The sequence below is a fragment of the Pinus tabuliformis genome, chromosome 6 (assembly GCF_031772625.1).
Source record: "Pinus tabuliformis cultivar Carrire ecotype Pingquan chromosome 6, CPIR1, whole genome shotgun sequence".
Lineage (NCBI taxonomy): Eukaryota > Viridiplantae > Streptophyta > Pinopsida > Pinales > Pinaceae > Pinus > Pinus tabuliformis.
In genome coordinates this window covers 1698589543-1698661631 of record NC_142292.1, presented here as the reverse complement: position 1 = coordinate 1698661631, position 72089 = coordinate 1698589543, and the positions used below count along the sequence as shown (strand labels likewise).

The 72089-nt window shown below is 38.9% G+C and overlaps 1 protein-coding gene across 1 annotated transcript; it reads left to right on the top strand.

Annotated features, from left to right (window-relative positions):
* Window positions 1-31414: 31414 nt before the first annotated feature.
* LOC149265520 (T-complex protein 1 subunit epsilon-like) lies at window positions 31415-41827 on the top strand. The gene is made up of 3 exons (XM_089429505.1): window positions 31415-31494; window positions 31585-31785; window positions 41661-41827. The coding sequence occupies exons 2-3, from the start codon at window positions 31587-31589 to the stop codon at window positions 41714-41716; spliced, it is 255 nt and encodes an 84-aa protein (XP_089285631.1). The 5' UTR covers window positions 31415-31494; window positions 31585-31586; the 3' UTR covers window positions 41717-41827.
* Window positions 41828-72089: the final 30262 nt, after the last annotated feature.

Here is a 72089-nt window from a genome sequence, read left to right as displayed (position 1 = left end):
GCCTTCGAGAAATTCAAATCTTTCAAAGCCTTGGTTGAAAACGAATCAGATCACAAAATCAAATGCCTCAGGTCTGATAGAGGTGGAGAGTTTACCTCAAATGAATTTTTCGATTTTTGTGAAGAACATGGAATAAGAAGGGAATTCTCTACTGCAAGGACTCCTCAGCAAAATGGAGTAGTGGAAAGGATGAACAGAACGGTTCAACAAATGGCTCGTGCTATGATGGATGAGTCTGGAACTCCCGCAACTTTCTGGGGTGAAGCTGCATTTGCTGCAGTTACTATTCTCAACAAGACAAACATCCGGGTGAACAACACTCAAACTCCTCATGAGCTCTGGTATGGTAAGACTCCTACGGTAAAATATTTCAAAATTTTTGGAAGCAAATGCTATATCAAAAAGACTGATGAAAATCTTGGCAAGTTTGAACCTAGAGCAGATGAAGGCATTCTCCTTGGATACTCTCCCCACAGCAAAGCATACAAGTGTTACAATAAAAGACTTGGAAGAATTGTTGACAGCATTGATGTAGTGGTTGATGAAGAAGGAAACATTCCTAGGCAAGTAAATTCCGAAAATTTTGAAGATGATGAGGACCATCCTTCAACATCAAATCAGACTTATGATGAAGAAGAAGCTCAAGAGGCACCAGAAGAACAGATAAGGATAGAAGAGAAGACTCCATCCAGATACGTTCAAAAGAATCATCCAGAAACTCAAATTCTGGGGCAGAAAGAGGCAGGTATACAAACAAGAAGAACAATTTCAGAAGCTTCAAGCTATTTGGCATTGCTCTCCTCCACTGAACCACAAAATGTAAGAGAGGCATGCAAAGATGAATGCTGGGTCAAGGCAATGGATGAAGAGCTTGAGCAGATCGAAAAGAATAACACTTGGGAGTTGGTTCCTAGACCAAAAGATAAGAATGTCATAGGGACAAAATGGATATTCAAAAATAAGTTGAATGAAAATGGGGAAGTTATTAGAAACAAGGCCAGACTTGTTTGTAAAGGGTATGCTCAACAAGAAGGAATAGACTTTGAAGAAACTTTTGCTCCCGTTGCTAGACTTGAGGCCATCAGAATGTTCCTTGCTCTCTCTAGCTTTCAGAAGTTCAAAGTATTTCAAATGGACGTGAAATCTGCCTTTCTGAATGGAGACTTAGAAGAAGAAGTGTATATTGAGCAACCAGATGGATTCATCCTTGGAAATGATCCAAAACTTGTATGCATACTTAAGAAGGTTCTCTATGGTCTTAAACAGGCTCCAAGGGCTTGGTATTATCGTCTGGACAAATACCTTCATCAACAAGGTTTTTCAAAAGGATCAGCAAATAGCAATCTTTATATAAAAATTGAAAATGATAAATTGCTAATACTTGTTGTGTATGTTGATGATATCATCTTTGGCAGCAATGAAGAAGCCATGAGTCAAAACTTTGCTTTGGTGATGCAAAAAGAATTCGAAATGTCTTTGCTTGGTGAGCTGACATATTTTCTTGGTTTGAAAATCCAACAAAATGAAGACGGTATCTTTTTATCTTAAACCAAATACCTCAAGCAGATCTTGAAGAAATATGGCATGGAAGATTCAAAACCAATATGTACTCCTAAGGTTACAGGATGCAGCCTTAGTGCAAATGATGAATCAGCAGCAGTGCATCAACGAACCTATAGATCCATGATTGGAAGTTTGCTCTACTTAACAGGTACCCAACCAGACATCATGCATGCAGTGGGAATGGTTGGAAGATTTCATGCAAATCCAAAGGAAACTCATCTTCAGGCAGTGAAGAGGATTTTCAAGTATCTTCAAGGAACTCAAAACTATGGCTTATGGTATCCTAGAGATACAGATCTCACACTTCATGCCTATACAGATGCCGATTGGGCTGGAAGTGTGGATGACAGAAAAAGCACTAGTCGTGGTGCATTCTTTATGGGTTCCAGATTAGCATCTTGGTTCAACAAGAAGCAAAGTTCAATTGCATTATCTACAGTTGAAGCAGAATATGTGGCTGTTGCATCTTGTTGCACACAACTCCTTTGGATGATGCAAACCTTGCAGGATTTTCAAATCACTTGTACTCCACCTATCTCCATCTTATGTGATAATACAAGTGCAATCAGCATTTCAAAGAATCTTGTCATGCATTCAAAGACCAAGCACATACCTATTAAATATCATTTTCTTCGGGAACAAGTGCTTGAACAAAAGGTCAAGTTGGAATATGTTCCCTCTAAGGAACAAGTTGTTGATATACTCACCAAACCACTGCCCAGGGAAACATTTGAATACCTCAGACAGAAGCTGGGAGTAGTTGATGCATCATCTTGCTGTTGAAACCTGTCTGTTTCAGAGAAAAATGGTTGTACGCGAGTTTCATGAGGAGGATCCGCGTACATACGCCGATTTATGTAGATACAGTCGCGTATATGGTGGTTTGAAGGAAATTAGTGGGGACAGACTCTGGTTGAAGAGAGTCTGATATGGGTCTGACAGAGACCATCTAGCACAGGTTCAGGGGAGCAGATAAACTTCTAATAATGCATTGTTGGCATTACCTTAGAAGCTCTTGGTTCGAGTACACAAGCTGTTTTTGGGTTCAGGTGGATCAGCTGCAGAAAGGAGAACAGAAGGAGAACATGGTTGCTGATCTGAATAGTGATTGACAGATGCTGCTGATAGTAGTTATTGGTGACTTTCATAGTCTTGCTCTAGATATTTCGTCTCTATGTCATGTATATCTTCTTTTTATCAAGGTCATGTAACGACCTATTTTGGTTTCCCCACTATGCCTGGGATGAATGATGTAATGTACTTGGTTGTCATATGTAAATTTCTGATGTATCCCCACTTGGTTGGGTGGATGATCCCCACTTGGTTGGGTGATGGATGTATGTATAGAGTCTTTTGGTGATAGGAAGGTCAGTTATGATGTATAAGTCATGGTTCTTCTTGAAGAACATCTTTTTGCAGATCTTGCCTATAGTCAGGGGGAGCATGGTCAGCACAGTAGAGCAGAGATTTCAGCATGTACTCAGGGGGAGCATAACCCTTTGTCGTTGATGACAAAGGGGGAGAATGACTTTTGAGGATCTTGGGGTTGCCATCAAGTCCAAAGGGAGAGATTGTTGGCATTATGACATAGGTTTGGCGCTATGGCATAGGTGTTGTCCTTGATGGCAACTCACTCTGGTGACAGATCACAGTTCAAGCTCTCAGAATGAAGGAAAACATATATACGCAGGTTCACCTTGACGAAGCCGCGTATACACGCGGGTTAGACGTTCCAAAGTCGCGTATGCGTATACACGCACTTTCACGCAAGGGAAAGCACGTACATGTGGGAGAACTTATTTTTGGTCCGTGGTATTTAGTCCTTGGTATTTGAACCTATGGTTTTGGACCATGGTATCTCGTCAGAAGTGTTGATCCCAAGTATTGGGTCCATGGTATTGATTTGTTATGGTTTTGGACCGTGGTATTGAGAAAGGCCTAAGACTATAAAAGAGGAAGGAGATCATTAGGCAAGAACACAATCTGAATTATTGAATATCTGATAAAGTGCTAGATCTGGAATACTGGTGATTGGGTTATGGTGCAGATCTGGATCTGAATGAAGGAGGAACCTGAGCGCAAGGAGAAGGATAAGTTCTATTGATGGGTCAAAATATTAATGCTTGAATAATAGTATCTCTGTATGATTTTGATCTGTGGTGCACGCTTGATCTACAAATCTAATAATCTAGGTTAACTAATGTCTGAATGTTTGAAAGAGTGAATTATCCTTTATAGATCTGTACGCAGGTTCAGTAAAGCAAAGGCGCGTATATACGCTGTTTCTGTAACTAAAAAGTGCGTATACGTAGGTTGGCCTTGTTTCAGAAGCGTATGGACACAGGTTGTGTACACTGAAGTAGCGTATGTCTCTTGAAATATGTTTTAGCTACTTTTGTTTATTGCTGCAGTGTTCTGGGGTCAGAATTGGTGTGTGGTTACTGTTACTGTGTTCTGGGTACAGCTGTCAGAGAAGTGTCTATTTGATTGGTAAAAAGGAGATTGTTTGATGCAGAAATTCTTGATGTTTGATTGATGTTATTCATGGATCCAGTCTGGAAATTTATGAAACGTGGTCCCTGGAAGAAAGAGAAGCTTGTAGCCTTCTGTAGGTCAGCACCTACGTACTAGCACCTGAACTAGTACAAGAGCTAAGGGGGTTGTAGCTCCCTTCCGGGAGAGGCTGGAAAACGAGAGAAGGTTGTAGCCTTCGACAGGTGGAAGCCTGTGTACTGGTATAAGTTTGCACCAGTACAAAAACATTGTAAACAGAAGTTTCGAATTAAAAGAAGATAGAGACGAATTGCGGTAGGTGGTTTTCACCCACATTGGGTTTCCACCTTATATCTTGTGTTCTTGTGTGTGATTGTCTTCTGCTCTGTTTTACTATTCCTGGTTACTGTTTATTTGGTTCTGATACACAGATTAATGATCAACATCTGTATAATAAGTTAAATTATAAGTCTGCATGGTATACGCTGGTTTCCTTATCTTTAGTTGCGTATATACGCGATTTTCTCTAACTGAAGTAGCATATATGATCTGGGTGTGAAAAAGAAAATAATTGACCTGATAATACTGATTCACCCCCCCCCCCCCTCTCAGTATTATTTCCAACATCCTGATGGTATGCATGTCTATTATCTAGTGTTGCATAGATATGAGGAATGCTCTAACCAACATCCCCAACTATATGTGCCTCCTGTGCACTATATATCTAAGGCTTACCACCCTAATTCTGTGGACAAACTCCCTTAAGGTGTTCCTTACTACATGTCCAACACTCCAACTGTCTAGTACCATCACCTCTATGTTGTTGTTGTGACACATGTCCCTGTCTAGTTGCATTGAACTTGTTTTGTGGTGCCATGTAACATCCCTAGTGAAAAGTTCATGTAATAAAAGTTAATAAAGGCAAAATAAGACCACGGCTAAGGGACACTTATTTCAAGCTGAATGTTTGGAAAATATATCCTAGTGGGCATCATTGGATGTGTGCTTTTGGCTAAGGAAATTGGCAAAGGCTAAGGAAAAGGCAAAGGCATTAAAAGGGAAAAAGGCATTTTTGGCACATTTATTTAGGAAAACAAAGAAAATTAGGAGAAAAGGAAGGCAAAAGGTCACAGGTTGCATGTGAGGAGGAAATTGAAGGAAAATAATGGAAAATGAAGAAATTAGAGGCCTCATTCGTAAAAAGTATTCCAAGGATCAGTTCATGGCTTTTGTCAAGTTCAAGTTTGGAGCTCTCTCATTATTATCTCTCTCTCTCACTCTCTTGGTCACTTAGAGTTTTCTTAGAGCACTCTAGCTTGGAGCAAAGGAAAAGGAAGGCAAGGCAAGGAAAGGAAAAGTAAGCAAGCAACAAGGAAAGGAAAGTAGGATCAAGTAGCTTGAGCAAGAATACTTGCAGGTAACCTTATGCATGTGTTATTTCCTAGCTAGTTTGGACATGCATGGATTTGCATGTTGGTGTATGGTTCTCTTGCTGTCGGTGGCATGGTTTTGTCAGGTTATGACATTGGTTTTTAGTCTATCCTAGCCTTTTTCTGGATGCCATTGTATGTTGGGATGTTATTTCGGTTTTTGAGATTTGGAATTGCCGAATGGATTTCATTATCTGGGGCAGAGGTGGTCTCAAGTTCCATTCCCAAAGGGATAGGAATCCCTAGATCGTTTTTGGTGAGATACATGGTAAAGCATGAGGGAGAAGTCTCGATTTAGGGACTAGTGATTCGGGTTTGGATTGTGGTAAATCCTAAGAGACTGGTCTCGTTTTAGGGCTTAGTGATCCGGTTTGAATTGCGGTAAAGCATCAAAGACAAGGAGAGGGAAAATTCCTCAAGGATAGTGATGAATTCTGGATGGCATTCCAAGTTTTGTCTGGTTGTTATCAGAGCACCGGTTTTGGTGTGATCACGGTTGGATGAGGATGGAGGTGGTTTAACCTCTGGATTCCCTTGATTGTTCTTGGATTGGTTGTTATATGAGATACCGCATTCATGCTTGGAATATGGAACAGGGGTGACTGGATGAAAGAGAGATTTGGTTCAACCATGTCTATGGTCAGGTGGTACGTGGAAGTCTCGAACCTGGTTGGATTTGTTGATCATTGGTTGTCATTGATGTCAACCCAAGCAGCACCAGGGGCTACCCTGATTTGCATGGGAATTTTGACTTGACAAATCATCTGATTCTGAGTCAACGATCTACTAGATGGATTCTACTCGTCGATATGTTTCCATTGATATATGGCACACCACTCATTTCTTCACAGTTTGAGAGTTATTCATGTTTGAAGTTAGTAACCCCAGTTAGTGGGCTAAAACTCCATGGGGTTGTGGTGTGGCACCCATCATTGGTTTTGGTCATTGAATAGAGAATAATTAATAATTTTTATGCTCCTAAAATCCCTCCAACTTTCACTTGTTGAGGACCCTCTCAACTCAAGACATTTCTATAAATAGTGACCCCCATATCCTCCTCTAGCAAGCACTTTTCAATGAACTATCTTGTGAGAAGACCTCTGTAATTTTTCGGCCCTCATGAGCTTCTAACGCAGGATTTCTTGCAAGGAGTTTAAGGTTTCGTTGAGGTCTGGTTAGGGCATAAAATTATGATCAAGTTTGAAGGTTTGTTTTGAAGCAAGTTTAGAGCCTTGGATTCTAGGATTTCGCTGCTTCAAACAGGCTCCTGAATTCCATGTCAAACATGTGACCTCGGGAAAATCATCATAACTTTATCTCTGAGCATTGGATTCAAATTTCGTAAATAGTGACAGAAAGAGGACAAACTATAGTTTGTTGGGTATCATTTTCAGGGCTGAAGGTCGAAATAGTGACACGTGGCATTTCGTACAAGTTCGCTCTACTGAACCAGTATATAGTCAGGTCATCGTGGGAGATTGGGCATAACTCTTTATTGAATAATGAAATCTTGATCAGATATATGGGGTTGGAAAGAGGACTCATAGGGATACCACTGGACGAAATTTCAGACCTTGGAGATCTGAAATTACATAGATACAACAGATTCAATATCAAGCTCCCAGAAGGTAAGAAAAAGTATGCATTCAAGGATCACTGCAGTAAGGACCACACATCAACAGTCAAGGGTAAGTCTTCTACAGAAAGGTATGTATGATTAGTGTTTTCATTTGAATTTTGAGTATCATCTCTAACATATGTTTTTGCAGGACAACATAAGTATATTGTTTTGTATTTGTTTGGGTCTTGCTTGTTAATGCATGTGCAGGAAGGATGACACTTTAGAACAACTCGGACACATACTAGAAGGACATGAAATGCCAAAGTACCATTACTTGAATCAAGCACAACAGTACCTCAGTAGCTACAAGTGATCCAAGAAGCAATGTCGAATCAAGTGTCAGGTCTTGTCAAAATCTAGTGTTGTAAAAGAGTCATCATTGTAAATTTGTAAAAGACTCAATCTACCTAGAGTCAAAGAGGCATTGTTGGGAGGTATAGGAGTCACTATTGGGATGATGTCATGCTTGGGTAGTAGGTCATAGTGTGATTGGGTGTTCGGTCAAGTAAAAGAAAATCATTGTAAATTTTATTGTATCGTGGATCATTGTCCCTAGTATGGGATTCCACACTCTTGTCTCACTTCTGATCATTATAGGGTGGCAGGGAGGTGCTAGGCTGGTGCATGAAGTCACCTACAGGTTGGAGCCTGTGAACACTTCAGGGTGGTAGGTTGGTCTAGGATGTTGGGGCATCCATTCAGTTGACTACTGAAGAAACCAGGGCATTGGGGCGTCCTTCCAGTGGGAGCTAGAGAAGAATGCTTTTCTAGAATTCTAGGAAGTTGTAACTTTCATTTCAGTTGGGGCTGAAGATTAAAAGAATTTATTAGAAAATCGTTTGGTGGTTTTTGACCTGGAGGGGGTTTTCCACCTAAAATTCTTTTGCCTATTATGTTTTATTGTTTATTGTTGTTACTATATAAACACTAATAATAATTGAAGATTAACTAATACTCTGAAAAGATTTAAAAGTGATAATTGCTAAGGAATATTGATTCACCCCCCCCCCCCCCCCCCCTCTCAGTATTTCCAACAATTGGAATTAGAGCTTGGTTCCTTCAATAGCAGTCTAACAACTGGAAGGAGATCATGGAGTATACTAAGAATAGAGTTCCTTTGTTCAATGGAAATAACTATGCACTTTGGAGTGGAAGAATGCAGGTTCATTTTTTGGCGCAAGGATACAAAGTATGGGAAATCGTTGGCAAAGGCTTCACACCGACCCAAGATGAACAAGGTAAGAAAAATATGATATGTGATGCAAAGGCTAAAGATCTTGTTATTAATGGGATTATCAAATCTATTTATCTTAAGGTATTGAGTTGCAAAACTGCTAAAGAGGTATGGGGCAAGCTTGAAAATATATATGTAGGTGACTCAAAGGTGAAAGAAGCAAAGATTCAAATTTACAGGGAAAAATTTGAGCAACTCAAAATGAAGGAAGATGAAAATATTGTTGCATACTTTCAGCTTGTTGATGAAACAACAAATACATTGGAAGGTTTGGGAGGATCCATCGACATGATAATTGTTGTCCAAAATATCCTAAGAACCTTGCCAACAAGATTCAACCCAAAGGTATCTATCTTGGAAGATAGACCAGATTAGAACAATCTCAACATAGACAAATTGCATGGAATTCTTACAGCATATGAAATGAGAATTGAAGAAGAGGGTGGCACATCTCACTTAGAAACAACATTTTCCGCATCCAAGAAGACTGGTAAGGACAAGCAGACTCAAAAAGCCAAAACTTGCAGTTGTAAAGATGAAGAAAAGGAAGAAGATGAAGAAGAATTTTTAGATAAAGAATTTTCCTACTTCACACAAAATATGAGAACAGGTACGGGAAAATTCAAAAGTAATCTTCCATTGATATGTTTTGATTGTGGTGAGGTTGGGAATTTTACAACCAAGTGTCCTCACAAAAATGAGGTTGTTATGAAAGGAAAGAAAGGCCCTAGGAATTTCAACAAGAAAGGCAAGAAGAAATGGTTTAAGAAAAGTTTTTTTCTCTAAAGAAGATAGCTCCTCATCCGATGAAGACAGTGATAACGAAGAAGAAATCAACAAAAGAATTTTGTTTATGGCCAAGCACAATAAGCAAGAGGCATCTGACGAAGAAGAAGATATGACTGAGGTTGAATTTCAAAATGAAGTGATCAGGGTTATCAATGAGGTCAAGGCCGAGAAGAAGCACCTCAATAATCTTGAAGACGAATTAAAGACAAAAAGGGAACATGTCCTAAATCTTAAAATCAAGGTTGAATAATACAAACGAATTGAAGAATCTCTCAGGAAAGAATTAAAGGAAAGAAACAAGGAAAGAGAGGCATTGGAAGTTGAAATAGTCTCTCTATGAAAGGAAGTAAAAAATGGAAAAACTCTTCAAAACTATGCCAACAGCTCAAAGGCATTGGAAGAAATCATCAGCAATTAGCGATCATGCAGTGACAAGAGTTGTCTTGGTTACAAAGAAAAATCCAAAAAAGAGTCAAGTCCTTTTATGACAACAAAAGAAGATGGATATGAAAAATCTACCAAGCAAGTAGATCTCTCAGCTAAATCAAGAGATCAAGACTTGTAGGAAGAACCATGGAAAACAATTCCTCGAAGAATATTTCCTCCTAGGTATCAAACTATCTTTTATGGTCATTGTTATTCATGTGGAAGGTTTGGACATAGAGCTGTAGAATGTCACATGTATGTTTGGAATGAATATAGTTCCAAGAGATCTTTCATAAATGGATATTCCAGAACTCAGCAAAATATCAACAGATTTGATCATTTGAGAGATGATGTCGAATGTTACAAATGTAACAATTTTGGACATTTGGCTAAATATTGCAGACTTGGAAGCTCTTCAAAGGAATTCTCGCAAAATCAAAATGAACAAGTATGGAAAAAGAAGACTGAAAAATGTGTTATCACTCTCAAGGCTCAAAGAAACAGAAACATTTGGTATGTTGATAGTGGTTGCTCAATGCATATGACTGGAGATAAAAATAAGTTCATATCCTTGAAGGAAAAGAATGATGGAATAGTGTCTTTTGGAAATGACAGGTCTTCAAATGTCATAGGAGCAGGTATGGTCACACTTGGAAGCAATGATGCATTAGCAAAGGATGTGTTTTTGGTTTAAAATATGAATCGCAATCTGATCAGTCTTGGACAATTGTGCGATCAAGGACACACGATGCTATTCAACTCTAAGAAATGTGAAATCAGGAAAGGTAAATTTGGAAAAATTTTGGCTACAACAAGCAGAGCTCCAAATGACATATACATTTTGGATGAAACACCTAACGGGTGTTTGGAAAAAGAAGATGAAAGCTGGTTATGGCACAAACGAATGGGACATATAAATTTTGACAATTTGGTCAAGATCAACAATTTTGAGGAAGCTAGTAAAGATGAACATTGGGTAGCAACTATGCATGAATAACTGGATCAAATTGAGAAGAACAACACTTGGGAATTGGCTCCATGACCAAAGGATAAAAATGTTATTGGAACTAAATGGGTCTTCAGAAACAAATTGAATGAGGACGGACAAGTTACCAGGAATAAGGCAAAGTTTAGTCTGAAAAGGATATGCACAAGTAGAAGGAGTTGATTTTGAAGAAACATTTTCTCCCGTTGCCAGAATGGAAGCTATCAATATGTTTCTAGCTTATGCATGCTTGAGAAAAATCAAGGTGTACCAAATGGATGTTAAGTCATCCTTTTGAAATAGTGAATTGGAAGAAGAAATTTACATTGAACAACCTGAAGGTTTTTTGCTCTTTGACAAGGAAGACTACGTCTGCATATTAAATAAGGCACTATATGGTCTCAAACAAGCTCCTAGAGCTTGGTATGCTCATCTTGATGGATATATACATCAACAAGGATTCAAGAAAGGAAGCGCTGACAAAAATATCTATGTGAAAGTGGATCAAGATAACCTAATAATTATCGAGGTATATGTGGACGATATAATCTTTGGAAGCAATGATGACAGATTAAGTAAAAACTTTGCCAAAAAGATGCAAAGTGAGTTTGAAATGTCTCTACTTGGTGAGCTGACATACTTTTTAGGGATTCAAATATCTCAGTAGGATAAAGGAATATTTATATATCAAACCAAGTACATCAAGGAAATTCTCAAGAAATTCAAGATGGAAGATTGCAAGCCTGTCCTTACCCCAATGGTAACAGGTTGCAAGTTAAATTTAGAAGTTTCGTCAAAGGATGTGGACTAGAGGTTGTATATATTTATGATTGGAAGTCTTCTATATGTGACAACTTCTCAGCCAGACGTAATGCAAGCAGTTGGACAAGTAGCAAGATTCCAAGCAGCACCAAAAGAATCTCATATTATTGTAGTCAAAATAATTCTTCAATATCTTAAGGGCACAACAAAATATGGTTTATGGTATCCCAATTGAAATGATCTAGTTATCCAAGCTTATACAGATGCAGATTGGGTAGGAAGTGTCGATGATTGAAAGATTACTAGTGGAGCAACATTCTATCTAGGTGGTTGCCTTGTTTCATGGTTAAGTAAAAAGGAGTCTTCAATCTCATTATCCACAGTGGAAGCAGAATATATCGCGGCAACATCTTGTTGTAGTCAAGTTCTCTAGATGAAGCAAACTTTGCAAGTTATTCAAGTCAAGTTTGATGAGCCTATTCCCATCTTCTACGATAACACCAGTGCCATCAATATCTCCAAGAATACCGTGATGCATTCCAAAATAAAGCACATTCTGATCAAATATCATTTTGTTAGAGAGAAGGTCGCCAAAAAGAATATCAAGCTTGAATATGTTGGCACAAAGGAATAAATTACTGACATCTTTACCAAACCATTACCTCATTAAGCATTTGATTTCTTCACCAAAAGCTTGGGATTCTCCCAAGTTCTCATTAAACTCTTTCTCTTATCTAAGTAAGTAGAAAGGGGGAGTGGAGGTGTGTACAAGTTCGCAGGATGATAGTTTGTCAGGGGGAGTTACCCTTTGCCATTAGTGACAAAGGGCGAGAGAAGGCAGTAGGAAGAGGTGTCATGATCACAGGGGGAGTACTTGTGTTGCCATCAATGCCAAAGGGGGAGATTGTTGATCAATGGTTGTCATTGATGTCAACCCAAGCAACACCAGGGGCTACCCCAATCTTGCATGGGAATTTTGACTTGAAAACTCATCTTATTCTATGTCAAGGATCTTATGGATGGATTCTACTCGTCCAGATGTTTTGATTGATATATGGCACACCACGTAGTTCTTCACAGTTTGAGATTTATTCATGTTTGATGTTAGTAACCCCAGTTAATGGGCTAAAAACCCATTGGGTTGTTGCAGGGCACTCCTCATTGGATGTGGTCATTGAAGAGTGAATAATTAATCATGTTTTATGATTGTAAAATCCCTCCCATGTTCACTCGTTGAGGACCCTCTCAACTGAAGACATTTCTATAAATAGTGACCCTCGTATCCTCCTCTAGCAAGCACTTTTCAACGAACTATCTTGTGAGAAGGCCTCTATAAATTTTTGGCCCTCGTGAGCTTATAGCGCAAGATCAATTGTAGGGAGTTTAAGGTTTCATTAAGGTTTGGTTAGGGCACAAAATTATGATCAAGTTTGAAGATCTGTTTTGAAGCAAGTTTAGAGCCTTGGATTCTATGGTTTCACTACTTCAAATAGGCTCCTAAATTCCATGTCGAACAGGTGACCCCGGGAAAATCATCATAAATTTCTCTCTGATAATTGGATTCAAATTTTGTAAATAGTGATAGAAACATGACAGAATTTAGTTTGTTGGGTATCATTTTCAAGATCGAAGGTCGAAACAGTGACACGTGGCACTCCATACAAATTCGCTCTATGAACCAATCTATAATCAGGTCATCGTGGGAGATTGGGCATAACTCTTTCTTGAAGAATCCAAACTCGATCAGACTTATGGGGTTGGAAAGAGGACTCAAAGGGATGCCACAAGATGAAATTTTAGACCTTGGAGATCCAAAGTTACATAGATACAACAGATTCAATATCGAGCTCCTAGAAGGCAAGAAAAACTCTGCATTCGAGGATCACTGCAGTAAGGACCACACATCAGCAGTCAAAGGTAAGTCTACTACAACAAGGTATGTATGATTAATGTTTGCATTTGAATTTTGAGTATCATCTCTAACATATGTTTTTGCAGGACAACGTAAGTATATTGTTTTGTATTTATTTGGGTCTTGCTTGTTAATGCATGTGCAGGAAGGATGACACTTTATAACAAATCAAACACATACTATAAGGACATGCAATTGCAAAGTACCATTACTTGAAGCAAGCACAATAGTACCTTAGTAGTTGCAAGTGATCCAAGAAGAAATGTTGAGTCAAGTGCCAAGTCTTGTCAAAAAGCTAGTGTTGTAAAAGAGTCATCATTATAGATTTCTAAAAGAGTCATTGAAAGAGTCATTATTGTAAAAGAGTCAACATGCCTAGAGTCGAAGAGGCATTTTTAGGAGGTATAGGAGTCACTATTGGGCTGAACTCATGGCTGGGTTGCAAGTCATAGTGTGATTTTGTGTTCAGTCAAGTACAAGAAAATAATTGTAAATCATATTGTATCATGGATCATTGTCCCTGGTACAGGAGTCCACACTCTTGTCTCACTTTTGATCATTATAGGGTGGCAGGGAGGTGCTAGGCTGGTGCATGAAGTCACCTACAGGTTGGAGCCTATGAACACTTCAGGGTGGTAGGTTGGTTTAGGATGTTGGGGCATCCATTCAGTTGACTACTAAAGAAACCAGGGCATTGGGGCATCCTTCCAGTGGGAGCTGGAGAAGAATGCTTTTCTAGAATTCTAGGAAGTTGTAACTTTCATTTTAGTTGGAGCTAAAGATTAAAAGAATTTATTAGAAAAGAATTCGGTTGTTTTTTACCCGGAGGGGGTTTTCCACCTAAAATTATTTTGCCTATTGTGTTTTATTGTTTACTATTGTTACTGGACAAAAATTAATAATAATTGAATATTGACTAATGCTGTGAAAATATTTAAAAGTGCTAATTGCTAAGGAATAATGATTCACCCCCCATCTCAATATTTCCAACAATATTTGCCTATGATTAATAAAAGCTAAGTTCTCTTACTTTTGCACTAATTTATATGTGGATTTAATGGTTTTCATATCTATGATATTTATATGGTTTTATGCTGGCTATAAGCATGGTTGAATGACTGGTTTATGTCATGGTTATTTCATACATTGACTTGTAACTGTTAAATGGATGGATTCAAGACCTAATTGATGATGTAGTGGTTCAATGGAGAAGGAGATGATCCTTCTGGTTATGTTTCATAAGTTGTTTCATTCATTTATGCTTTGTCTTGTATCCTAGACCTATAGGTTGCATTGATGCCAAGTGTTTGATAGAACGTCAGTCCTAGTTGGGGATTCTAAGGCCTAGTCCCGAGGGTGATTTTGATTTATCAGCATGGTTATCATGTTTTTAATGATCTCTGAAAGTTACAAGAAGTTTTAGGCAGAGGCTAGGATTCTGGGCTAGAAAATTAGCTCAAATACCGAGGTCGTTGGCATAAAACTGGCAATTCTGGACCATAGTCACTGGCAAGAAGGTCTGTGAGAGCGACTTTAGTTTGTTGGTCGCTCCCTTTCCCATAGGATGAGAGAGACTATGGCCTAAGAGCTACATAATAGAAGTGGGACCGAAGGACATGTTGTCTGAGTGGCTGACATGTCTCTTGAGGGGTTTGTTGATGATGTTGGATGACTGTATGTGATGGTCCGTCAATTCCACTTCCTTAAGGTGACCTAGGAGGTCGGATCTGATTGTAGTAACGTCTCTCCTCATGTTTACCCCAGTTAGCATGGTTACTTTGGGTAGACGTAGGAGGGGGTGTTATAGATTGGTATCGGAGCATGGTTGCACTCTCTTTAGGCCATATATGGTGCTACAGATATGGGTGAATGTGTTGGTCATGCGTGCATGTCAGTTGCGCGTATGGATCTTACATTTGCGTTCCATGTGCTTGTTGCACTGCATCATATTGAACATGGTAGAAGTAAGGTTATCATGAGTAACTTGATGTCAATTTTATTGAATGCATCTGGTGAGCTCCAGTATTGTAGCAATAATGCTACAACTCCTGGGGCTTCCTGTCTCTTAATTTTATCAACCCGGTAGTTCGTACAAACTTGGAAGCGGCGGTGCTATATGCACAAGTACTAGCTCTTGTCGCAGCTGTCACTTGGTCAGCTGGCACAAGTCCGCTAGGGCTCAAGCCAACTTCTATAGGCTCTCAGAAGAAGCTTGCTACTTGATGGACGAAAGCTAATCTCAAAGGAAAGCTACTTTACTTGACAAAAATGAACCGAAAGCAAATCAAAGCACGTAAACCTAGGAAACCCTAATTTAACTAGTCTGACCTCTACAATGCAAGGAATGTAAATGCAACTTCTACCAATGCTGTCATTACCTCTAATAAGTGAAAATGCATGGATCTAAACTACTTTCATCATGAAAGTTATGTTTTTGTATTTTTCCTTTAAGTATGTGGAATGATGGTGATCTTGAGCTAACTAGGGTTTGGTTGTGCAGATGGGATGGAGAAGGAAGGAAAGCGTGGGATAGGTTGGGGAGGCTAGGAGAGGTCCCTAGGGGTCCTTGGCATCCATCCACAGAGGTTCCTCGCATTCAAATGCTCAGCAACCGAGAGAGTGGCCTCCTACAGGATGGCTGTGGAGGATCCTACAGGATACTTTGTTTTCTACAGGATAGTCCTGTAGGTCTTCTACAGGATGTTTTCGAATTGGATTTTTGAGGATGGATGGTTGATGGAAGATGCATGGATGGTTATAGGGGTAGGATGGGGGTCTGAAGTGACCTAGGAACTGATGGATGGAGTGATGAGATGATATGTGGAAGGCTGATTTGGCTTTAAGGTAGTTGAGGCAACAATGGAGAAGAAGGTAAGGTTACTTGGCAAAAGAGAAGATGGGAGATGAGCGAACAGACTTGGTGATGGAGGAGCTGATCTGAACGAGGCTCAGATGAACGAGGAGGTGATGAAGGTGATAGAGATGCCCTACACAATGCTTATTCAAACAAATCAATGAATTCTTGCAAACAAACCAAGTCCTAGCTAACTCAATCCAACGGTTAATGAATGAATAAACAACAGCCTTGTTTGAAAAGAGAACCATATACATCACATGAGAAAGAACATGCCAAAAGATCTAAATGCATACAAACTCCTACCAATCTATTATAAACATGAGAAGCTACTTGAACCATCAAAAGAAACCTAAGTAACAAAGCACGAATTAAATCTAAAGAGCAGATTTTATTTCAAGAATGCAGCAAGGACACATCAATATAAACAAGGGAGGTACTGGGCGCTTGAGATGGGCCCAACCCCAAGAACTACAGCCTCCCAAGAGAGAGTTAGAGCTGGTGCAAAGCTGGATCCATCTTTATTAATCAAGAAATGAAAAGTACATCAAAACTGTCCATAAGGAGAGCTTGAGAATGAGCTGAAAGCAAAGCTAATCCATGGCCTAAAAATCGAACTACAAGCTAGCTAACTAATGGCTAAAACAAAATGACTAACTAGCTACAAAAATGACTACCAACTAGCTACCAAAAATGACCAACCACTAGCTACAAAATGTCTATTAACTAGCTAACCAAAATGAGGCCCCAAGCCCTCTTATTTATACAAATTGAGGACCCAACAGTCCTCCTAAAAATTAGGGACTTGGCTGCCCAAGACTTGGAGTTAATAGCAGTCCAACTTGACTTACTTGGCTGCCCTTGTGCTCATTAATTTGGTGGCCTTTGAACTCCGAGCTGATGGTGGAGAATTCGAGGTAAGGGTCCATAAATGAGGGGGACACCTTCCTACAAATCCTCTAGCTTGTTCTCCCACGAATTTGGCTGCCAAGTGCTCATTAAGACCTTCAATTTTGTCTCCAAGTTGACCAACAAGGCTACACAAAGCACCCATTAGACTTGTTGGCATAATGACTAACCAAATTCACTCTATTAACATAAAAATAATCAAAAACATGCAATAAACAAATGAGAATGGTGGACTAAGTCAAATTAGGAGGTTGAATGAGCCCAAATAATTGTACATTTTTGGGGCTCATCATCACCCCCCTACTGAAAGTGTTGCTCATCCTCTGAGCAACCAAATCTCTCCCCTCATCTGATGGCCCTGGTGGCCTCCTTGTCATGCCAAGCTTCTGAAGTGATGTCCTCTTCTCTGTCATGAAACAATGCTTCCTTGCTTCTTCCCACTACTTGCTCCTTTCCCTAAAGAATTCTCAGCTTGGGTATGATTGTGCAAGTATATTCAATCTGATGGCGGAAATGGTGGTGAAAGGAGATGAAACTAGTGGAGGATGGAAGAAAAGAGTGGTTGCATGCCTCCTCAATAGGCTTCAAGCTTCAAATCCCTCTCCAAAATTGATTTTGGCCTGCCAAAAGGCTTCTACAGGAAAGTCCTGTAGCTTCCTGTAGAAGGTTGAACCGTGACTAAATTGTGCTCGAACCTTGAAAGAAATGAGTGTTCATAGAGGGGATGGATGTGCTTGGGGTGGCCAACACAGGTGCTACCTCCTTAGCTAAAATTTCGGCCGATTTCTCGTTTGTTGCCCTTTTTTCAAACCTTCTTGTAGAAACTGTTTGCTGGCTTCTACAGGAAAGTCCTGTAGTGGCTTTTTCTGTCTTCCTGTAGAAAATGTTTCGGTCTACTGTCACTGATATCTCATGGTGTGTCTCTTCCTCATTTTTCCTTCTTCTTTGGTCTTTTCTGCCTCTGTTAGCTTGCTTCCTCATGCTCCGTTTTGGCTTTCTTCTCGTCTTGTTTAGCTTTTGCCTTCTCTACTGTAGCATTTTTTCTGTTCTGCCTTTGTTTTGCCCTCTGCTTGAATGATGTGTGCTCCCTCATCATTGGTTTTTTCACGTTCTCCAGGCTTGATTCTTCCCTGGAATTGCATCGCTGCTTTTGCATGAACATGCAACAAATAAAACTATTTGTTTTCTTCTTCTTTTGAAGCCAAGAATTTTGCAAAAACCTGTGTTTTCTTCTAAAAAGATAGCTCATTGCCCCTCTTGTAAACTTGTTATTGCTCCTGGAATTTCGTGTTTTTCACAACAACAACTTCGAATTTTTCTCTCTTCAAAATTTTCCAACCTAAATTTGCTACTTAGTTTTTGAAAAGAAATCAATTTTTTTCTTTTTGACAAAACAGAGACCAAATAACATAGTTTTTTCCCTTCTAGAAAGTGGTGAGTCTTGCAAATTCATTTTTTCACACAAGCCTAGTTCCTATGGTTGCATCTCTCTTGTCAGAAGAAGATGAGAAGGAAGAATCCAGGCTTCGAATGCAAAGGAAAAAAAGTATTGTGTAGAACTCAGAAAATATGCAAGCAGACTTTCCACATTTTTTCAATGTGCAGGCAGACTTTTCCTCTCATTTTTTAAAATTTAATTCCATGTTCAATTCACCATTTTTCAAAATATATATCGTGCATGGAAGAGTGTTTACAAGCCTACCCTTCTCGGAACTTCAAATTTGATGAGGGAAATCTCAGGTCTCTTTGTTCCAAAACGCTGTGTCATACTTCCTGTAGAAGACCCACCCGTTTCCTGTAGAACGTGATTGCATCGGTGGGTTTGAAAAATGGCCGAGAAAGCTTGGTTTGCTGCTATGGGGCTGATATGGAGCTTGTTGCGGCTGCAAGGAATGTGGTAAACTGGAAACAACATCGGTGAGAGTTCGATTGGCCATTATGAAGATTTATGTTGATGGAGGGTGAGCTGGCCAACTACACGTTGGCCCCATGCAGACTGTCGGTCCTCACTGCAGTGTTTAACTGTTTTTTCCTTGCCTATAATCACGTCCATCGATCACGCTGAAGGTTAAATGGTCACCACTGCCTGTTTCCAAATTTCCTTCTGAGTTGGCTGAGCACACGTGGCGTATCCACCTACTGAGCGCTGTTGAACTAGATGAGGGTGTCCAGTTGGCTGGCCACCGATTCTCTTAACCACAACCATCTCATTTCTTCATGCAATGCTTCGAATTACATTCATGCAACAGAGGAAGAAGGTTAAGTCACGTACCTCGAAGTGGAATGGCTGCCGTGGAGCTTCTTGCTGCTGCCTGCTCTGATTCTGTTGTTGCATGCTTAGTTTTTCTAATTGCATGTGGCTTGGCTGCTAATCTTTGATTGTTTTTTTCCATGTGCAGGTGTCCTCTGGCTGGATCTGAGTGCATGCAATCATTTCCACGTTCAACTTTGCCCGTTCAAGCTGCTGTTGCTGCATGGTCACAAAACCAGACCTTCTTTTTGCCATTTCTCCCAAACGGTAGATCAGATTGAGTTGAAACTTGGTGGGCATGTTCCTACCATCATGATGCATCTCCCATAGCAAATTCGTGATCAATGGATGCACGAATTTCGAGAAAATTGGAAAATGGCTGAAGATTTCAGAGCTCAATTTCTCGGAAACCGTGCATCGGAATTGGCTGAAATTGCTTGGGGAGGCTACTATCATCCATGTGCATCTCCCCATGAAACAGGTTTTGAAACGGATGCACGGTTAGGGAGAAAATTCAAAAATGGCTGATGGTGATGGAGGTTGATTCCTTGGAAACCGTGCACTAGAATTGCATGAAACTGCTCAGGCATGTTTTCATCGACCTTGTACAATCCCCCATAAAATGGTTTGTCAAATGGATGCATGGTTCTCAAGTTATGGCAAAAACAAATTTTGCTCTATGTGTTTTTGGCTTCAAGGCATTTTGCATGTGTTTGCATGGTATGACAAAATGAATTTTTGCTGTGATGCAGGTATGGAGATGATGGAGGATGAGTTGGAAGACTGCAGGAGGACTCTTGAACCTTTGAGGAAGCTAGCATGCTCACCAAACCACTTTTTGAAATGCATGCCTAGTTTCCCACAATTTCTACAGGAAGATCCTGTAGAAGCACAATGAGAGGCACAAGGAGGTGGAAAAAATGATGGATGAAGGCAAGGGATGGACACACAAGTGCTTGTAGGCCTAATCAATAGATTCCCACCATTAGATTCACTTTTGAGATTGAATTTGGCTCGTCCAAAGGTTCTACAGGATGTTTCCTGTAGAAATTCAGAGCATCCTGTAGAAAACACAGTTTTGAGGAAAGAAGCATAATGACATGAAAAGAATGATGGAAAAGGGGCGAGGAGTGGGAACATAGATGAGTGTAGGCCTCATGGACATATTCCAAGCCTTCAGGTCCTCTTTGGAGATCAATTTGGCTTTTTTGTAAGCTTCCTGTAGAAGATACGAAACTTCCTGTAGAAGGCACAAAAACTCCTTTGTCTTTGATTTGAGTGCTCCTCCTATCATGAAACGTCCTCATTTAACCTGCAATGTCATTGCTACAACATGAAATGGAGATTAGCTTTATTTTTCTTTTTCTTTTTCTCTTTTTTTTTTTTGAAAAACAACTAGGGCACCTCATGGAGGTTTTCACCCTAATTTCCTGCCTTGGGCGCCTCCAAGGGAGGTTTTCACCCAAAGATATTTTTCTCTTTTCCTTTTTTTCAACCCATTGACCGCCTCATGGAGGTTTTCAATCAATGAGCCAACCTAAGGCGCCTCCAAGGAGGTTTTCACCTTAGATTTCTATCTTCCTTTTTTCATTTTTTTCTTTTTCTTTTTTCTCTTTTTTTTTTCTTTTTTTTTTCTACCCTACCCTACTTGAGAAAAACAAAATCATTTTCAAGTATAAGAATACTTCCAATGGAGCCATGTGCACATCGAGATTAGAGACAAAACGATGTGAAGGCTCGAAATGCATGCTTGGACAAGTATCCAGATCTCAGAGGCAAAATGATCTGACTTTGAGAGTACAAAACATAGCTGAGGAGGAGAGTACTGCTGCAACTTAGTGACCTTCTGAAACCATATCTCAATATAGCTTTGATATCCTTGGTCATCTTGCTGATTTGGATCATTCTTCATGTCACCTTCTATCATGACCTTCTGACCTTCCTCTTTTTGCTGATCTTTCTCTTGAATACATGGAAGATTTGATGGTAACCATGAGGGATCTTTCTTTATCTCTGCCTCTGATGTCTTCTCTTCATCAAGTAAAGCCCATGGTTCTTTGATCTCCTCTTTTGAATCTTCTTTTGCTGGATGTGATCCTTCAATGCTTTCAAGATGATCTCTTTTTTGCAATGCTTTTCCTGAGCTTTGGTGAACATCATTGAGCTCAAGAGGAGTCATTTGCACATGTTGTGCCTCATCTTTGAAATTGGGTGGAGCTACTCCAATGTGTGGATTTGGAAATGGTGGTATGGGTAGCTGAGTGGAAGTGTGAAATTGAGATGGGGATGGATGGCGTTGTGGTTGGGTAGGCATTTGGGGTTGCCTTGGTGGAGGACGAGGCGATGGTTGTGGATGAGCAGGTGGTGGAGGAAAATGAGCGGGATGAGAGTTATACTAGGGCCTCCACTCCTGATAAGGTGCATTCCACTGAGGCTGTGGCTGAGCATAAGAGTGAAATGAATGAGCAACTGGTTGGGCATAATATGGATCTGTGAAGGAACAAGGAGGATATGACCAAGGAGGAGGTGTAGACCAGAAAGGATGAGCAGGGGGATCCCAAGAAGGCATGAAAGTGGCTTGATAAGGGTCATAATAGGTCTCGGGTATCCCTTGCATCTCCTGCTGGTAAGATCTAGGTCCATGTGGCCTCCTTTGGTTCATATAATAGAGTGATTCAGTGGCTCTCTTGGCTCTTTGATATGTAGCTTTGATTCTGGGCAAGGAAGGGCACTGATCTGTAGGATGGTATTCTTCACATACAAAACACACTTCTAGGGAGTGCATTGGACATTCGTTCCTGGGATGCTTTTTAAGGCACCTAGGACAAAAAATGACCAAAGCCCTCTTGGCTTCTTCTTGCCTCTTTTGGATCCGCAAGGTATCCAATTGCATGGCAAGGAACTGCCTCATATCACTCTTGAAATCTTTGATCTGATTTTCAAATTCATCTTTGGACAAGATGTTGCTCCCAACATCTCTGCTTGTAGCCATTTGCTCCGGAGGAATGTTTCCTTCTTCTTCTCCCCTAGAGGTTCTTCAGATATGTCTTGATGTCCACCCAGGGGTTCTTTCATCACAGCCACCGAAGAAGAACGTTGGTTGTGTGAAGCAGTGGGGGGGGTTGTGCAATCATTCTTCTAACTTATCTCTACTCCTACAAAGCATGAAATAGATTGAACTGCAACTAACTATCTTGCGAAATTGAAAGGACTAATCTATTTTGCTCAAATGAAATTGCAAGAATGAAATGCTAGTCTATGCTTGCGAAATTGAAACACTAATCTACGCTTGCAGAATTGAAATGCAGAATTGAAAGGCTATTCTAGGAAAGCAGGAAATGCTAATCTATGAAAGCGGGAAATACTAATCTAGGAAAGCAAGAAAGGGTAATCTACTTTTGCATAAATGAAATTGCATAATGGAAATGAAATAAACTACTTAGAAGAAGGTTGTAGTAGAAAATAGAAGAATAGCAACAATCACCAATACTCTGCCGCTTCCCCGGCAACGGCGCCAAAAAGATGGTGAGCTCCAGTATTGTAGCAATAATGCTACAACTCCTGGGGCTTCCTGTCTCTTAATTTTATCAACCCGGTAGTTCGTACAAACTTGGAAGTGGCGGTGCTATATGCACAAGTACTAGCTCTTGTCGCAGCTGTCACTTGGTCAGCTGGCACAAGTCCGCTAGGGCTCAAGCCAACTTCTATAGGCTCTCAGAAGAAGCTTGCTACTTGATGGACGAAAGCTAATCTCAAAGGAAAGCTACTTTACTTGACAAAAATGAACCGAAAGCAAATCAAAGCACGTAAACCTAGGAAACCCTAATTTAACTAGTCTGACCTCTACAATGCAAGGAATGTAAATGCAACTTCTACCAATGCTGTCATTACCTCTAATAAGTGAAAATGCATGGATCTAAACTACTTGCATCATGAAAGTTATTTTTTTGTATTTTTCCTTTAAGTATGTGGAATGATAATGATCTTGAGCTAACTAGGGTTTGGTTGTGCAGATGGGATGGAGAAGGAAGGAAAGTGTGGGATAGGTTGGGGAGGCTAGGAGAGGTCCCTAGGGATCCTTGGCATCCATCCACAGAGGTTCCTCACATTCAGATGCTCAGCAACCGAGAGAGTGGCCTCCTACAGGATGGCTGTGGAGGATCCTACAGGATACTCTGTTTTCTACAGGATAGTCCTGTAGGTCTTCTACAGGATGTTTTCGAATTGGATTTTTGAGGATGGATGGTTGATGGAAGATGCATGGATGGTTATAGGGGTAGGATGGGGGTCTGAAGTGACCTAGGAACTGATGGATGGAGTGATGAGATGATATGTGGAAGGCTGATTTGGCTTTCAGGTAGTTGAGGCAACAATGGAGAAGAAGGTAAGGTTAGTTGGCAAAAGAGAAGATGGGAGATGAGCGAACAGACTTGGTGATGGAGGAGCTGATCTGAACGAGGCTCAGATGAACGAGGAGGTGATGAAGGTTATAGAGATGCCCTACACAATGCTTATTCAAACAAATCAATGAATTCTTGCAAACAAACCAAGTCCTAGCTAACTCAATCCAACGGTTAATGAATGAATAAACAACAGCCTTGTTTGAAAAGAGAACCATATACATCACATGAGAAAGAACATGCCAAAAGATCTAAATTCATACAAACTCCTACCAATCTATTATAAACATGAGAAGCTACTTGAACCATCAAAAGAAACCTAAGTAACAAAGCACGAATTAAATCTAAAGAGCAGATTTTATTTCAAGAACGCAGCAAGGACACATCAATATAAACAAGGGAGGTACTGGGCGCTTGAGATGGGCCCAACCCCAAGAACTACAGCCTCCCAAGAGAGAGTTAGAGCTGGTGCAAAGCTGGATCCATCTTTATTAATCAAGAAATGAAAAGTACATCAAAACTGTCCATAAGGAGAGCTTGAGAATGAGCTGAAAGCAAAGCTAATCCATGGCCTAAAAATCGAACTACAAGCTAGCTAACTAATGGCTAAAACAAAATGACTAACTAGCTACAAAAATGACTACCAACTAGCTACCAAAAATGACCAACCACTAGCTACAAAATGTCTATTAACTAGCTAACCAAAATGAGGCCCCAAGCCCTCTTATTTATACAATTTGAGGACCCAACAGTCCTCCTAAAAGTTAGGGACTTGGCTGCCCAAGACTTGGAGTTAACAACAGTCCAACTTGACTTGCTTGGCTGCCCTTGTGCTCATTAATTTGGTGGCCTTTGAACTCCGAGCTGATGGTGGAGAATTCGAGGTAAGGGTCCATAAATGAGGGGGACACCTTCCTACAAATCCTCTAGCTTGTTCTCCCACGAATTTGGCTGCCAAGTGCTCATTAAGACCTTCAATTTTGTCTCCAAGTTGACCAACAAGGCTACACAAAGCACCCATTAGACTTGTTGGCATAATGACTAACCAAATTCACTCTATTAACATAAAAATAATCAAAAACATGCAATAAACAAATGAGAATGGTGGACTAAGTCAAATTAGGAGGTTGAATGAGCCCAAATAATTGTACATTTTTGGGGCTCATCAGCATCATCATGGGTATATGACGGGTTATACAATTATATGCAGTTGATTACATTCTTGTATGTGGGTTGCATTCTTGGTTATTTGATTACATGCATCAGTCTTGTAGGTTGATTACAAGGATTGATCGCTTATGCTCGACTACATGTGGCTATGCGTATGTGTAGTTGATTAGGCATTGCTTATGCGGGTGGATAGTTGCACGAGGCAAGGTGTACACTGGAGTATTGGTTGTTGTCATGCATGAGGTCATGGCATGCATTGCTGATATGGCCTTGCATTGATGACTGGACCCTAGCTAGTATGATGGTTACACGTTGATGCACATATTCATATATGTTTATATGTTATTATGGTTATGTTTTACATGCATCACGTTGATTTGATGATCTTGCAGACAAGGTATTCTCCCCGAGTATGCTAAGGTACGTTGATTTATGGTGATTTGGTTTAGCTGACATAGTATGCCTTGCAGGAAAGAGATCATATGGCCAACAAGGTGGTAGACTACATAGAATCTCCCTATGCATCAGATGGCACTACAACAAAACCAGCGATTAGCATCCCTTTTTACTTCTTTTTTTGCATCTAGAGCCCATGTTTGGTGCTATTTGCATCCATTTATCAAATATGGTGCAAAACTTGACACAAAATTTGCATCAAGTTTTGCACCAAATCTTACACCAAGTTTAGCACCAGGTATTGCAATAGGTTTTGCACCACGTTTTGCACCAAATTTTATGCCAAGTTTTGTGTCATCCTTTACACCAGGTTTTGTTCCAGGTTTTGCATCAAGTTTGGCACCTAATTTTGTTTGACATACTTTTGCATCCTCATTTGCATCCACTTTTTGCACCTACACTTGCATCAACTTTTGCATCGACTTTTGCATCCTTTTTTAAATCATTTTTTGCATCCATTTTTTCATCCATTTGTGCATCCCTTTTGCGCCAAGTTTTACATCGAGTTTTGTGTCTAGTTTTGCATATAATTTTGCATCTACTTTTGTTGCATCCACTTTTCCATCTTGTTTGGCATCCATATTTACATCCTCTTTTGCATCTATTATTGTACCCACTATTGCATCTAATATTTTTGTGCCACAATTAGCGCCTAGTTTGGCACCTCCTTTTGCACCCACTTTTGATTATAATTTTGCATCCATGTTTGCATCCTCATTTGCGTCTAGGTTTTCATCAACTACTACATCTATTTTTGCATCCCTTTTTGTATCCAATTTTGGACCAGGATTTGCATCGAGTTTTGTGTCTCGTTTTGCATCTACTTTTGCATCGACTTCTATTGCATCCACTTTTGCACACAATTTTGCATCCACTGTTGCACCCATTTTAAATTTCACTTTTTGCATCCCTTTTTATATCTTCATTTGCATCATACTTTGATTCTTTTTTTGCATCTATCATTACATCCACTTTTGTTATGCCACAATTTGCACCATGTTTTTCACTCACTGTTGTATCCACGTTTGCTTCCAATTTTGCATCCATGTTCACATCCTCTTTTGCATCAAATATTGCATCTATTTTTGCATCCACTTTTGTGTCAGGTTTATGCATTGGGTTTTGCATCTCGTTTTGTATCTACTTTTGCATCTACTTACATTGTATCCATTTTTTGCATCCAATTTTGTTTTGCTCAATGTTTGCTTCCACTTTTACATCCATTTTTGCATCTTATTTTGCATATTTTTTGTCTATTGTTACATCCACTTTTGTTGCACCATATCTTGCGCCTACCATTGCAACCACATTTGCTTCCACGTTTGCATCCACTTTTGTTTCATCCATTTTTGCATCTGCTTTTGTGTCCGTTGTTGCATCCACATTTGTTTCACCACAATTTGTGCCAAGTTTTACACATACCATTGGACCCATGTTTGCTTCCACTTTTACCTTCATGTTTGAATCCAAGTTTGCATTGACAACTGCATCTACTTTTGCATCCACTTTTGTGTCAGGTTTTTCATGTTGTTGTGCATCTACTTATGTTGTATCCACTTTTCATCCAATTTTACTTCTATTGTTGCCCCCATTTCTATGTTCGCTTTTGCATCCCTTTTCCAACGCTCATCATATTTTCTGCATTGATGATATTCCTTATGGCATTGACAATTATGAACAATTGATGACAATGTCAATAATATTGACAATGATGCAAATGAAGATGATGGCGATGACATGAATTGTGATTATGATGATAAAGACGATAGTGGTTACAATGACAATGATGATGATGGCAATGATTATGATGATGATGATGCTAATGACGTTGGTGAATCTTCCCAATTTTAGATGTTGTCATTGTCATAATCGTAAGCATTATCTTTGGTGTCATCATCATCATTTTCATCTAGGTCATCATCAAAAACTATAATGGCATGAATGATGATGATGATTACAACAATGTCGATAGAAATTACATTAATGATGATGATGGGGATGATAAAAATGACAATGACGATGATAATGGTGGTGATGATGATCATCATCGATCATCTCTCAAAAATAGAGTTGTTATTTCTCTTACGTATATCAATGTGTCCTAAACAACCCTTTTCTAGCACTGATCACATTTTTTGGGTTGATGATATTTCTTACAACATCTACAATTATGAACAATTGCAAACAATGTCCATAATGATGATGATGATGGCATGAATGGTGATTATGATGATAATGTAATGATGGCAATAACAATGACAAGGATGTGATGATGATGACAATGATTATGATAATGAGAATGACCTTACAATCTTATGGATTCGTGAACAATTACTAGTTTCGTTACCATCTTCTGGATACGTATTACTATCATACTTTTTAGATTTTCTGTCTCTCTTGAGGTATCTTACTATAATGGTGTTGTCAACACTAGAAAGATATCGTGTTGTAATGGTGGTTCTAATGTTAGCACTAGCAAAGTTTTTGTTAAATTTTGGTTAAAAAAAACCGATTTATGCAATTATTTTGACAATCTATGTAAAAAAGTAAATAACATCCAATTATTTTGACTGTAGTCCCATTGATTATCATGAATTCACCAGTCTGAAGACCATCTTCTACATACATATTATTATTAAACTTTTTGCATTATATCCCTCTTATATCTTGTTGTAATGGCAGTATTAGCACTAGAAAAATATCTTGTTGTAATGGTGATGTTAGTATTAGCACCAAAAAAATCACTAAATTTTGGTAAAAAAAAGTTTATCATTTATTTATTTTTAATTTGGGAAATTTTTGTTTTTATATTTTTTGTTTTTAATTCTATTTTTATGCAGTAATATTTTTTTTGGTTGAATTTTGGTAGTAACTAGTTTTTGGTCTAATCATATGTATTAACCATGTTCTTTATGCTACAAGTCTAATTGTTGGGACAAAATTGCTCTTTCAAATAAGTTGCAAAAAGCATATAAATGGAAGAATAGCGATGACAACTATTTTCATTGTCCAACTGTTCAGTATATCATGTATGAAAATATTCAACATTTTTATAAACAATAGATTAGAGGTGAGTCTGTAATTGTACATAATATTTGGATGATACATAAAAACAAAGTTTGTTTCATTGATGTGGTTAGGATCTACTTTGGATACGAAACCCTAGGTTTGGAAGTATGCAAATAATGAATTTGGTTTACCTTTGATAACAAATGAAATTTTATTTCTTTTTCCTCGTAAAACCAAGGAAGATATGGCAATAATTCTCGTTAGAAAACTACTTCTTGTTGAAGGTTTATAATTGGTTGCAAAAGTTCAACAACTGGGTATAGAAGTTTTTAGTTGCTATTAGGGAAACAATGTGATTATAGGTTTTAGCAGACATAGATCATTCTTGGTATTTGATTCACTTTGAGAATATAAGTTCACCAAAGTGGATTAGGTTATGAGTGGATTGGCAAAGCAACCCTTATTTGTTCCTTTTAGTTTTTGAGATATCTCAAGTTCAACTAGTGCTAGTAAATGGTTTCAAAGATGTTTGCTAGGGTTTTTCAACAAGGTCACTAGGTCCCAATGTAACATAGATACTTCATATTTGTTGAAAAGTAAAACCCCCACATAGCACTGAATAGATCATTAATGACTACCTAGAGAACTTAGACTAAATTAATCGTGGAAGTAAAAATTACAACCAAATTAATCATGAAAGTAAGAACTACAATTGAAAAAAACACACTTGGTAATATACTAGAATTCATCCTCGCCAAATCCAAAGTTGATGAATAATATGTTAAATCTTTAATGAAACTCATGAAAAATAATAAGCATGTTATCGATATAAGAGTGCATGAACTTGCTTAATGTATATTTGTTAATTGGAGATGATGAATATCTAAATAAAGTTGATGAATAATATGTTAAATATTTGATGAAACTCATGAAAGATAATAAGCATGTTTATCCATATAGGAGTGCACAAACTTTCTTAATGTGTAGTTTACGAGAAATTTTTCCAGCGTAAATCACAAGATATATCATTTGTTTAGGCGTTTCGAACCAACCAGTGTGGTTCATCGTCAGGACAAGTTGAAGAATCAGATCCAACTTTGCATGTTAAATAGTTTGAGCAGAGGGGATATTTTCACCTTAGCCTTAACAACCCTTGCCCAAGATGAATCTATTTAATGGACTAGCTTGGATATGTTAGGTCTTGGATTTCCAGAGTACCCAATCAATGCTTAACTCCCTAGTCCTAGCCAAAATTCACTCATATTGAAGAGACAACTTGAACAATCTTGCTAATAAGATTAACAAGTTCATTCCTTTTGATTGATTTACAAAAAACCTTAATGCCTCTCTTTTCTTATCCTCCTCTTCCATTCTCTAACAAAAACTTATTAATCTTATATCATAAACACTTTATATAGGTAAGCATTGTAATCATTTTCCTCAACTCACACGGTACCTTTACACCTCAACCCATATAAGTGGACCTAAGTCCATGGCACAACCCATCACACTCTAAGATGGTTCTAATTGTCTCCTCAAAACTAGGACATAACACACCTTAAATGCCAAATGGTTAAGTCATCCCAAATTTGTGGGATTTTTTCCTTCATGGAACACATTCTAGCTAGTGTTGATCAAACACAATGCACTAACACCACTAACACACACTAAAAGTCCTAGATACCCTTACGCTGTGGCACGCACCCAAGCACTTCGACTGCACCTCCATAAAATGCACCTTCAACTTTGGATGTCCCAAAATAGTAATATCCTAACCCAATATGGCCTACTTGTTAGATTTTTGTAGTTCCCTCCTTATCAGATCCTTGCACCTCCTTGCACTCCATGGTAAATCTACTCTAATGGTCACCTTCCAAGTTCCAACACTTCCTTTCACATCATGACATAACCACCGATATACATTACAACAACCTTCAACTTCTTTAGTGGGTTGCACATCTATTTCACATTTCTTCTCCATCTTACAAAGTGGTAGTGCCAAGGAGAGAGTATCAAGTTGAATCAAGGATTGCTCACTTAGTACCACTACTAAGTTGCCTTCGTGCAACTTGTCAAATCCCTTAATTTTGTTTCACAACTTCTCATAGGGCTTAACTTGCTTGTATACACTTCTAAGTGAGACTACAATCCCCCAACCTCTCCTCTGCAACCCTTGTTAGAGTCTTCTTAGACGTGCAATCATGCCTCACGCTGAATATAACACTAGCATCCCAAATGTGCATGCTCATTCCATCTTTTAATGCTTCGCTGAAAACACATTATGACACTGCTTAAAATGAAATGTTTACATCTTAAGACAATGTACCTACTTTTCTTATGACAATCTAAACTATGCAAGTGGCTAAGAGAGGACTATATTTTCCCAGGATGAAAATATAGGGTCTTACAACCCCATTCACACAATAATTTTAATATATTTCACCCGAAAAAAGATACATACCCTACTCCTTTCAAATTTATCATATAATTTTAAGAAATTAACACTTGTTATTAACTATTAAATAGACTTACTATATATTCTCCTTTGTTTGCACCCACCTTATATGTAAAAACATATAAATATTTTCAATACAACCAAATTAAAATCATATTTTTCCATTTAAAAATTATTAAATTGAAATTAAAAAAAATTACACCTAATAAACTTAAACAACAACCATAAAATTATATTATTATTATTATAAATATTTTATAACCTAACCAATAACCAAAAACATTATATAGTTACTTCTTTAGTGATGTGAAAATAAAAAAAATGTATTTATTGTTTTAATAACACCTAATAAACTTAAACAACAACCATAAAATTATATTATTATAAATATTTTCCAACCTAACCAAGAACCAAAAACATTATATAGCTACTTAACTAGTGATGTGAAAATAAAAAAATGTATTTACTGTTTTTCACTATGAAATTAGCATTTTTGAAAAAGGTAAAGCTTTACTTTTCTTTACAAAACCCCTCCCAACCCAAACTTCGTTTACGTTCTAGAACAAGAAGGAGGATCTGTTCTTTTTTCGCAGGGCGGGAGCGAAAACGAGATTGCAGAGATTTGCGAATTAGGGTTCACCAGTAGTAGACACTCGAACCCCACGATCGGTTCTTCAGTCCATTGACAACGCCAAGGTATGTTCCATTTTTAACTTCAATGGATTTCCACCCGCACATTCAGTCTTCCACACAGAGAGGAGTACACGCATTTCAGGTTTCTGGTTCAAAATCCAGTGTGTTTTTAGCAGCCACTCTTGTATGTTTAGGTTTTAATCTCTGTGCTGCAATCTGTTACTGTTTGCAGGGATGGCGCTGGCATTTGATGAGTACGGGAGGCCATTTATCATAATAAAGGAGCAGGAGCAGAAGACCCGAATCAGAGGCTTAGATGCTCAGAAGGCCAACATTGCGGCCGCCAGGTCCGTTGTGAGAATCCTCTGCACCTCACTCGGCCCCAAGGGAATGGACAAGATGCTCCAGAGCCCCGACGACGATGTCACCATCAGTAAGCTTCTCTTCCATTTATTGAATCTCTATTTCTGGGTCGGTAAAACCCCTTAAAAATCTAAAAATCTGAAACTAAGTAGAATTTATTTTAAAAAACTTATGATTCGTAAGTAGCAGTTACTTTAAAAAATTTATAGGTTTTCCGAAAGGAGTGAAATAAGCAAATACTCTGCGATCTGCTTACTCTTCCTCACAAACTGTGAGGCCCCCGAGCTAGATGCTCTACATACGACGCTGACTGCCTACGAAAGCTCCCGAATGGGTGAATGCGTTGAGATGTCACTAACATTGAGAGATAGACACTTTCCAGGGATCTACTTGGCGTAGAGGTACTTTTGGCGGGCTTTTCACTAACCAAGAAACTTCGTTTACAAATTATTTTGCTCAAAATAACACCAATTGCTCGACAGCAGAAGGTTCATAAAGAAATGGAAATAATAATTTTAAGAAGAATTTCGGAATAAATAAATAAATTATATAAATGTCCACAAATGATGAAAGGACATTAGGTTAATGGGACTAAAACTATATATTGATGCTAGAGTGCTTAAAGGTATTCGCTGAAAAGGAGAGACTACAAATAAGATTTCAGATTTAACAGAATGACGAATGATAAAATAACAAAGGGGTGATTATCTCAATTGTTTGTAGCCAATGTTGTTGAGCATCTGGCTGGTTCTGGTTACGTGTTAGTAGGTAACCAGTTTAAATCCCCCAGATTTAGGTGCACTAGTCTATGTCAACAGTTTTACGAAGAATGCCATTCACAAATATGGAGAAGCATCTCTTGGATTTCCTTATCATATTTTCAAGGGTTATAATAACAGATAAACCTGATACAATGAAGACGAGCATATGGCTAGTTCTGGTTGCGTGTTAGTAGGTAACCAGTTTAAATCCCCCAGATTTAGGTGCACTAGTCTATGTCAACAGTTTTACGAAGAATGCCATTCACAAATATGGAGAAGCATCTCTTGGATTTCCTTATCAGATTTTCAAGGGTTATAATAACAGATAAACCTGATACAATGAAGATGAGCATCTGGTTGGTTCTGGTTATGTGTTAGTAGGTAACCAGTTTAAATCCCCCAGATTTAGGTGCACTAGTCTATGTCAACAGTTTTATGAATAATGCCATTCACAAATATGGAGAAGCATCTCTTGGATTTCCTTATCAGATTTTCAAGGGTTATAATAACAGATAAACCTAATAAAATGAAGACGAGACTAATAGCAGAAGCCTAGAAAATAAATAAGTCCTAATTTATCTAAGCATCAAAGGAGAGGTATGCAGGGCCATAAACCAGGCTGGATTCTATCCTGGCAAACTTTATTGAAGCTCATCGGACTGCAAAGTTTGACGGGTTACGTGTGGAAGGGAGAACCCTGGTGATGGGTGTCCGTCTAGTGTCTACAGATATAAGCTGAGAATTATAGCTTTTGTAAGATAGCATACCTAGATGGCCTTGTGGATTATCTGGATGATCTCAACTGTGCTTGGTAAGGGTGCTTCTGAATCACTGATCGTCTGTTATTTTTGCTCATGACTGGTGCATCTACCGGGTCATCGATGCTTCATCCAGCTGAAAAAATGATGCAATCAATCTAGTGGATCTGGGTCTAGAGGACTCATGCATGTCCTGCTCTTAGAGTATTTGGTTCGCTTTACTTTGTTCTTGAATAATGAACTCTGCTTTCACTGTTGTGGGGAGATTCCGGTCTTAATGGATTTTTTGTTGTCATTTCAAAATTTGTAGTGGAGATAGTGGATAAAAGCCATGCACTGCAACAATGCTCCCAGCCAGATAATTTCATTAAATTTTGGAATCTAATAAGAAAAATTGAAATCGAGTAATAGTTTGTGTGGGAAGCAAAGAAAGTGAGAAAAAAAATCTCTTAGCTTTGAGCTTCATTTATGTGTACTTTGTATAACGGCTACTTGGTTAACTTAGTAGGTCAGTCTTTATTATCTAAAATATGCATATTGAAGATTGGATATCACGACAGTTTCTCCCTCTCATCGCCATTGTCAACATGGTCGTCAGTGAGCATCTCTACATGAACAGAGGATCTATTTGTCCTTTTAATGTTAACAAATTTATAGTTAATTATATAATAAATATTTTGATGTACATGTACATGAGGACTGATTGGCGCCGTGAGCAAATCCAGGCAAGGGTAGGGGGTTCAAGAATTTTAAGGAAGGTTGCCTCTTGTTCATAATTGTTGTGACAATTTTTCTGATTACTGGAGGTTCAAGAATTTCAAGGAAGGTTGCCTCTTGTTCATAATTGTTGTGACAATTTATCTGATTACCTTGACCTCCCTGATTTCAGCATACGTGTAACTAGGAATGGCTATAAACCATAGTAGCAAAATTTGAATCCGAATATGTATTCAAATACAACTCAGTATGGAAAATACCTAATAAAGAAATGCAGCATGGTTCCAATATGGAAATCTATATTTCTCAGTATGAAAATAAGCGTTTTGTTCCATATTTTAGAAGAATTTCATCCTCAGAACACACTAAAACCAGAAAAAGCAATTTATTCTTTGAAAATTTTGCAATGTAGTTTATTTTTAAGTGTTTTCTTACTGTTATTTTTATTTTTTTGAGGTTTTTGCTCTGTTTTTTTGGGGCTTATATGTTGATGGGTATCAAAGACATTATAAGGTAAGTGAACTGTTCTGTATCTGCATTGCAGTGAAAACATACTGAATTTTGTACTGTTGCCGAATTTCCATATAATAAAGAGCAATATGACCAAATCTTGCTACTATGCTATAAACAGGATTTCCAGCATTGAAATCCCCTTGTGTATTCAGCTATGGGTCCTGTGGGTCATCTCGACTCCCTCCATGATAGTCCTTAGAACATATTCAGGTTTGTATTTGTTCAATAGAAATGTAGGGAAACAAATATTCCTTTCAAAGGTGTAAGACTCTGTCACCAAGCAATATCTAATGTGCCTAAACATGGTTCTATCAACCCTATGGTTGTCTTGTGGTATTTTTTCTTGCTTCTCTGTTCTACACTACTTGGACACTCCATAACATTTTTCTACATTTTAATCATGCTAATTATAGAATGATTGTTAATTTTAGATAACAATGGTATGTTCTTATGCTTTAGAGCAATTTACGTCAATTTTCCTTATTAGCCCAATATAAATTTCCAGATTAGCAATCACATAAATATTGAGAGTATTTGCAGATAGAACATAAACAATAAGAATAAGACAAGTCAAGACAAGAGGGCACAATATTTGGCGGATGCTAGAGAAAAACCCCAATGTGGGGAAAACCCTTTGATCAAATCTTCTTATTATTCTTCAAAAGTTCAGCACAGAGAGAGAGAGAGAGAGAGTACATCATACAAAATTACTTGCCCAATCACTGTCAAAACAGTCCAGCCAAACAAAAGTTAACAAGATGTTGTAACCAGAAAGTTAATGCTAGTCAAACCAACAAAAATCTCCTCCAAATGAGCTCAGCCAAACCCAGTCAATTCGGCCTCATAATAAGATCTTCATCTTCCAAATTTAGTTGAGATTTAATTTCTACACAGCTCAGCTTCGTAGCTTCATTGAACAGCAATAGCAGAGCTGCTTGGTATGTTGTTACTGCCAAATCTATTACCGATGGCTCTTGGCTCTACACAGTTCATATGGCTCACGATGTATAAGACTTTGTTCCTCTGCATTATGTATAACATTAACACACAGGTCGACTGACACGTTCCTCTACAACAAAGTCAGTTTGACTGAATGGCATCAATCTGCATTGCTTCTCTGCGACATATTTTGGCATTGATGCATAGTTAATATGGAATCGATACTCCATATATATGTAATCTAACCAATAGCGTCAAAATGGCATCATCTTATATGACCATGGAAATAACTCCTAATGAAGACTGTAATCTTACAGAGACCAGCATAAATAAACATGTTGATTTTAAGATACATAAGGCACCGTTGAGTATTTTTTAAGTGACAAGACACCATTGTTGAGAATTCGATGTTTATATGTAATCTAACCAATAGCATCAAATGGCATCATCTTATATGACCATGGAAAGAACCCCTAATGAAGACTGTAATCTTACAGAGACCAGCATAAATAAACTTGTTGAATTTAAGATCCACAAGGCACTGTTGAGTTTTTTTTTTAAGTTACAAGACACCATTGTTGACAATTCGCTGTTTAGATTCAAGTCTAGGGCATATAGTTGGCATAGTAAGAAAATATATGTTGCTCCCTCAGAACTCACTGATACTTCTCACTGGCACTAGCTAGTAAGGTGACTATCAAGAAGTGAAAGGAACAAATCTCTATGATACCAAAGATCATCTGACTTCACTTCTAAGGAATGTCAGACTTTTGTTGTGTCTTCAATCTCCATAATAAGTCCAGGAGTATCCACCGATCTTCATTCTCTGAAGCATTGATCTATCTCATTGGTATAATTTCCTTTGCCTATCTTCAATATCATAATCAAGGAAGAGCATATGCATGGGCAGATTGTTCTGGCAGTCAGTGATATTGTTGACATCCACTGTCAATACTATTAGCATTTCAAAATCAAAACTATCTTCTACACTTGGGGTTTCAGACGAAGCAGGGTTTCAAATCATAACCAGTCTGAAAAACCATTGGAGTTGGGGGCTCTTTGACTAGGTTCTGAAAGTGCATGCTATTTGTAAGATTGGTGTAATGAAAGGAAGGGTAAAGAGGGTATAGCCAAAGTAATTGATAGGTTTCTGGTGGACACCAAAATTAGGCTATACCTACCTTCAGTGACAATGGAATTCACAACCACCAAACCCAAATTTTATATTTTTTAGGCACTAGCTGGAGTAGTGGATAAAACCACCACTCCTTTAGATCCAAATAATTTTAACTTCTATATCGATCCATTGCCACTTTATGTTATTTCCTTGTAGACGAAGGGATGGAACTCCCTGTCTAAAACATAAAACAAAATTTAAGGAACAGTAGCATGAGTCGAGCAGTGTTCTCTCCTCTGATGAGTTGTGGCACAAAAACCGTGCATTATCTAAGTCCCTCCTCTTTAAGGTAGAACTAGGTGACTGATTAGCTGACCTGGAAAACTTCTTCATCCTCTATTGCAAAACAGAGTATTTCTATGTTAGTCAGTCGAACTCACATGGAAAATCCAATCTGTGATATGTTTTATTTCTCTAAAATAAAACAAAATTAACCATATGTTTCATTACAGATTTGTTTTCGACTTGCATCTCAATCAGCGATATTAGGCTATATATCTCAATAAATTACTATTTTCATTGTCACGTTCCAGGTACTCCTTTGAGATGTCCTGAATTCTGGATTTTATTGCTTTAAGTTCGGGCTTGAATGTGCTTTGGAACTGTTCAACACACTCACTCAATAGTTGTTGCTGAGGTAAGATTTTTCTAGCCTTCATGATGAGAACTATTGTTGAATCTATTCAGAAATGTCTGTCTTCTTTTACATTTTCAATCACTCTATTCCTCTCATTTGCATTCATATCTGTAAGTGGAATCTTAATATTTTTCAACTTGTGCGAAAAGGGAGGATTGAATTCAAAATTATCACTTGTAGATATTGTTGCAGTGCTAGGTTCCTTTAGAAGAATCTCGATCTTGCCACATGAAACTAAATACAGAAGTTGAATAAGATCTTCATCTTCCAAATTTAGTTGAGATTTAATTTCTACACAGCTCATCTTCGTAGCTTCATTGAACAGCAGTAGCAGAGCTGCTTGGTATGTTGTTACTGCCAATTCTATTACCGATGGCTCTTGGCTCTACATAGTTCATATGGCTCACGATGTATAAGACTTTGTTCCTCTGCAGTATGTATAACATTAACACATAGGTCGACTGGCACATTCTTATACAACAAAGTCAGTTTGAATGAATGGCATCAATCTACATTGCTTCTCTGCGACATATTTTGGCACTGATGCATAGTTAATATGGAATCGATACTCCATATATATGTAATCTAACCAATAGCATCAAATGGCGTCATCCTATATGACCATGGAAATAACTCCTAATGAAGACTGTAATCTTACAGAGACCAGCATAAATAAACATGTTGAGTTTAAGATCCATAAGGCACCGTTGAGTATTTTTTAAGTGATAAGACACCATTGTTGATAATTCGATGTTTATATGTAATCTAACCAATAGCATCAAATGGCATCATCTTATATGACCATGGAAAGAACTCCTAATGAAGACTGTAATCTTACAGAGATCAGCATAAATAAACTTGTTGAATTTAAGATACACAAGGCACTGTTGAGTTTTTTTTTTAAGTTACAAGACACCATTGTTGACAATTCGCTGTTTAGATTCAAGTCTAGGGCATATAGTTGGAATAGTAAGAAAATATATGTTGCTCCCTCAGAACTCACTGATACTTCTCACTGGAACTAGCTAGTAAGGTGCCTATGAAGAAGTGAAAGGAACAAATATCGATGATACCAAAGATCATCTGACTTCACTTCTAAGGAATGTCAGACTTTTACTGTGTCTTCAATCTCCATAACAAGTCAAGGAGTATCCACCGATCTTCATTCTCTGAAGCATTGATCTATCTCATTGGTATTACCTCCTTTGCCTATCTTCAATATCATAATCAAGGAAGAGTGTATGCATGGGCAGATTGTTCTGGCAGTCAGTGATATTGTTGACATCCACTGTCTGTACTATTAGCATTTCAAAATCAAAACTATCTTCTACACTTGGGGTTTCAGTCGAAGCAGGGTTTCAAATCATAACCCTGCAAAAAGTTTTGAATAACAGTAAGAATATCTTCATGAAGTTTGAGCTTTATCTAGCAGCGGGGCTGCTCCATTTCAGTAGTATGAATGACTTGTTTCAAGTATGGTAGTAAGGATGACCAGGAAGAACAATCTGTACAGAATGGAGCTGAAGAGACACAAGAATTCAAAGTTGGAGAAAATATACAACTTGTGAAAGTAGACACAGTGGCTAGCAACCAGGAACCTTCTAACATGGGTGCTCCATTGAAGATGCCTATGCTTACAGAAGGCCTTGATATGTCTTCTTGCTTGAATTCTTTGTTTGGTACTGGACTTTAGTGATCCATTAGATAAGCCAAATCTTATGGAGAGTAATGATGCATTATTTTGTTCAGGTATTGATGATTCTCTTCCAGAAAATATCTCAGAGATTTAATTTAATTTCTACACAACTCATCTTCGTAGCTTCATTGAACAGCAGTAGCAAAGCTGCTTGGTATGTTGTTACTGCCAATTCTATTACCGATGGCTCTTGGCTCTACACAGTTCATATGGCTCACGATGTATAAGACTTTGTTCCTCTGCAATATGTATAACATTAACACACAGGTTGACTGACACGTTCCTCTACAACAAAGTCGGTTTGAATGAATGGCATCAACCTACATTGCTTCTCTGCGACATATTTTGGCACTGATGCGAGGAGAGATACATTATAGAGCTACTTAGAGGGCTAGAGGTGGATTATTGTATAACACATATGCTAGGGAGTCACACCACAATCCAAGCTTTCTCTTTTAGTAGGCTTTAGTGTGTTACTGCTGTGGCATGCATTATGGCGATACCATCCCTACAGGAGCTATGGTCATTATTAGAAAGATTTCTGGTGAGCTTAGTATGCATTGATACAGTGGCTTTAGGAGATGGTTTATAAGGAGTGCAATGCAGATGTTGAGAGTAGAAACATATAGATCACATATGGAAATTTCATTATGGCTTTCTAGTGGGAGTGATTAGCTTGTTGGAGACCAAAACTTCAGATGCTACCGAATACAGAAAACACTCTGATTTTCTTTTTTGCTTGCCTTTCTCGAAACCTCGTTCTGGATAATCCACTCATCGGAGGTATGAAAGTGAAGGACTTGAAATACCAACCTTCATCTCCCAAATGCTGGGAACTTGGGAGAGAATGCTGGATGGTTTCAAGATCTCACTTCTGTGGAATATGGTTTCAATATTTTCATGCTGATCCTGAGACCCCGGGTGAGAAATATGTCATTAGCAGATCCCAGTCTTTAAGCAGTTAGTCCTGTTTGGACACTAGGAGATCCCTCTTTAGCTCCTTTTACTGCTTTCATGAACCCCACCCATCTTAGTGACTGGTTCCTTAGCTCCTTTCGGTCGCAAGAGAGAGGATACGTTACGTAACGAGTCTTTATGTGCAAGATTGGTCAAGCGAGATTCTTATTCCCGGTCAAAAGATCTAAATTCTAGGATGAATGGGGAACTGGTATTAACGTCCTCCTTTTATATCTAATTTGGCCAGTAGGTGGAGCACCAGTGTGCTGGCTGATTGCTCCTAGAGCGGTAGGGCCCCTCACTTTCTTTTGTTCGGCTTTCCCAGGTGATTGGAAGATCTGGCCATAGCTATAGGAATAAGTTGGGGGCGCTCTTGCCAGCCATTGTGGATTCGGTAATTGCTTGCCATTGTGAAAAGGTTGGAAGAGCTCAAATAAGAATAGGGGTCGCCTAATAATAGTAAGTAGGGTGACGCACTAATCTGAACCTATGGATGGAATCAGCCCAATCTATCTATCCTGTTGGCCCCGATTGGAATCCTGTAGGAAAAAACTGGCTTAGTCAATCAATGCTTGAGCAGAAACATCCCTCATCTCGCTGCCCATCCGATATAGCTGGGCATCCGATCCAGGTCAGACCTCATCAAGGTGTCGAGCATCCATAAGGTAATCCGATCAATAAGCGAGAACGAGCGCATGAATGAACCCTTTATAAGTCAGGGGCCTGCTTGTCACTTCAAACATAAAATTGAGATTGATGTGCCTGGATGGATGATTTGGACTAGCTAGATGCTGGCCCACCTCCCCGCTGGCACTACTCCCGATATAGGGATTCGATCCAGCCAAAGCAGGTGCAGGGAAGAATCCAACCGGGCGATTAGTCTTTGTGTTATGAGCTTTCTTGGTGGAAACATGTACACTGGTCTATGTGCCTCACTGATTAGTAATGTTATACCATCCTGTAATAAAGAGACTATAGATATGAAACCTACTCACTATCCATGGTACTTGTTGGCTCTCTCCCTCTTTCGCACTGATCTAGCCTCTAAGATCTTTATAGAAATTTCTAATATCTTTATAGATCTTTATATGAAACCAATTCTCAGACAGAGAAGAATGGATATCATGAAGAAAACCTAAATTTTATGGCTATAGAGGATGAAATTCCCAGAGGCCAGGCCAACAAGCCCTTCTGGGCTCATGGGGTTGACTTATTGGGATATTCTTTGGGGTCCAGGAGGCATGCCAATTTTCCATTTGAAGATCCTAATTCTCCTCGCCATTCGCAAATCGTTCGTCTGTGCTTATGCTCAGAGAGGACAGCTCAGCTTGAGAATGTAAGTTGATAATCTGTACTGATAGATTTATAGATAGTTTTGTAGCATTGCTGCAAGTCAATATCCAATACTGTGTACTGTTTGATTTAGTAGTGTCAGAGAAGTCATATGGGGAGGATAGGAATTATGTTATGCGGATATGAAGTCCATAAGGTTTATTTCCTAGTATCTAGGTCAATGAAGAGGATAGGAATTGTTCTGTAACTGTGGATAGGAAGTCCATAAGGTCTATAGCCTAGTGATAGCTAGGCCATAAAGTCTATTATCTTCCATGTTAATAGAGTTTATTGTCCACAAAGAGTTTATAGTCCATGAGGTCTTACATTTGTGCATTGTTAATGCCAGTAAATGCACACTAGGTTTTGTTCTCTACGTTATATCATTATAAATTATGAACTATAAGTTCTATGATTTCATGAGTATCATTTTTGATGTTGATGGATTTCCATCACAGGTTTGCAAGACAGAAAGAACAACAATGTGTGGAGCTTTAACAGCAGCTGGGCTTAAAGCCACTTCCGTTCTCAAGGAGCTTGGCAATCGCTGGGAGCATTACTCTGTCATAACTCTGGTTGACTGCAGAAGCCTCGTTGGCAGCAGCCTATCTGATCATAGTGTTGGTAAGGTTTTGCCAATTCCATATTTGCACATTGCTTTATTTTATTTTGAATTACCACTGCTGCTTCAAAGTTTTGTCTAGTTTTCACAGTATGTTTTTGTATTTATTTACAGTTATCGGTTTCTGTAGGTTTGATTTATTTATGGCATGATTTCTTGCACTCTATGAACTGGGTTTTTCTAGTGTGAGCAGTCATGTTGTTCATGGTATATATGTTGTACAGATACACTTGTATTCAGTAAGAAAGAAATTGTGTGTGGTTCTATCAGCTACAAACAGTATTAGTATATCTCAATTTGTATACCCTTTATTTTTTTATTAATTTTCTTCTGATCAGTTGTGTGAATATTTGTATTGCTTCCCTTGACCCTTATTTTGGTTTCTTGTGGGCACAAAGGTTTCTACCATTCTGCTATTATGAATACCCATCATATCAATGAAACAGGGGACTTTTTGGAGCTGGCCAGACAATGCTCAAATGCACTTGATACATCTATGAGGAATCGAAAACATTTCACAGACATGAGTGATGTCAACTTCCTTATGTGCCAAGCAATTCAACATCCTTATTTAACTCCATCATCTTCACTTCGCACTTCACTTATTGTTGTATTTGAAGGTCCCATGGTGGACGAAATGTATGAATTGAAAAGGGCAATAGGTTTAGAGGATTATATGGGATGCTCTTCTGTTCATGGAGTAGGACCTTCTCTTGCAGTTTTTGATACAGTCAGAAATGGAGCTTTGGATTGTGCATGTGTATATCCCGCATCTTTGCATTCCAGAAAACAAATGCAAACTTTAATTAACTGTATGAAGAGTATCCTCATTGGTGCTTCTAAGCTCTGAGAGAAAGTGTCAGGTGCAAACCTTGACAGAAACCTGACTGTGCAAATGGGATAAAGGATATCATCTAGGAAAATCTTATGTAGCCATTGCTTTCGTTCATGCAAAGCAGTGTTTTTTTGTAGCACAGACTTTTATCATTAAATACTACCATATGATAAACAACGATCTTATCTATCAATTTGCAAGTATTGTTTATATTTTTCCCTCATATCTTTTCAGAGTGAGAATCCCAATTTCAATTTATTGAAAATAAAAATACACAAGTGTGGCCAAGCTCAGAATCCTATTGAGACAATAAGATGCAAGAGAATACACTGAGTCCTTATGTCCTTGGAGCACCTACTACATGAGAAAAAAATAAAAAAAATCACCTAGTTAATTCAAGGAAAATGATATAGCCTAAATCCAAAGAAATGCAGAGGTTCCATGTTTCCATAGGCGCATAATAATATTGTATGCATAAGAGATAACATATACATAACACAAATTTTCTCTGCTTTCTTTTATCTGTTGTCACCCAGATGGCCCTGGTTAGTTTTGTAGTCAAAAGTGGTCAAATCTTGTAGTCAATGGCTACAGAATTATTTGATGTTGTTGTCTGACATAAGGTTGTTTTCCTGTGCTATAGTTGATCTATAAACTGAAGTATAACTAGAGGTGTTCTAGTTTTCAGCGGATATTTTATAGTATCTGAGAATTCATATGTATATCCCAAAGAAGTTCAATGCAATTCTTCACTATTAAGAAATATGTTAATAGATAGTAACCTTGTTTTCCTATTAGTGAACAAACATTTACATTCAGTCGGTATACATATTACAGGATTTCAAAACAAAAGGCTCAGAGTCTTTATAGAAATTTCACATATGGAAATTTCATTATGGCTTTCTAGTGGGAGTGATTAGCTTGTTGGAGACCAGAACTTCAGATGCTACCGAATACAAAAAACACTCTGATTTTCTTTTTTGCCCGCCTTTCTCGAAACCTCGTTCTGGATAATCCACTCATCGGAGGTATGAAAGTGAAGGACTTGAAATACCAACCTTCATCTCCCAGATGCTGGGAACTTGGGAGAGAATGCTGGATGGTTTCAAGATCTCACTTCTGTGGAATATGGTTTCAATATTTTCATGTTGATCCTGAGACCCCGGGTGAGCAATCTGTCATTAGCAGATCCCAGTCTTTAAGCAGTTAGTCCTGTTTGGACACTAGGAGATCCCTCTTTAGCTCCTTTTACTGCTTTCTTGAACCCCACCCATCTACTCCTGAACCTGGACCACCTGTAACTCCTGCTACTGATCTTTAGTCAAATCCATGAAGGGAGCATGCCAGGAAAGCATTTTTATTGTTGATGGCATAACTGCTGCAGGTCCAATTAGAGAAAAATTGTTTGATATGGACAGCAACAGAAAACATGAGGGATTCATTGACCCTGCCAAAATTGAGGGAAACAATGGCCAGGAAGCTGGAGAGAACCAAAATTTCGAAGTTGGAGAAAATATACAGATTGTGGTGAGCAAGTAGGAACCTTCCCAACTGGATACTCCGTTGAGGATCCATGAGGTTACGCCGGGATATAATATATCAACCTGTTTAAGCACCTTATTTGGCCTGGACTCTAGTATTCGATCCAAAAATTCAGAACTTAGAAAAAGTTACAATATATCCCTTTGTTTAAGTATGAATGAATCTCTTATAGAAGACACAAAGAAAAGTCAGCAATGAGAGCATTCAGGTATTGAATTTTTCATTAAACATTATTTAGAATGTATTAATACTTATAAGTATCTTAAACATGTATTTGTGTGAAAATAAATTGAATTGGTTTATGTTTAAGGACAAGGCATGCAAGGCGAGGTTAACCAAGACAAAAGTCACTCATCGTAGTGGCCAGAAAGGTTTAAAAGCACTGATAACAACCTTTGTAAGTGTATTAAACATGTGATATTTTTTTAATAAATTTTGTACTAGAAGAAAGTCATTGTTATCTAATTTCTCCCTATTTACTGATTGATAGGAACTAAAATATGGAAGACCTCCAAATCATTTGGAAAAGGAGGTGCTGCAGGAAAAGAGATGGGTTAAATTTGTTGTTTGGATGGACTCCATGGTATGTAATCTTAGTTGGATTTCCAATATACTTTTAAACCATATTTTCATTTTATTTTTTAGTACTATTAGGTATTATATCTTACTTCATTTTATGGTTAACATTGTATGACAAAAACATGCGTTGTGTTATGTAATTAATACTAACATGTAATATTGATTTTTTTTGTCAGAATGCTATAGGTAATGATTGCCAAGACGATGATCCAAATTATGTTCAACATATATCAGGAGATGATGAGGATGAGGATGAGGATGATGGTGGTGAAGGAGGAGATGATGATGATAGTTGCGGTGTTGGTGATGATGTGGATCAGAGTAATGAGGATGGTCAAGATGATCATGAGGATGATCTTGGTGGTGGTAGCTAGGCATGCACATGCATTGTTTTTTATGAAGAAATTATTGTGTAGAATGACATTGTTATGTTTAGATGGGTGTTGTGAATTTACCCTATATCAATGAGACATTTTGATTTTGTAATCATACGATGAGTTTGATTTATGTATGTTGTTAATTTATCGTAGAATAACGATATTCATGAAATATTTTGATTTGTTAATCATATTTGAATTTTACTTGTTTTGATTAAAAATAATACTGATTTTATTAGTATTATGTTGCTATTTTATACATGTTTTGAAAGTTGTTAATGACACATTGTTATTTTTTTGGATGGATGTTGTCAATTTCTCTTAAATTTCTTTACAAATGATTTTGAATTGTGATATATGCTTTAATGATATTTAGAAACTATCATATATTTCACTATGAATCTATAAAGGGGGTCATATATGTAAAGAAAAATATACTCTATATAAGAAGTCAAATGCGGATGTAACCATGGATGCAAAATTGAAAGTAAAATTGGATGTTAAACTAGGAATTAATACAAAATGCAGACAATTGACATACAAAGTGTTTTAAATTAGAAGTGAAAAATTGTGCAATAGTTGACACAAAGAAGGGAACAAAACATGGCATACAAAAGGATATCAAATTGGGCAAAAACAAGGACACATAAATGGGCACCAAATTAGATGCAAAAAAAGACAACAACTAGATGTAAAATAAGATGCAAAGTTGAGCATTAAAAAGAAGCAAAAAACGTTACAAATTAATATGCCAAATGATGATGCAAATAATGGTGTAAATTTGGGATGCAAACTTGGGTGCAAAAAAGGAAAAAAAAAAGATGTAAGAAAAGACATAAAACAAGATGCAAAATGGGGCTGAAAAAAGGTGAAACCAAGGATGCCATATTGGATGTAAAAAATGATTCCTAATCACATGCAAATTTAGGCTCGAACTCAGACACAAAATTATATGCAAATGTGGACACAAAATGAGGCAAAAAAAGATGCAAATTTGGATGGTGAAAACGATCTAAAACTAGACACCAAAAAAATGCAAAATTGGATGAAAAAGTCGGTGTAAATAATGGTGCAACATTGGACACAAGTAGACACAAAAAAATGGTGCAAAAAGGGGCATAAAATACCTTAAAATTGGATGCAAAACTTGGTGCAAAAACAAATACAAAAGTAGACGTAAAAAATGGCTCTAAATTGAATGTACCATTAGACACAAAATAAGATGCAAAGGTGGACACAACACATGACTCAACATAAGATGCAAATATAAATGCAAATTTGGATGCTCAAAATGATGTAACATTAGATGCAAGAGATGGTGTTAAAAATGATGCAAAATTGGATGAAACAAATGACGCAAAATATGGTGCAAAATGAGATGGGAAAAATGGAGACAAATCAAACATAAATGTGGATGTAAAAAATGGTCCAAAAAAAGATGCAAAAATGGGCACAAAAATGGATGCAAAATTTGGTGCTAAATCAAATTCAACACATGGTGCAAAGATAGGCACCAAAGTTGGTGCAAAAATAGAAGAAAAAACTAGTGTAAGACCAGATACAAAACCTGGCGTAAGACTAGATGCAAAAACTGACACAAAATGGATGCATAAAAAGACGTTAAATTGGATTCAAAATACAGTGTAAACTTGATGCAAATGATGGTGCAAAAATGGAAGCAAAGAATGACACAAAATAGGAAGCAAAAGAGAATGAAAAATAGATGCAAAAAATGACACAAAACTAGAAGCAAAACCTGTCATAAAATAATATGCAAATCTTGGTTCAAAATTTGACGCAAAAAATGATGCATAGTTTGGTGTAAAAAATGATGCAAAATCTAGCGTGAAAAAGGATGAAAAATCAGGTGCAAAAAAGGACGCTTTAAAAATTGTACAATAGAGCCAGATTTAGCGCCAGGTTGCTCATCACAATTACAAAAAAAATGCACTAAAATCTGGCGCTAAATCTGGCGCAAATCGTTGGTTTTGTTGTAGTGTGGGCAGCGTGGTGTGGGGCACTCTTATGACTTAGAAGACACCTTGAGAAGCCTAAAGTAATAAATAAGGAGTTGCAAAGCATACAATGACAAAATCGTGCAGGCACAAGAGAAACAAGCAGAGGTGAATGTGATATTACTTCAGAGTTTGTCAAATTTACAATGACAGGGACCTCTTCGGATCAACCATGGACATAAGAATAGCAATAATGGGGCATATGGCAGTAGGTCTCATAGTAGACATAGGTCAAATAGATCTGACACTATCATAGATGGAAGGATGTTGGACACTTCGAATAGGAGAGGTACTGGACACAAGTATTACTCTAGTTATGGTTTTGATGGACATCGTGATCGTCATCATCATCATCCGTACAAGAGGAATGATAGGGGATATTTTCCGGATGAGTTCAAGAAGGAAAAGCCACCTACCTTTGATGGAGAGATGAAGAAATCACAGGATGTGGAGGCTTGGTTGCTTGGCATGTGGAAATTCTTTAGATTGCATGATTACTCAGAAAACATGAAAGCAAGGATAGCCCTTTTCAATCTCAAAGGTAAAGAGGATATTTTGTGTGAAGACTTGAAGAATGTCAAGGACATACATGAGGATGATTTGACTTGGCATGCATTTGAAGGCTCTTCAAGAATAAGTACTTATCTGAGAGGTATTTTGATGACAGAGCAAAGGCGTTTTATGAGTTACGGATGGGTTCTATGACAGATGAGGAGTATACAAGCATATTTTTGGAGTTGTTGAGATATGTGCCTTACCTAAGAGAGGAGAAGGCCAAAGTTCAGAGATTCACTAGTGGATTTCTAGTTGCATATAGAGACTGGATTGATTTTGATGAACCTAGATCATTGGAGGAGGCCATCTGAAAGTTGAAGCATTGTTATGAGCAGTCGAAGCGCAAAGTTGTGCCGAAGCATGACTTGAAAAGAAATGAGAAAGATAAAGGAAAATGGCCACCAAAGCGAGGAACACCTTAAGAAGAAAGTGAGAAAGATAATGTAGTTCCTTATAAGAAATTCAATACAACTGAGAAGGGACATGGAGAGTAGCAAGCTAGAGGCGATGGTAGGGAACCATTGCAGTGTTGGATATGTGGTAAGGATCATCGTAATAGGTATTGTCCATAGTATCAAAGTGGTGGTAGACCCTAGATCTATAGTGCTCAAGAGGCGCATACAGTTGGTGATGTTGGTCATAGCATTCCTCGGATTTATGCAGTTGTGGACAACAGGCAGGTGGATCATCAGGCATCGATCATTGAGATGGATGGTAAGATTTGTGATCAAGTTGTTTCTATTTTGATTGATCCTGGATCTAGCTATAGTTATATTGATCCTGACCTGGTGGATAAGTGTGGTTTGAGAAAAGAAGAGCATGTAGAATCTTGGTTGGTACAGTTGGCTATGGGTACGAAGAAGTGAGTTCACCACTGGGTAAGAGCTTGTGCATTTGAGTTAAATGGTATGCCTACAGTATCGCATTTGAATTTATTTCCATTGGGATTGTATAGTACTCTTTTGGGTATGGATTGGCTATACCTTCACAGAACCAATGTGTATTTCTTCGACAAGGCCATTGAGTGTGTGGATGATAGTGGGGAAAAGAGTACTTTGCAGGGAAAGAAGAAGCCTACATCAGTAAGGATGGTAACCACTATGCAAGCTAAGCATAGTTGCAGAAAAGGTTGTGTGATGTTTGTAGTACACGTTTGCAGTACACATTTACAGTGACAAGGGTAAGGAGGTTGAGGATGTTGATGTGTTGAGCAGGTACCCAATATTGCAGTAGTTTTCGAATGTATTTCCTGAGGACATTTCAAAGTTGCCAACCCACAGGGAGGTAAACTTTTCCATTGAGTTAGTGTAAGGGGTAGCTCCAACATCAAAAGCACCTTACAGGATGAGCACACCTGAGTTGGTAGAATTGAAGTTACAGCTAAAGGAAATGTTGGACAAAGGATACATCAGACCTAGTGTATCACCTTGGGGCGCACCAGTGTTGTTCGTAAAGAAGAAATATGGTACTCTTAGATTTTGCATTGATTACAGGCAGTTGAACAAGGTAACGATCAAGAATAGGTGCCCTTTGTTGAGGATTGATGATTTGTTTAATTAGTTAAAGGGAGAAACAATGTTCTCTAAGATCAACTTGAGTTCGGGATACCATCAGGTACGCATCAAGGAAGAGGATATCTTCAAGACTGTGTTTAGGACTAGGTATGTGCATTATGAGTTTGTTGTTGTTCCATTTAGTTTGACTAATGCTCTAGCTACATTCATGTGTTTGATGAATAGTGTGTTTCATCCTTATCTGGACAAGTTTGTTATTGTATTCATTGACGACATACTAGTATATTCTAAGAATGAGGAAGATTATGTCGAACATTTAGCAGCATTGTTGAGATTTCTAAGAGAGCATTAGTTGTATGATAAACTTAGCAAGTGCAACTTCTTTCAGACTGAGGTACATTACTTGGGACACGTTGTCTCCAAGGAAGGAATAGTAGTAGATCCAGAAAAAATAAGGGCCATCATGGAATGGGAAACTCCTAAGAATGTAGATGTGGTGAGATCATTTATGGGATTGGAAAGTTACTACAGGAGGTTCATTAGGAACTTCTCACGCATTGCATATCCTATCACATAATTACAGCAGAAAGGTAAGAGATTTGAATGGACGACAGAATGTGAAGATATTTTTGAGTAGCTTAAGAAGTTTTTGACACATGCACCAATGCTAAAGATTACGGATCTGAACCAGGAGTTTGTTGTGTGTACAAATGCTTGCAAAAGGGGACTTGGTGGAGTTCTCATGCAAGAAGGACAAGTAGTGTGCTATGAGTCACAGAAACTGAATGAGCATGAGAAGAACTATCTGACGCATGATCTTGAGCTAAAAACGATTATACATGCATTGAAGATGTGGAGACATTATCTTCTGGGCAGGAGGTTCACATTGATGAGCGATCATAGTGGGTTGAGGTATTTATTTGACCAACCGAATCTAAATGCTAGGCAAGCTAAATGGTTGGCTACCCTTAGTGAGTTTGACTTCGAGATCAGATACATCAAAGGGAAGGAGAACCGGGTTGCAAATTCTCTTAGCAGGAAGGTACATGTAAATCATATAGTAGTTATTAGATCCTATGGGACACCGTTACAGGACAAGATCTTGTAGGCAGGACATCAGGATGTCAAATACATGGAGATTATGCACAGGTTACAACACAATACAGGTACACGTGCAGGTACAGTTACAGGTGATCAGGATGCAAACTATCGTATCACGTCAAATGGCTTGGTGAGGTTTTGAGATAGGATCTATGTTCTGAATTGCAGTGAGCTCAAGAATATTATCTTGAGGGAGTTTCATGTGAAATCGTATTCGAGTCATCAGGATATTAGAAGACATTGACAAAAATGAAGAAGTTTTACGAATGGCCGAATCTGAAAAAGGAAATGGTAGAGTTCATGGCTAGATGTTTAGACTATCAACAAGTAAAGGTGGAATGCAAGCATCCAGGTGGTTTACTACAAACTATAGCGATTCTAGAATGGAAATGGGAGGTTATTTCCATGGATTTCATCACGAGTCCTCTGAGGATAGTGAAGCAGTATGATTCTATTATGGTCATGGTCGACAAGTTGAGCAAGGTAGCTCACTTCATTTCGGTAAAGACTACATATTCAACTAGTGAGGTAGCACAAGTGTTCATCAGAGAAATAGTGAGGCTACATGGTGTTCCAAATAAGATTGTGTCAGACAGGGATGCAAAGTTCACTTCCAAGTTTTGGAAGGAGCTATTTTCATGCTTGGGTACAAAGTTGGCCTTCAACATAGCTTATCATCCATAGACAGATGGTAAGATAGAGAGGGTCAACAAGATCTTGGAAGATATGTTGAGGATGTATATGATGCACCAACAGAGGAAATGGGATGAGTATCTTCCATTGGTGGATTTTGCGTACAAAAATGGTTATCAAGAGTCATTGAGGATGAGTCCTTCCAAGGCATTGTATGGATGGAGTTGTAACACTCCCATCAGTTGGAGTGATCAAGTGAACAAGGTACTTATTGGACCAAACATGTTGACAGACATGGAGTAGGAAATGTAGGTTATAAAGAAGAATCTAAAGGCAACACAAGAAAGAAAAAAGAGTTATGAATATCAACAAAGGGTGTTCAAAGAGTTTCAAGTTGGGGAGCATGCGTATTTTTGCATCAAGCCCAATAAAAGCTCTTTAAGGATTGATTCATGTGCCAAGTTTGCACCACGGTATTACGAGCCTTTTGAGATCCTTGAGAGGATTGGACCAATGACATATCGACTTGCACTGCCTCTAACAGTGAAAGTCCATGATGTTGTCCATATTTCATTGCTTAAGAAGTATACAAAGGATGTTGATCATGTTATTGATTGATCTGTATTATAAGTGGAGCAAGAAGGAGAGTTCCAGCCAGAGCCTCAGTGCATATTGCAGCGGAAACATCTCATGCTCAGGAACAAAGCCATAGAGAAAGTTAAAGTGCAGTGGAAGCACTTAGGGCCTGAAGAAGCTACATGGGAGTTGGCGGATTTGATGTGAGGCCTGTATCGTTCATTGTTTGTCGGTTGAGGCAAAGAAATTTTGGTTTGATGTTGGTTTATGTTTGGCATATTTTTTGTTGATGTTTTGATATTCGTATATGTATATGTATATGGACGTAAATACCGTCATGAGATAAGTTATAAAGCTCCAATAAAAGGTATGGTTATTATCTTGTCATGTTTTCATGATGTTTTGCTTTTTAGTAGGTCCTTCATTGCAAGTACTACAACGAGATGAGTTATAAAGCTCCGTAGGTAGTATGTTTTCTTTTCAATGGTTTTGTTGAGGTCTTGGTGTGGTTTAAACCCGAAGACAATGTTCCCCAAGGGGGAGGGTTCTGTAACTGCCCTGGTGAAAAGTTCACGTAATAAAAGTTAATAAAGGAAAAGTAAGACCACAGTTAAGGGACACTTATTCCAAGCTAAATGTTTGGCAAATATATCCTAGTGGGCATCATTCGATGTGTTTTTTTGCCCAAGGAAAGGCAAAGGCATTAAAAGGCAAAAAGGCATTTTTGGCACATTGATTTAGGAAAATAAATGAAGTTAGGAGAAAAGGAAGGTAAAAGGTCACAGGTTGCATGTGAGGAGGAAATTTAAGGAAAATAAAGGAAAGAGAAATTAGAAACCTCATGCATAAAAAGGCTTCTAAGGATCAGTTCATGGCTTTTGTCAAGTTCATGTTTGGAGCTCTCTCATTATTCTCTCTCTCTCTCTCTCTTGGTCACTTAGAGTTTTCTTGGAGCACTCTATTTTGGAGCAAAGGAAAAGGAAGGCAAGGAAAGGAAAAGAAAAGAAAACAAGGAAAAAGGAAATGAAAGCATGATCAAGCAGTTTGAGCAGGAATACTTGCAGGTAACCTTTTGCATGTGTGATTTCCTAGCAGGTTTGGACATGCATGGATTTTCATGTTGGTGTATGGTTCTCTTGTTGGCAGTGGCATGGTTTTGTCAGGTTATGACAATGGTTTTCAGCCTAACCTAGCCTTTTCCTAGATTCCATGGTATGTTGGGATGTTTATTTCAGTTTTTGAGCTTTGGAATTGCCAGATGGATTTTGGAATCCGGGGTGGATGTGCTCTCAAGTTCCATTCCCAAAGGCCTAGGAATCCCTTGATCGGTTTTGGCGAGTTACACGGTAAAGCCCGAGGGAGAAGTCTTGGTTTAAGGCCTAGTGATTCAGGTTTGGATTGTGGTAAAGCCTAAGAGACTGATCTCGGTTTAGGGCCTAGTGATCCAGTTTGGATTGTGGTAAAGCTCGAGAGACAAGGAGATGGAAAATTCCTCAAGGATAGTGATGGATTCTGGATGACATTCCAAGTTATGTTCGGTTGTGATCGGAGCACCGATTTTGGTGTGATCACGGTTGGATGAGGGTGGAGGTGGTTTAACCTTTGGATTCCCTTGATTTTTCTTGGATTGGTTATTCTATGAGATCCCACATTCATGCTTGGAATATGGCATGGGGGTGATTGGTTGAAAGAGAGATTTGGTTCAACCATGTCTATGGTCGGGTGGTACGTGGAAGTCCCGAACCTGATCAGATTTTCCTATGATTAATAAAAGCTAAGTTCTCTTACTTTTGCACTGATTTATATGTGGATTTAATGGCTTTCATATCTCTGATATTTATATGGTTTTATGTTGGTTATAAGCATGGTTGAATGATTGGTTTATGCCATGGTTATTTCATACATTTACTTGTAAATGTTAAATGGATGGATGCAAGACCTAATTGATGATGTAGTAGTTCAATGGATAAGTAGGTGATCCTTCTGGTTATGTTTCATAAGTTGTTTCAATCATTTATGCTCTATCTTGTATCCTAGACCTGTAGGTTGCATTGATGCCAAGTGTTTGACAAAATGTCAATCCCGGTTGGCGATGCCTAGGCTTAGTATCGAGGATGATTTTGATTGATCAACATGGTTATCATGTTTTTAATGATCTCTAAAAGTTACAACAAGTTTTAGGCAGAGGCTAGGATTTTGGGCTAGAAAAGTAGCTCAATTCTCAGGGTCATTAGCACAGAACTGGAAATTTTGAACCACAGTCGCTGGCAAGCAAGCCTGTGAGAGTGAGTTTAGGTTCTTGGTCGCTCCCTTTCCCATAGCATGAGAGCGAATATGGCCTACGAGCTGCAGAATAGTAGTGGGACCCAGGGAAAGGTTGTCTGAGTAGTTGACTTGTCTTGTGAGGGGCTTGTTGATGATGTTGGATGACTGTAGGTGATGTTTTGTCAATTCCACTTCCTTAAGGTGACCTAGGAGGTCAAATTTGATTGTAGTAGCGTCTCTCCTCATGTTTACCTCGGTTGGCATGGTTACTTTGGCTAGACCTTGGAGGGGGTGTTACATGCCACATTTCCTTTCTCTTCTACATTCTAATGCCTTGCTCTTTTTTGTTTCCATTTACCTTTACCTTTATCTTTCCCTTTCCATCCTTGCTTAGATTCATTCTTACACTTTGAATGTTCATAGAAATGTTTCAATTTTCCAATAACTTCCTCAAGTGACTGAGGCTCATCATACTCAATCTGATCTATAAATGCTAATGGAAAACCATTGACAAATCATTGAACTTTACCCTTCTCATCCTCAAGATATGGTACATACCTTGACAACTCCAGGAACTTAGTCTTGTACTCTTCATCTATCATCGATTCCATCTTTAGCTCATAGAATTCTTTGGCCTTACCGTCGTAGTACCTTTATGACAATTACTTCTTCCTCAAAAGCCACTTGAACTCATGCCAACTCAATTCCTCTGTCCTAATGACTCTGACCCACTTCACATATTCCCACTAGATATCTACTTTACCTTTCAAGATGAAGCTAGTAATTTTCTCCTTCATGTTTTCTGTGTACTCATGCAACTCAAAGAACTTATTCATCCCAAGTATCCAAGCCTTTGCATCTTCTGGTTTTTTCAAGTCTCCATCAAAGGCAGGTGGCTTTGATTTCTTAAATTCCTTTGGAAAGTATCCCCTATCACTCCTCCTATAAGGATGATAATGATGATGATCATGATGCATGTCAAAACTAGAACTAGAGTAATACATGTATCCATCACCTCGCCTATGTGGAGTTTCCAACAATCTGCAATCTCTAACTGTGTCATCTCTATCCAACCTATGACCACCATGAGAGCTAATGTCATATGCCCCATTAGTTTTATCCTCCTATCCATGGATGATCCGAAGTGGCCCCTGTCGCTGCAATTACGACAAACTCTGAAGAAGTATTGCATTAACCTCTGCTTGTTTCTCTTGTGCCTACATGATTTTGTCATTGTCCACCTTACAACTCCTTATTTCCTCCTTCAAGCTTCTCAATGTGTCTGCTAAGTCAAAAGAGTTCCCAACACCACGCTGCTCATCTGATTCATAGGGAGAATATTTGTATTCTACCATCTTGCTAGTCATCTTTGATATTCTTCCTGCAAGGTATATCATGTCAGCTAAACTAATTCACAATAAACCAACGTACCTTAGCATAATTCGAGGAGGATACATCATCTGCAAGATAAACCAAATCAGCATAATACATGTACAAAAATAATCATGACAACATATATACATATAATACAAAATCATATAACCATCATTCTAGCTAGAGTCCAGTCATCAATGCATGACCATATCAACTATATATACCATGACCTCATGCATGACAACAACAACCATACCAATGTACATTGACAATATGCCAACATAAACAACATGTAACGAATCATACACTCATGACAACCTACAACAACAACATCCTCTTTCACATGGTGACATCACTACACCCCTGAGCGACACCATGCATATGCAACAAGAAAATAGACCACAAGGATGATTAACACACATGCAACCGACATTCATGCATGACCAACACACAACCCATCCAATCTGAGGGGTGAACCATGCTATGATATGAATTTTTGGTATCAGATAAGACCCAAATAGAGCGCAACCTACTCTTATACCATTTCATAGTACTCTCCTCCCACATCAACCCAAGTAACCAACCAACCGAGGTAAATATGTGACGAGAGGCTACTATGATGGGATTCAACCTCCTAGGTGACCTTAAGGAGGCAGAATCGATAGAAACACATCACACAGATCTTCCACATCAGTAATAGGACTCTGAGGAACCATCCCAACCTCTCAGGTAACCAACCCTTGGGTCCCACAGATATTTTAGACCCTTTAACTCCTGGACGCTCCCTTGATATGGGCGTGCATGCGTCCAGGGGTCTCTGGATGCTCCCTTGATATGGGCGTGCATGCATCTAGGGGTCTTTGGATGCTCCCACAACATGGGTATGCCAGCGTCTAGGGAATTTTCTTCCTAGTGTTGTGTTTGTGTCCCTGGGATTTGAGCCAATTTTTCAGGCCGAAAGCCCAAGTCACTACCAAAAACTAAATGACCCCTTCAAGAATGAAAGATAACAACAGAACAATGATAAAAATGCAATTTCTTGAACAAGGAATTGAATGGACCCCTACTAGCCATGACAAGATTTTCGTCAAACATATCACAAGTATGTAATCTACATGTGTAAACAACATATCTGAGCATAGGGGTCTCATACTTATCTAAGAATCGCTAAGAAGCATTATTCCCTTATATCATTAACTGCATTATCATCTATTAGTTCATAGATACATTGTTCATTCATTTACAAATGAAAACATTAGGAGATACTTACATCATCACTATCATAAAACATGCTTATAACTAGCATAATAACAACAGAAATATCAAGGATACATCAACCATAGAATCCACATATACACTAGTACATTTACACATAAGATATCAAGGAAAGAACCTCTTATTAATGAATGCAAAATCCAACCCGGGATGGGACTACCACATTCCACCCGACCATAGAATGGCTGAGCCAATTCTCTCTTCAGCCATTCACCCCCGTGTCATATTCCAAGCATGAATGTGAGACTCAAACCAAAAGAACCAACGATGGCATCTTGAGGCTAAACCACCTCACCCTCATCAATAGAAACCATGATGTACCGTAATCCATCCTTAATCACTAAGCCAACACAATAAACATGTAATAACAGGCTTTACCATGATCTCCGCCAGATCACTAGGCTAAAACAAGCATGGATGCCACCATATTTCTCCACCTACACCGTAAGGAATTTTCAGGTCTCCAAGTCTCTTAGGCTTTGCCGCAATCCATAGTCTGATCCAGGGATCATTAGGTCCTAAACCGAGACTCCGCCCTCTAGGATTTACAGTATATACCGCCATTCACTGGCAAGGATCCCTAGGCCTAATCAAGGAAAACCACTTATAGGCTTTATCGTATATCTTGCCATTCACCGATCGAGGATTCCTAGGCCCATCGAGGAAACACAAAATTCAACTTTACCGCAACCCACATTCCAGTTCAGGGGTTACTAGGCCATGTGTTATATTATTCAGAGATCCACCTCACTCAGTTTTGAATCCATTCGACAATCCAGATTAACCAAAACTTGATAACCCTATCACACCATGGCTATCCAAAAATGGAAAGACTAGGCTGAAAACACTGTCACACCTCACAAAACCCATGCCATAACGACAAAGAACCACATGCAATACCATGCATTCCAAATCTAGAAAGGAAAACACACATGCAAATCGATACCTACAAAGAATCCTGTTGTAGTTGCTTGATCCTACTCTTCTTTTCTTTCTCCTTCCTTCCTCTTGCCTTCTTTTCTTTTCTTGATCCAATGCCAAAGTGCTCCAAGAAAACTCTAAGTGTCCAAGAGTGAGAGAGAGAGAAAATAATGAGAGAGGTCCAAAACTGAACTGACAAAACGTTACAAATTGATCCTCATAAGACTTTTTATCAATTAGGCATCTAGTTTCTTCATTTTCCATTATTTTCCTTCATTTTCCTCCTCACATGCAACCTATGACCTTTCACCTTCATTTTCTCCTAATTTCCATTATTTTCATAAATAATGTGCCAAAAATGTCATTTTGCCTTTCCAAAGCCTTAGCCATTGTCTTTGCCAATTTCCTTAGCCATAATAAACCAAATGAACACCCACACTAGGATGTCTTTCCCAACATTCATCTTGGAATAAGTGTCCCATCAACCGTGGTTATTATTTTTCCTTTATTAGCTTTTATTACATGGAATTTTCACCTGTGCTGTTACAAAATGTGGCCCAAATCCAAGGATAATAACACCACAATCCAGATCCACCTACCCAAATATGGATCGAAGATATAAAAGGGACTGTTTTACCTCCTCAAAAGGAAATTAAAACACATCATCATAAAAAATCATGAGATATTCTCCAAAGGATAATACTATCATCTAGTACATCACCACCCATGTATTAGGGACCCAACAAGATCGAAAAAACATCCAGAAAGGATCGAAAAAAAAAAAAAAAAACCACAATCGTTAGATGTGCATAGCCATAAATCCTCCACAACAATCAAGAAAACAAGTTAAGAGACTTAAATGAAATAGCCAATAGCGGGGCAACAGGAAAATCTTGTTCAAAATCATGTACCAGTATGTCCAGACATCAAACTCATAGCAGCATGGCGACCAACAAACAACGACTAAACATCGCAACTACACCTTGCCCAAACTCTGGAAGCATGTCAATGTACATCCACAGATAACATCCCACCTCCAAATATCCCTAGGACCAAAAAAATTAATCTAGGAAACATCAACAACACTCACAACTAGGGCACCTCCACCATCTATAACAACACCATCAGTGAAAAATTTTACATGGGTTGGAGAAAAAGAGAAAATTAGAAATTTTTGATTTCTCACTTGTTGTTCGAATCTTACATTTTCAGGAACAATATTGCATGCAAAAACAACATCTGAACCAACATAAACTACAACTAATCCACCACCTTAAACATTTCCAACTTATGCTTCCCACTTCAGACATGGCTATAAAACTGATTTAGATGCAACTTGTTTTATAAACGCTCTTGAAACTAATTGTTACCTTCTGTTGTAGCGGCTACAACCACCCTCCAAAACTTTTTCCTTAGCCTGTTTTGGAGCCTCCCCTACCAACCTTACACAACACTTTGTCTTGCTTTGTCAAGTACTCAAGCTTCAATGCTTTCCTTGCACAAAGGAAGCTTGTCGATCTCGGTTGATCCATTTCCCTCACAGGCTGCTCATTCGGACTTGGTCCAGCTGTAGGGTGAGCAACTTCCCAGTGAAATTTGTGCATTTCTGGAGGGTAACTAGCCTTCCCTCCAGGAATTGTGCAATTCTCTCTGACAGCCTATTGGGCTCCAGGATTGCACAATCTTACTAGCCAACCCTTCCAGTAGGATTTGCGCAAATTTTCCAATCAACAGAATGTTCAGCCCAGGATTTGCGCAAATCTGGGCAGCAGTCAGCTACTGGGCCCAGAAATTGTGCAATCCCCTTGGGCAGTTAGCCCAGCTTACAGTTAGGAATGCGCACTTTTCCCAAGCAGTTGAGCACTAGCATGCATGGACAATCTGGTTGACCAGTTCCACCCGGAACCGAGGAAACTCGACTTGCATGCATGCATGACTTGATCTTCCCAAAATATTAAGAGACAACATGCAAAAGGAATCCCACGATTCAGGGAGCTATTTTTAAGAGTCGGGGGTTACATGCAAAGTTGTTTTAGAAGTTTCCCTCCAAGTGTCGCTTTTTCCTAGATTTGTGGCATGCGCGTCTTGAGACCAAAACTACTTATTCGATGCATCAGAGCTCATTCATTCACATCGATCTTGGATCTTTGACATCCCATAACACATCCAAGACTCTTCGACACATTCGGCTCAACTATTCAAGGGTAAGTGGCCTCAACTTGTCTTTTTCAGCATTTCTGTCACTTTTTTTGTATTTGCTTGTGTGAGTGTTGTTTGGTTGATTTATTTGAATGCCTGCTATCGTTTACATATATTCTAGCTTGTCCTAGCTCTGTTTCAATTTTCGTTGCTATCTCACTACTGTCACATGCATGAAATTGTTTTGCACGAACATTCACCCAACCAGCGAATGACCTCACCCACATGCATCTTGATCTGTTTGCTCAATCTTCCATTCATGTTTTGCATGCACTGTTTATTGTTTATAACTTCTGTTATCACTTAGTGTAGCCATGCATTTCATCGACTTACTTACTTTCAGTTGCTTGTTGGTGAGTCGGGCCAACCTAGGCCCAGTCTCTGCCTTCACCAAGGCTGCATTGCGCAATCTGGAGAAGGAAGGCTCACATTCCTCTCCAAATTTGTGCATTCTGGCCCAACACTGGCCTCCTAGACTGAATTACGCATTATGGAAGTCAATGGCTACTTGACCCAAAAAATTGCGCAAATCTGTCCCTGGGTCAGTAGTCTTTCCTAGCTGGAATCACGCATTACGCAATCCCAGCAGCCAACTACCCGATTGGACTATGCATTGCACAATTCCAATAGTTAGTGAGTCTCTAAGCAGCCTGGATTGTGCCTTGTGCAGCCTTAGCAGTCGGTCTCCTGACCTCCCAGCCAAAATTGTGCAACCTTCATGATCATTCACCCAGGTATGTTGCAAATCTGTTCTCATGTTCATTTTTGTTTTCGACTGACAGATTGCTTGCTATGAGTGTTACCATGTCTCCAGGTATCACAGGTGTTCATATGCCTCTCAGTAGTATAGGTACAATGGTTTCCAAGAGAGCAGAGACGAAGACATTGTTCAAAGCACGCTTGGGGATGTAGTCGATCAAGTGTCCATGGGCTTACCTACTCACGAAGACATCAATTTGTTTGTGGACAAGGACATCAAGCAGCAACATCACAGTAAGCAACATCATGAACAGCAGCTGAAGGTAGCATACTGAATGCAGTGAATGCAGCGAACACAACGAATGCAAGAGGAAGGTTGTTGACAACATAGAGGTGGAGCAAAGTTGCAAGATCAAGCAGATCCACTGATAATGAAAGAAAATTTGGAGACTCGGGCTATGAAGTGACGACGTGACATGAAGATCACGCGAAGGCAGAAGATGGAACAAAGAAGGAGTTGCATGTGTTGAAGCAGCAACTCAGGAAGAACATGAAGCTGCACAGACAATCCAATGAGTTGCAGTAGGAACAGGAACAATAGTGGGCGCAACATGCACTCGCGGATGAAATTGTGCTAGTACGAGTTAAGGATCTATCCCAGCAGCTGACACAAAGAAAACATGGTGAGAAATGTTGTTGATCACATGCAAGGGATCTAGAAGCATGCATGTTGTTGAGTGCACGCATGCAATCCAACCCATTCAACACACTCACCAAGGCGAAGACAAGAAGCAAGTCCAACTGGGGTTGAACATGTACTTCGGCAAGTTGATGCGCATGACCACCAGCACACACTTGAAGATCAGCACGGACACTATGCATCAGTGTGTTTTCGGTTCAACCATACCCAAGAAGACCATGCACATGTTAGCAGACGAGTTGGATGAAGGGGCCGAACCAATGCATTGGTTGCAACAGAGGCAAGAGTTCACTTCAGCAAGATGTCACCATGAGGTGCATGCACATCATCACAGATGACCAAGCTTGGCATCAGCTCACCACCTTCACCATCACAAGCATGTCAAAGAGTTGGTCTCATCATAGCGGACCAAGTGTCAGTGATGTCTTGCAAGGCTTGCTCAAGCCATGTTGTCTCACATGAGTACATGTGCATTGTAATGTTGAGTCATGTCAAGTGTAAGTCGAGTGTCAATAGTTGGATGTAACAGTCATAGAGTAGGTGAAGAGTCATGAGGGTAGTTGAACTATCACAAAGGGGAATGTCAAGGGTCACCCCCCCTTTGCTATAAATAGTCCCTCTTAACTCATTGTATGGGCTTTTGGTCAGCCAAGCTTCTAATAAGACTATCTTGGATAAAGCTTGGACAGTATTGTAACACGCTTTGTCTTCCCCACTGCACGGAGCTAGTTCATCTCTTTGGAGGAGCAAACAGATGTGGTTGTAACGTTCCACTGTTGGGGTTAGCAAGTTTACATGGTGTATTGTATGATTGTGACTTACACTTCTTTATATAATAAGAGCCAACACATTTCCATGCATATCTTGTTATTGTAGTTGAACGGCTCTGGTTGCCTTAATGATATATGTTGTTTAACTTATGTACTTGTGTATGAACTAATTTGTATGAAATTATATGAATCTTGATGTTAATGTGTTGCATATGTTGTTAATGTTGTCACCATCCGTGTTGACTGCTCTGCCAGACATCAGACAAACATTTCACTTGAACCTTGCTATAACAATTGTCACACTCATCTCGGACTGATCCATGAGTGTTGTATGTGTTATATTACCTAGTATGATGTGACTACTGCATCTGAGTGGACTTCTCTGCCGGAAGCTGTGCATGTCCTTTTGTGTTGTGTGTTCCTAGCCGAGTTGGGACTGATCCCTTTCAACCTAGAACTCACCTTCACCTTCATCTCCCTTTGAAGTGTTAGAACCTCTCATACACCTTCCTTGATTCATTTCATCAATCACACCCTTGATACTGACATAGTTATCTTACTTGCCTCTGTGTGACATTGCGGTCAAGGCATTACCTTACGACCCACTACTGGGACTCCTACACCAAACAGTCTGAGGTCTAATTGGGACTTCTTATCGGGGAGATCCCCTTGACATGTTGGCGGGTCCAGCACCGTCAACATTTCTGGTGCTAGAAGGAGGGCCTGATGACAAGCAGTGTCCTCTCATCCAGTTTTGAACCTTTGCATATCTTTCATGGAGTCTTGCATTCTTCTTCCCCTGAGGTGTTTTTTGAATCGTGAAGATGTCTCCATCTCGGGGAAGCTTTTCAATCTCTTGTCCACTCACACATATGATGGTGAAGGCGAAGTGGCCTGGCCTGAGCACCAGTTTGAGTACTGTCTTAAGAAATCTGCCCGTCCCAAGAGGAATCTTGATGTCAAGCCTCGCTCAACCTTCTTCATTGATGGAACTGCGCAATCCCATGTGGGAGCAGGCACTGTCTCAATGGATTGTCCACCTCCCTCTCATTCAACAGTTCCACCATCGCCCAGTGATGCTGAGGATCATGTTCGCACATTTATTCATCCTTCACACCCTCACAACATCACTTCACTCATTTTTCACGCAGAGTGGGTTGTGAGTCCTTCGAGTTCCCATATGCATTCTTTTCTTCGACCTTCGTCTTCGCACTCAGGTGTTCCTCTGGATGATGTTGTCTTGTGTTCATCCATTCCGGACTCTTCACTTGTTGTGAACGAGGAACAACCCACTGACGGAGTTGGTGTTGCAAAACCAACATGTGTTGTCATTCATGAAGAGTATGAGTGGGAGCTTGAACATCAACACTCAGCGAAGGATGACTCCCTTCCATTCGAGCCCCCTCCGTTCTTTCCTAGCTTCTTTGGTGAACCTGCCATCCATGATTTTTCATGTGTGTCTTCATCCATGGATGCACCCATTGTTGATCACTCGTAGGACTCACCGGATGCTAGTCCATCATTCGACAATGGAGAGGATAAGTTATTCATTGAAGATCCACTTGATCCTTCATTTGTCTTTTCCAGAAATACAGAGGATGAGTTCGTTTTTTTTTCATCTACCCCTCTGTTTGATTCATCTGATCATGAGGATGTCGAAGAATTCATTGATTTTTCTGATCGTGGCGGTCGTGATCCATTTGCTTCCATTTTTTATCACGATCATGAATCTATCGCAGTTGATCTTTCAAAGCCACCGGTTTATGATGATCTACCTGATGATGAAGTTGAGACACCCAAGACTGTCGAGGCACTTCAGCCTGAGCTGATGGTTATGTCAGGCCCTCGCTCTCTTGGGGTCAGTCTCACTTCCGATCATGAAACTATTCAATCACCCAAGGCTCCTCATCACTCGTATGTATGCATTGAAGATCCATCTCACACATAGATCACACTTCCTCCACTCGAACTTCATGACCCATTTCTCATGCGTTGGAGGAGTCTTACATTGCAAGCACTCATTTGTGACGTAAGTTATCTTTGTTTCTTTCGTTTGCTTGCATGTCTCAGTCAAGAGTGTGCTTTTGCTTCAAAGTTTCACGTAGTGTCACACAACACCATGACAGGTCCACGGATTGTCCGCCATGCACATGCACTCACTTATGTCCCATGGGCACTTTGAAACACGAAGTGTGGTTGTCTTCAATGTTATGTCTTTCTTGTATGCTAATCTGCACAATTGGGTTACTCGCGGACCAAGCCTTCACCAACATGGGTCTACCAATGCGCCAGTGGCTGCATTGGAAGTATCACTTCATGTGATCAAGCCCATGCACTGTTAGTATAGGAGTAGGAGTAGTTTTTGCTTGCATGCCTGTTTTCTTACATGCTTTGCTTGCTTGTTTTTTTACTTGTTTTGCTTTCACTTTTACTTCTGCCCTTGCTTTTCTTTGTTGTTTGTTTCATTCGTTTGTAGGTTAGTTTGCGTGAAGCCATGTGTGAATCATGAAACGAACTGGGTAAAGTACAAGAGGGCTTGTACAACTATCACTACTTGGTTATCTATCATCTTGCCTCTGTATGATGAACTTCTTACTCTTAGTCCATGATACATCGAAGGAAAATATGTACTCTTCGAAGTGAACCTTGGTATAAACACAACGCTTGTGCGCTAACTAGTGTCACCTTCTCTAGTTGGTTGTTTTTGGGTTAACCCTTGTTAGCTCAGTCAAGTAGAGTAAGGTGAGGGGGAAAACCTTAATAGGCACATTAGGATATAATAAACTACTTCTCTGCCGGAACAACCTCCTCTACTCTCAATAAGTCGGGATCCCTCTTCCGCCTCTAAAATGAATAAGTATTATGCACAGTGAAAATGAAAAATGAATAAGGTGAAAGAAGAGAAAGGCTTCCTGCGCAGGGAGGTGATGCAAGTAACTCCGTCGGGGTACTGACCAGGCTCGCTGGCAGCGGAGCCATGCTTGTGTTCCTATGTGACTCCACAGGGGTACTGTCCAGGCCTGCTGGCAATGGAGCAACACTAGAGATGAAACTAAGACTCTAACGACCATACTTCTTGTGCACCTATATACCCCTCAACCCCAATCGAAACAATTGTGGTTCCTTGGCTTGGAATGTCTGCCAATCAACCAAGAGTCTAGAAGATGCTACATCTTACATCAAACTAGTGTGAAAACAAGATGAGCTAAGAACTGAACAATACTTTCGGAGGTGTTAGACTCATTTTCATGAACAAGGTCCATTCAAAGAGCTAGAGTTCTACCAGTGTGTCACCAAGTGTTTTAGCAGCTACAACCACCCTCCAAAAATTTTCCTTAGCCTGTTTTGGAGCCTCCCCTACCAACCTTACACAACACTTTGTCTTGCTTCGTCAAGTACTCAAGCTTCAATGCTTTCCTCGCACAAAGGCAGCCCGTCGATCACAGTTGATCCATTGCCCTCACAGGCTGCTCATCCGAACTTGGTCCAGTTATAGGCTTAGTAACTTCCCAGTGAAATTTGTGCATTTCTAGAGGGAAACCAGCCTTCCCTCCAGGAATTGCACAATTCCCTCTGACATCCTGTTGGGCTCCAGGATTGCGCAATCCTTCCAACCAACCCTTCCAGCAGGATTTGTGCAATTTTTCCCATCAACAGGTTGTTCAGCCTCGGATTTGTGCAAATCTGGGAAGCAATCAGCTGTTGGGCCTAGAAATTGCGCAATCCCCTTGGGAAGTTAGCCCATCTTACAGTTAGGAATGCACATTTTTCCCAAGCAGTTGAGCACTGGCATGCATGGACAGTCCGGTTGACTAGTTCCACCCGGAACTGAGGAAACTTGACTTGCATGCATGCATGACTTGATCTTCCCAGAATAGTATGAGACAACATGCAAAAGGCATCCCATGAAACAATAACTTTACCCACTTAAAGCATACTATAAGTTCATCAGGAATTGAATTTCATGGGAAAGATATCTCGATTTGTCTAATAGAAGGCCATTGATCTGGAGAATCTTGTCAGTAAATATATATAGAAGTTTGGTAAAGGTCATTCCATTTAAAGAAAAATTCCAATATTATGAATAGAGATCATAAATTTAAAAGAAACAACTTTTGTTGGAAGGGGGTTAGAATTTTCCTAATAAAGGATAAAATATCCTTAATCCATACAATAATTTCATCCGAAGTCAAGCAATGTATTGTATTGGATGTTGTAGCAAGAATATACTAAATGATGTAGCAGCCTAGGGATATTTCTTCGGAAATGCTCTTGAACCTTCAATAGCATAAATTTAAATGTTTAAAGCATAGCTATCCCAGCCATCATGCCTGCTTCATTGGGCTTATTGTATCCATAAACAAGAAAATAGGAGCAAACCACCGAAGAAAGAAGACCAACACCCAAATGTGGCGATGAGCTCCGTTGGAAGGAGTCCTTTCAAAATGCATGTAAAATGCCAAGTGTAGTGTAGGCTGCAACTAATTGCAATATTGTTTGTAGCAGGAAGGTGTTCCATTGCTTGTGGCAGGAAGGTTATGCTCCATAGGTAGGATGGTGTCGAAGAAACGTTTGCAAAGCAGAGTAGAGATTGTTAGAGGTAGATTTCTTCTCGTCATGATATATGTACACAGTGAAGTTTGGAATTAACTTGAAAGAATCCTGTAAATATTGTGTGATTGGCTAAAGAATAGAGTCATTTTAACATAGCAACAAGTTTTCTTGCTAAGTTTTTCTTTCACTAATGTATCTTTGTAGATGAGTTGCATATATTGATTTTTCACTGTGGCTTTTCTAGCTTTTATAATATGCAAAGCTTTTATTTTTTCACTTGGATTTTCATGATATATATACATATTGAAGTTTGGAATTAACTTGAAAGAATCTTGTAAATATTGTGTGATTGTCTAAAGAATAGAGCCATTTCAATAGAGAAACATGTTTTCTTGTTGAGTTTTTCTTTCACTAATGTCTCTTTGTAGTTGAGTTGCATATATTGATTTTTCACTGTGGCTTTTCTAGCTTTTACAATTTGTAAGAAGAAAAATTGGTATCCTTCGTTAACATTGTAAAATATGATTTAATAAATATGTTTTGTAATGATGAATTGTTCATGTTATGATTAGGTTTGGAAAATATTATGATTAAATTTACCTCTAATTTAATAGTTATATATTATTATAATGATTGAATAATATTACAATTAGATTTTATCTAGTTAAGATGAAATGTAATATTCAATGGTTAATTAATGTTAATTGTGATATTAGTATTAAGTAAAGGTGTTTTTCCTCTTATTCTTTTAAATATACGTATTATTAAAATTTAACAATGTTTAAAAAAAGATATATATATATATATATATATATATATATATATATATATATATATATATATATATATATATATATATATATATAGTTATTTTATAAGACTGTAACCAATAAGAGCCATAACTCGACTCTACTCTTGTAAACCATCCATAAAACCATTCTTTTAGACACTGAATGGAACATATTATTATTAATGTACTAACTTAGTATGTCAATTACTTAGCATAAATTAGCATAAAAAAATATGTATATGCAATTTTTGTATATATAAACAATGTAGTCTCAATCTTTTTCTCTTTTTCTTTTTCTTAGGCATATTTTTTGTAACATCCTCCTCCCACATCTACCCAAGTAACTAGCTAACTGGGGTAAACATGTGACGAGAAGTTACTATGGTATGATTCAACTCCCTATGTGTTAGTTAAGGAAGTGGAATCGACAGAAACCCACAACACGGACCTTGTATACCTATTACAAGACTCCCAGAAGCCTTCCCAGTCATCTCCAAGACTATTCCCTGGGTCCCACTGAGTTTTAATGCATCAAACCCCTCGACTCTCCCTTGATATGGATAAGGGTGCGTCTAGGAGGCTCCAGAAGCTCCCACAACAAGGGCAAGGGAGCTTCTAGGGACTTTTTTCCCCAGTGTTGTGTCTGCAACTCCACGATTTGTGCCACTCTTTCATGCCCAGAGCCCAGGTCACTACCTAGAACTCAATGACACCTTCAGAAATTAATTTACACAACAGAACAATGATACCTTTGAAAAAAAATTAGCAAGGGCTAGACTGGATCCCTGCTAGCCATGACAAGCATTTCATCAAACATGTCATAAACACAAAAGCTACAGGTCTTAACAATAGAACTGAGCATAGGGGTCTCATACTTATATCAACACATTAGCTACAATTTCATCTATTAGGTCATAGATACAGTGTTCATTCATTTACAAGTAAAAACATGACAAGAGCCATACATAGCCATTTTCATAATACATGTTCATAACCAACATAATAACAACATAAATACCAAGGAAACAACAGCCATATAATCCACATATAAACCAGTATAATACTCATGAAATAACAAGGACAAATAACCTCATATTAAATACGCAACAACCAACTAAGTTTGGGACTTCCACGAACCACCCCTGTGCCATATTCGCCAATCACCCCCGTGCCATATTCCAAGCATGAATGTGGGATCTCATGGAATAATCCGTCAAAACTGAACCAAGGCTTCCAGAGGCCAACCACCTCAACCCATTAAACAGTGATTCCACCTCATGGTCGAAAATCACAAACCATCACCAGATTGGTCTCTACCCAAGCCTTCCAGAGTGTTTGTTCTAACCAAGGCTTCCAGGACTAGTAACTCAACCCATAATTGTCGTCGAGCTTCCAAAGCGTTTGTCCAACTAGGACTTCCAGGACTAGTAACTCAACCCACCAAGGGATTCTAGAGTGTTTGTCCAACCAAGGCTTTGAGGACTAGGAACTAAACCCAAGCTATTATAGGGCTTCCAGAGTGTTTTTCCAACCAAGGCTTCTAGGAACTAGTAACTCAACCCAAGCTGAAGGAAACATGAGAACCAACCAGAAAAAAATAAAGAAATGAACCCACAACACCATGGCTATCCCGAAAATGGAAAGGCTAGGCAAATCCACTATCAATCTAGTTAATCCTCCATGTCAATGACATATCATGACCAATAAACCACATGCATATGCCATGCATGCCAAAACTAGTGAGGAAAACATACATGCAACTCCGTATCTGCAAGAAAAACTCGTTGCAATTGATGATCCTGATGTCCTCTTACTCTTTTCTTCTCTTCCTTTGCCTTCTTTCTCCAAACATCCAAGTATGTCACACTCTCCAAGAGTGCTCCAAGAAAACTCTAAGTGTCCAAGAGTATGAGAGAGAGAATAGAATGAGAGCTCCAAAACTAAATTGACAAAATGTTACACTGACCAAGCCTGAGCAAAAGCTTGCCAACTGATCCTCATAAGACTTTTTATCAATGAGGCCTCTATTTTCTTCATTTTCCATTATTTTCCTTCATTTTCCTCCTCACGTGCAACTTGTGACTCTTCACCTTCCTTTTCTCCTAATTTCCATTATTTTCATAAATAAATGTGCCAAAAATGTCTCTTTTCCTTTCCAAAGCCTTTGCCATTACTGTTGACAATTTCCTTAGCCATAATAAACCGAATGAACACCCACTAGGTTGTTTTTCCCACCATTCAACTTGGAATATGCGTCCCATGGCCGTTGTCTTATATTTTTATATTTACATGATTTTTTTACCAGGGTTGTTACAGAACCCTCCCCCTTGGGGGAACACCGCCCTCAGTGTTCAATGACACCTATAACCAGTAAGACTGCTGAAAACAAAAAATACTGCCCATGGAGTTGTATAACACATCTCATTACAATATTTACAATAATAACCACATATACACACATACACATTTTCTTCACCCAACAACTAATCACATTGTCTATGGAGCTTTATAAATCCAACTTGATACAATATTCACAATAATATACACAAATGCACATTTTCTCAAACAACAAATAAAAGGATATGATGTATGCATCCGCAAAAAGGGAATCCAAAGGTTCACACCTCCACCCTCAAAGTAATATCAGTATTCACCTCCTTCCCAGGAAGTCCATAATTCACTGCAACGTCAAGTCTGCCTCTAATGTCTAGCGCTACACCACTGCACCACTTGTACTCTCAGTGAACAGTTACTGACTCATTGTTCTAGGGCACACTCCCAATGTGCATTTGATTCCATATGGAAATGCTAATGACCAAAATATATATATCATCAGCCTTCCCTTCTCTGCTACACAATCCCTTGGGCAATTCAGTCACCCCCTTTCATGCAGTCACACACCTTCCAAGTTCCGCTGACACCCCCATCCCAGGCAGTCCATCCCTTGGCAAGGTTTCCTCGCATCGGAAAGTCCAAAAACCAAGGCATATCCCTTCCTCAAAACCATCATATTGGTCATAGCATGCTCATGGAAATAAATGAACACTATTGGGTACCAGTGTCCCACAATGGCCCTGCTCCCAAATGCTTTACCAACATACTATTGCATGTTCCAATTCCTTTTGTTGTTGTTGCTAATGCTTGCCGTCAATTTCGACCACCCAACCAAGCATTTCATGCTTTCCTATACCAAGCACATAATTTCCATTAGATTCAAAATAAATTGAAATAACTTCAAATCATACCTCATTGGTGGCCCGTCAATAAGGTATACTTGCAATTTTGTTCGCTTCCTGTCACAACAAGTCAAACTAGCATCTTTGACCAAATCATCATGTATAAACATATCACATCAAGTTAGCTCAAAACATAACCATCATATATCAAAATCATAAATCACATGTAACCATCATAAACCAGAATCACAAATCACATGTAATCATCATAGACCATAATCATAAATCACATGCATAATAAAAATGAATAAAATATTGATACTTATCCTTTAATCAATCCTTAGCTTCTACCTTTTTCCTTATTCCGTATGCACACCGAATCGGTTGCCACACCTGACAAACACCTAGTGCCTTCTCCTCAACCATGTGCACATACACATAGTGTGCATCACACACATACAACCACACACGACATACAACACCATGCAATACATGCACCTACACCTAACATACAACACATACACCTACACCCAATGTACAACACAATACAATACATACTCCTACATCCAGCGTACACCACAACACAATACATACACCTACACCCGGTATACAACACAACTCAAATACGTACACAAAATACAACACAATGAATACATTTGTCACAATACCATGGTTACACAATACACATACGTAGTATGACATGCTCGTAACACAACATGTATGACATGCACACAATACCACATGTACACCAGTACCATATGTACAACATGTACATGGTACCATCTGTACACAACCCACCTGAACTACATGTGCACAACATCACATGTACACCACACCACATGTACAACGTGTACACAATACCACGTGTACACAGTACCACATGCACGACATATACACAGAATCACATGCATGACATCCACACAACACCACATGTACAATCATGCACACAACACCATATGTACATAGTACCACTTGTACAACATGCACACAACACCATATGTACATAGCACTTCATATACAACATGTACATAACACTTCATGTACATAGTGTAATATGTACACAAAACTGCATATCCAACATGCACACAACACTATATGCACACAACGCCACATATTCATCATGTGCACAGTACGATATGTACACAATACGCATATCCAACATGTACATAGCACCATCTATACCCATTACTGCATATGAAATATGCACACAACACCATAGGTACAATCACTGAATATAAAATATGCACAACATATACACAACAATAGAAATGCACATCCAAGACCACATTGCCTTTACCAAAGCAAACCAGCGTACAGATCTGCAAATGCTAACTTAAAATATCACAACCATTCCAGACTTCAGTCATACCCAGATCAGAATATTTATAGTGTAAATCACGCGTTAGCATTCAGATCTAGAATATCCAAGATCAAACCATATAATAATAGTTCATTTTAGGTCTCATGATCTTGATACATCATTAGATCTCATCCCCCATCAACCGTTAAGGTTCATCCTTAGTTCAAATCAAGCAAAGCACCTAAAACACATAACATGCATATTTGCTTTTGATCGCACTCTTCATAAGATATTCATTACTTGCACACTCTTGACCTAATGATCTTCTCCTCTTTATATAGTTTTAGGCCTTTCTCCATACCTTGGACCAAATACCTAGGGTCGATACCTCGGTCCAAATACCTTGGACCAATACCTCAGACGAAAACCTTAGTTTTTCAACATGTACGTGCTTTTCCTCCTGTGGGAGTGCGTGTATACGTATACGCTCATTTTGTTTTGTTAACCCATGTGTA

What these genes read in the sequence shown, in the direction of transcription:
- LOC149265520 (XM_089429505.1), top strand. Translation starts at nt 31,587, where the DNA reads ATGGCGCTGGCATTTGATGAGTACGGGAGGCCATTTATCATAATAAAG. An exon ending in CGACGACGATGTCACCATCA is followed by an intron (nt 31,786 to 41,660) that starts GTAAGCTTCTCT and finishes TTTCCATCACAG; the next exon opens with GTTTGCAAGACAGAAAGAAC.